This window comes from Miniopterus natalensis, chromosome X, assembly GCF_054644295.1.
Source record: "Miniopterus natalensis isolate mMinNat1 chromosome X, mMinNat1.hap1, whole genome shotgun sequence".
Classification (NCBI taxonomy): Eukaryota; Metazoa; Chordata; class Mammalia; order Chiroptera; family Miniopteridae; genus Miniopterus; species Miniopterus natalensis.
In genome coordinates this window covers 55426617-55498705 of record NC_142103.1, presented here as the reverse complement: position 1 = coordinate 55498705, position 72089 = coordinate 55426617, and the positions used below count along the sequence as shown (strand labels likewise).

Genomic DNA, 72089 nt, shown 5'->3' with positions numbered 1-72089 from the left:
TGTCTCCAGCACTGGAGCTCTTAGGTTGTAGTTTCAGCTGGTCTTCACAGCTGATTGGCCTGGGGATCAATTCCTCCCAGTGACTCCAAAAGCAACTAAGGATCAACTACAACAAGACAGGGCACACAGCCCACACAGGGGAGAATTTAGAAGGGCCAGCTCAAGTGACTGGGGAGACTGAGCCACTGGACCCTACAGGACACCTACTATACAAGCCACTCTACAAATTCTTGGAGACATAGCAGCTCTACCTAATACATAAAAACAAAAACAAACAAAAAAAACACCTGGAAGCAGCTAAAATGTGGAGGCAAAGAAACATGTCACAAAGGAAAGAACAAAAGAAATCTCTAGAAAAGGAACTAAATGAAAGAGAGCCACACAAGCTACTAGATACAGAGTTCAGACTAGTGGTTATAAGGATGTTCACAGATCTTAATAAAACTATTAAGAAAACTAGTGAGATCATCAATGAAATAATAAAGTACCAATCAGAAATGAAGATTACATAAACAAATGAAAAATTTACAGGGAATCAACAAAGTATAAGAGGCCGAGAATCAAATCAGCAATTTGGAACATGAGGAAACAAAAAACACCCAACCAAAAGAGCAAAAAGAAAAAAGAATCCAGAAATAGGAAGATAACATAAGGAGCCTCTGGAACAACTTCAAGTGGCCCAACATTCATATTATTGGGGTGCCAGAAGGAAAGGAAAGAGAGCAAGAAATTGAAAACCTATTTGAAAAAATAATGACAGAAAACTTCCTCTACCTGGGGAAAGAAATAGACTTACAAGTCCAGGAAGCACAGAGGGTCCCAAAGAAGAGGAACCCAAAGAGGCCCACAGCAAGACACATCATAATTAAAATGCAAAAGGTTAAAGACAAAGAGAATTTTAAAAGCAGCAAGAGAAAAGCAGTTAGCTGCCTACAAGTGAGCACCCATATGACTGTCAGCAGTTTTCTCAACAGAAACTTTGCAGGCCAGAAGGGAGTGGCAAGAAATATTCAAAGTGATGAAAAGCAAGAACCTACAACCAAGATTACTCTACCCAGCAAAGGTATCATTTAGAACTGAAGGTCAGATAAAGAACTGCTCAGATAAGAAAAAGCTAAAGGAGTTCATTACCAACAGACCAGTATTACATGAAATGCTGAAGAGTCTTCTTTGAGAAGAGGATAATGAACAAAAGAATCTGATAAACTAAATAGATCCAGAGAAATTGACACATGCAACAGATGGTCATATTTCAGAGGGAAGAGGGAAGGGGAGGTGGAGTGTGGGAAGAGATTAACCAAAGAAGTTATATGCATATATGCATAACCCATGGACACAGACAATAATGGGATGAAGGCCTGGGGAAGGAGTGGGAGTGAAGTGGAGGTGGTCAATGGGGGGAAAAATGGGATACCTTTAATACTTTCAATAATAAAGATAAATTTAAAATAAATAAATAAAATAAAATAAAAAATATAAAATAAAATAATAAAATAAAAAGCCTTAACTAGATAAATTTAGAGTTTTTTATTATTAAATTTATTGGGGTGACAAAGGTTAATATGAACATACAGGTTTCAGGGTTTGGGTGGATTTTTTGTTACAAGATCTATATATGGCCCTGTTGCCTACCACCCATAATCATATGTTTCCCCATCATCATATACTAAGAACCCCCCTCACTTCCCACCTCCCCACTACCTTCCTGCTGTATGTGTACACAAGTTTCAGTTTTATATCCCACATATGAGTGAAATCATATGTTTCTTAGCTTTTTCTGACTTATTTCACTTAACATAATATTCTCAAGGTCCATCCATGTAGTTGCAAATGGCAGTATTTCATCCTTTCTTATGGCTGAGTAGTATTCCATCGTGTACATGTAACACATTTTCTTTATCCAGTCCTCTTTCGAAGGACACTGGTTGGTTCCATGTCCTGTCCACCATGAATAATGCTATAATGAACATAAGGGTGCATATATCTTTTTGAATAAATGTTTTCAAATTTTTCAAGTATACACCCAGGAGAAGGATTGCTGGGTCATATGGTAACTTTATTCTTAATTTTTTGAAGAATCGCCATACTGCTTTCCATAGTGGTTGAACCAGTCTACATTCCTACCAACAATGAAAAAGTGTTCCATTGTCTTCACAACTGCTCCACACTTGGTATTGCTGGTTTCATTGATCATGGCCACTCTAATAAGTGTGAGGTTGTATCTAATTGTAGTTTTGATTTGCATTTCCCTAATTGCTAGTGAGGTTGAACATCTTTTCATATATCTATTGGCTCTTTATATTTCTTCTTGGGAGAGGTGTCTATTCAGGTCCTCTGCCCATTTTTTGATTGGGTTGTTTGTTTGGTGTTGAGTTTTATGAGTTCTTTATATATTTTGGAAATTAAACTTTTATCAGAGCTACTGTTTGCAAATATCTCCCATTTGGTTGGCTGCCTCTTTGTTTTGTTGTCAGTTTCTTTTGTTGTGCAGGAGCTTTTTAGTTTGATATAGTCCCATTCATTTATTTTTGCCTTTTCTTCCCTTGCCTTTGGGTCAAGTTAATAAAATATTCCCTATGTCCAAGGTCCATCAGTTTGGTACCTCTGTTTTCTTCTATGTAACTTATTATTTCAGGTCTCACATTTAGGTCTTTGATCCATTTTGAGTTAATTTTTGTGCATGGGGGAACAAACTGTAATCCAGTTTCATATATATTTTTTTGCATGTGGCTTTCCAGTTTTCCCAGGATCATTTATTGAAGAGACTATGAATTCCATTGTGTGTTTCTGGCTCCTTTGTCAAAAATTATCTCCCCACATGCATGCGGTTTTATATCTGGGCTCTCTATTCTGTTTCACTGACCTGTGTATCTGTTTCTGTGACAATACTATGCGGTTTTGGTTATCATAGCTCTATAGTATAATTTGAAGGCAGGTATCGTGAGACCTACAGCTTTGTTCTTTTTTCTCAGGACTGCTTTGGCTATTCAGGGTATTTTATGGTTCCATACAAATCTGAAGATTTCTCATTCTATTTCTTTTAAAAATGACTTTTATTTTGATAGAAACTGCATTAAATTTGTATATTGTGCCCGGCCGTACGTAGCTCAGCAGTTGAGCATCAGCCTAGGATCCAGGAGATCCTGGTTCGATTCCTGGTCAGAGCACAAGACCAGGTTGCAGCTCAATCCCCAGTTGGGGGCATGCAGGAGGCAACCTATCAATGATGACTATCTCATCATTGATGTTTCTATCTCTCTATCTTCCTCTCTCTGAAATCAATAAGGATATACATATTTTTAAAAATCTGCATATTGCTTTGGGTAATACGACCATTTTAACTATGTTGATTCTTCCAATCCATGAACACGGGATATTTTTCCATTTTATTGTGTCTTTTTCTATCTCTTTTAATAATGCTTTGTAATTTCCAGTATATAGGTCTTTCACATTTTTTGTTAAGCTTATTCCTAGATATTTTATTCTTTTGGTTGCAATTGCAAAAGGAATTGTTAGGGTTTTTTTTCATTTCTGAAGTTTTGTTGTTAGTATACAGAAAGGCAATGGATTTTTATACATTGATTTTGTATACTACAACTATACTGTATTTGTTTATTGTTTCTAATAGATTTTTTGGTGGAGTTTTTAGGGTTTTCTACATACAGAATCATGTCGCCCACAAAAAGTGACAATTTTACTTCTTCCTTCCCCATTTGGATGGTTTTTATTTCTTTCTATTGCCTGATTTCTCTGTCTAGGACTTCTAGAACTATGTTGAATAAGACTGTTGAGAGTGGATATCCTTGTCTTGTTCCTGATCTTAGAGGAAAAGGCTTCAGATTTTCACCATTGAGTATATTAACTGAGGGTTTAGCATCTATAGTTTTCCTTTTTTGTGTTATCCTTGCCAGGTTTTGGTATCAGGGTTATATTAGCTTCATAAAAATTTTTAGGAAGTATGCCTCTTCAATTTTTTGGAAGTTTCACAAGGATAGGTATCAAGTCTTTGAATTTTGGTAGAATTCATTGGTAAAGCCATCTGGTCCTGGACTTTTATTTATTGGGAGGTTTTTGATGGTTATTTCAATTTCCTGACTGCTAATAGGTCTATTTAGATTTTCCAATTCATGGTTCAGTCTAGGAAGTTTATATATTTCTAGGAACTTACCCATTTCTTCTAGGTTATTGAATTTGATGGCATATAGTCAGTAGTATTCTAGTATGATCCTTTGTATATCTGTGATATCTGTGGTGACTTCTTGCTCATTTCTGATTTTAATTATGTGGGTCTTTTCCCTTTTTTTCCTTAGTGAGCCTAGCGAGGATTTTGTCAATTTTATTAATATTTTCAAAGGACCAGCTCTTTGCTTTATTAATTTTTTGTAAAGTCTTTTCATTCACTATTTCATTCAATTCTGCTTTAATTTCTTTTTTCTTTTTTTTTTTCTTTTTTGTCAATTAAATCACAGCCTCTAGTTTAGGACACGAGCATTCTCAAGTTCAACCAGATTGAGAAAAGCTGACTTTAAGGTTCCACATGTCCAAATGTTAAAAGAGTATCTAATTAAAGTAATACTGGCTAAAAACCATTGAAATGGAAACAGTAGTTGTTTTTCTGTGTGTGTGTTTTTAAAAATATGATTTTGGTAATTAATTTTAACAGCTTCTCTGTGAATTTCTAAAAAATATATTTACTTATTTATTTATTTTACTTTTTTAAGTTTCTTTATCCGTATTGTTGAGAATATTACAGATGTCTTCTTTTTATCGCCCTTAATCCTCTCCATCCTGCATCCATCCCACCACCAGACTTTCCCCATACCAATGTCTGTGTCCATGAGTTATGCTTATAAACATATAAGTTCTTTGATTAATCTCTCCCCACCCACTCCCCACTCCCCGTCTTCCTTCTGAGATCCCTCAGTCTGTTCCATACTTCTACGTCTCTAGATCCATTTTGTTCATCAGTAAATTTTCTTTATTATATTCCACATATAAGTGAAATCATGTGGTACTTGTCTTTCTCTAACTGGCTTATTTCACTTAGCATAATACTTTCTAGTTCCCTGCATGCTGGACCAAAGGATAAAAGATCCTTCTTTTTTTCAGCTTCATAGTACTCCATGGTGTAAATGTGCCACAGCTTTTTTATCCACTCATCTACTGATGGCCACTAGCACTGTTTTCAGATCTCCACTATTTTAAATTCGGCTGCTATGAACATAGGGATGCATAAGTTCTTTGTGACTGATGTTTTGGGTTTCTTAAGATATATTCCTAGAAGTGGGATCACTGGGTCAAATGGCAGGTCAATTTTTAATCTCTTGAGGAAACTCCATGCTGCTTTCCATAGTGGCTGCACCAGTCTGCATTCCCACCAGCAGTGTACTAGTGTGCACTTTTCTCAACACCCTCTCCAGCACTTATAGTTCGTTGATTTGTTGATGGTAGCCATTCTGACAGGTGTGAAGTGATAACACATTGTGCTTTTAATTTACATCTCTCTGATTATTAACAATGATGAGCATTTTATCATATGTCTCTAAGCCATCTATATGTCCTCTTTTTGACAAGTATGTATTTAAGTCCTTTACCCATTTTTAAATTGGATTGTATTTCTTTTAAGTTGTATGAGTTACTTATATATTTTGGATATTAACCCTTTATCAGATATGTTGTTGGCAAATATGTTCTCCCATACAGTGAGCTCCCATTTCAATTTGTTGATGGTTTATTTTGCTGTGCAGAAACTTTTTATTTTGATGTAGTCCCATTTGTTTATTTTCTCCTTAGTTTCTCTTTCCCTAAAAGATGTATCAGCAAAAATACTGCTAAAAGAGATGTCTAAGATTTTGCTGTTTGTTTCCCTCTAGGATTTTAATGGTTTCATGTCTTATATTTAAATTTTTTATCCATTTTGAATTTACTTTTGTGTATGGTGTAAGTTGGTGGCCTAGTTTCATTTTTTTGCAGGTATCTCTCCAGTTTTCCCAACATCATTTATAGAGGAGACTATCTTTACTCCATTGTATGTTCTTGCCTGCTTTGTCAAATATTAATTGACCATAATGAAGTCAGCCAATTTCTGGGTTCTCTGTTCTGTTCCATTTTTCTATATGTCTGTTTTTGTGCCAGTACCAGGCTGTTTTGATTACAATGGCTTTGTAGTATAACTTGATATCTAGTATTGTGATCCAACTTCGCTCTTTCTCAAGATTGCTGTGGCTATTCAGGGTATTTTTGGGTTCCATATAAGTTTTCGAAGTGTTTGTTTTAAATCTGTGAAATATGCTGTTGGTATTTAAATAGGGATTCCATTGAATTTATAGATTCCTTTGTGTAGTATGGGCATTTTAAGGATGTTAATTCTTCAAATCCATGAACATGGTATGTTTTTCAATTTGTTTATATCTTCCTCTATGTCTTTTTTCAGTGTCCTGTAGTTTTCCGAGTAAAGGTCTTTTATATCTTTGGTTAAGTTTATTCCTAGGGCCCAGTTGAGTGTGGCTCAGTGGTTGAGCATTGACCTAGGATCCAGGAAATCACGATTCAATTCCTAGTCGGGGGCATGTAGGAGGCAGAAATTCAATGACTCATCATTGATGTTTCTATCTCTCCCTCTTCTTTCCTCTCACTGAAATCAATAAAGATACATTTTTTAAAAAGTTTATTCCTAGGTCTCTTATTTTTTTAGTTGCAATGGTAAATGGGATTTTTTTTTAGTTTTTCTTTCTGAGAGTTCATTATTGGTGTACAAAAATGCCATTGATTTCTAGGTGTGGATTTTGTATCCTGCTACCTTACTGAATTCATTTATTAAATCTAGTAGTTTTTTGGTGGAATCTTTCGGATTCTCTATGTGCAATATCATGTGATCTGCCAATAATGAGAGTTTTGTTTTCTGCTTTCAAATTTGGAAGCTTTTTATATTTTTTTCTTCTCTGATCACTGTAGCTAGGACTTCCAGTAAGCTGTTGAATAAGAGTGGTGAAACTGGACACCACTGTATTGTTCCTGTTCTTAGAAGAAATGGCTTTAGTTTTTGCACACTGCATATGATGTTGGCTATAGGTTTGTCATATATGGCCTTTATCACATTGAGGTATGATCCCTCTATTCTCACATTGCAGAGAGTTTTATCTAAAATGTGTGTTGGACTTTTGTTTTGTTTTGTTGGTGTTTTGTTTTTTTTTAATTTTATTTTTGTTTAAAATATTACAGATGTCCCTTTTTCTCCCCAATGACCCGTTCCACGCCGTCCCTTACCCCTCCCCAGTCCCTTTCCCCACCATTGCCCGTGTCCTTGGGTTGTGCATATATGCATATAAATTCATTGGCTACTTTCTCCCCCTCCACCCACCTGCCCGCCTCCATCCCGCTGATATTCCTCAGTCTCATCTATGCTTCCATGTCATTAAATCCATTCTGCTCACCAGTTTATTAAGTTAAGCGAGATCATGTGATCTTTGTCTTTCTCTGCCTGGCTTATTTCACTTAGCATAATATTCTCCAGGTCCATCCATACTGTCCCAAAGGGTACGAGATTCTTCTTCTTTACAGCTGTGTAGTATTCCATGGTGTAAATGTCCCATAGCTTTTTATCCACTCATCTACTGATGGGCACTTGGACTGTTTCCAGATCTTAGCTATTATAAACTGTGGGGCTATGAACATCGGGGTAAATATATTCTTTCTGATGAAAGTTTCAGGATTTTAAGGATACATTTCTAGGAGTGGAATCACAGGTCAGAAGGCAGCTCCATTTTTAATTTTTTCAGGAACCTCCATACTGTTTTCCATAGTGGTTGCACCAGTCTGTATTCCCACCAGCAGTGTACTAGGGTTCCTCTTTCTCCACACCCTCGCCAGCACATGTCGTTTGTTGATTTGTTGATGGTAGCCATTCTGACAGGTGTGAAGTGATACCTCATTGTGGTTTTAATTTGCATCTCTCTGATGATTAACGACGTTGAGCATTTTTTCCTGTGTCTCTTGGCCATCCGTATGTCGTCTTTGGAGAAGTGTCTATACAAGTCCTTTGCCCATTTCTTAATTGGGTTGTTTGTCTTCCTCTTGCTGAGTACTATGAGTTCTTTCTACACTTTGGAAATTAGCCCCTTATGACATACATCCATGGCAAATATGTTTTCCCAGAATGTGGGGTTCCTTTGTATATTGAGGCTGTTTCTTTTGCTGTGCAGAAGCTTTTTAGTTTGATGCAGTCCCATATGATTATTTTTTCTTTTGTTTCTCTTGCCCTAGGAGTTGTATCAGTGAAAAGTCCACTATGTGGGATGTCTGTGACTTTACTGCCTATGGTTTCTTCCAGGATTTTTATGGTTACATGACTTACATGTAAGTCTTTTATCCATTTTGAATTTATTTTTGTGTATGGTGAAAGTTGGTGGCCTAGTTTCATTCTTTTGCATGTATCTGTCCAATTTTCCCAGCACCACTTATTGAAGAGACTGTCCTTACTCCATTGGATACTATTGCCTCCTTGGTCCAATATTAACTGACCATAATGGCGTGGGTCTATTTCTGGGATCTCTGTTCTGTTCCATTGATCTCTATACCTGTTGTTGTACCAGTACCAGGCCGTTTTGATTACAGTGGCTTTGTAATACATTTTGAAGTCTAGTAATGTGATCCCTCCCATTCTGTTCTTTTTTCCCAAGATGGCTGCAGCTATTTGGGGTCGTTTTTGGTTCCATATAAATTTTTCGAAATGTTTGTTCTAGGTCTGTGAAATATGCTGTTGGTATTTTCATAGGAATTGCATTAAATTTGTAAATTGCTTTGGGTAGTATGGACTTTTTAATAATATTCATTCCTCCGATCCATAAGCATGGTATATTCTTCCACTTGTTTAAATCTTCCTCTGTTTCTTTTTTCAGTGTCACGTAGTTTTCTGAGTACAAGTCTTTTACATCCTTGGTTAAGTTTATTCCTAGGTATCTTGTTTTTTTTAATTGCAGTGTTATATGATACTGCTTTTTTCGTTTCTCTCTCTGAAAGTTCCTTGTTGGTTATAAGAATGCCATTGATTTCTGGATGTTGATTTTGTATCCAGCTACCTTGCCAAATTCGTTTATCAAATCTAGTAGTACTTTGATGGAGTCTTTAGGGTTTTCTATGTACAGTATCATGTCATCTGTAAATAATGACAGTTTTACTTCCTCCTTCCCAATTTGGATAATTTTTATGTTTTCTTCCTGTCTGATGGCTATGGTGAGGACTTCCAGTACTATGTTGAATAAGAGTGGTGAAAGTGGACATCCCTGTCTTGTTCCAGATTTTAATGGAAATGGTTTTATTTTTTTCCCATTGAGTATCATGGTGGCTGTAGGTCTGTCATATATGGCCTTTATTATGTTGAGGTATGATCCCTCTATTCCCACTTTGCTGAGAGTTTTTATCAGAAATGGGTGCTGGATTTTGTCGAATGCTTTTTCTACATCTATCGATATGATCATGTGATTTTTGTCTTTCAGTTTGTTTATGTGATGTATCACGTTTATTGATTTGAGAATGTTTTATCAGCCTTGTATCCCTGGAATAAATCCCACTTGGTCATGGTGTACGATCTTTTTAATATATTGCTGGATCCAATTTTCTAATTTTTTTTGAGGATTTTAGCATCTATGTTCATCAGGGACATTGGCCTGTAATTCTCTTTCTTTGTAGTTTCTTTATCTGGCTTTGGAATTAGGCTAATGCTGATGTCATAAAAAGAGTTTGAAAGTATTCCTTCCTCTTGGATTTTTAAAATATTTTAGAGAGGATAGGTGTTAATTCTTCTTTGAATGTTTGGTAAAACTCCCCTGTGAAGCCATACAGGCCAAGGCTTTTGTGTGCTGGGAGCCCTTTGATTACTGCTTCAACTTCATCAGCAGTTATTGTCCTATTCAGGCTTTTTGACCCTTCCTGATTGAGTTTGGAAGGTTGTCTTTTTCTAGGAATTTATCCATTTCATCCAAGTTGTCTAGCTTGGTGGCATATAGTTGTTCATAGTATTTCCCTACAATCCTTTGTTTTTCTGTTGGGTGAGTTGTTATTTCACCTATTTCATTTCTGATTTTGTTTATTTGGGTCCTCTCTGTTTCTTGATGAGTTTGGCTAAAGGTTTATCAATCTCATTTATCTTTTCAAAGAACCAGCTCTTGGTTTCATTGATATTTTGGGGTTTTTTTAGTCTCTATATCATTTATTTCTGCTCTGATATTTATTATTTTCTGCCTTCACTTACTCTGGGCTTTTCTTGTTGTTCTCTTTCTAAATTTTTAAGTTGTAGGGTTAAAGAGTCTATGAGAAGTTTTCTTGTTTTTTGAGGTAGGCTTGTAGTGCTATGAACTTCCCTCTCAGGACTGCTTACATTGTGTCCCATAGATTTGGAGTTGTGTGTTCATTTTTATTTGTTTCCAGGTAGTTTTTTATTTCCTTCATAATCTCTTTAGTAACCCATTCATTGTTTAAAAACATGTTGTTTAGCTTCCATGTGTTTGAATGCTTTTTAGCATTTTTATTATGTCTAATTTCTAATTTCATGCCATTGTGGGTGAGAAGATGTTTGATATAATCTCAGTCTTGAACTTATAGAGAGTTGTTTTGTGTCTTAACAAGTGATTTATCTTTGAGAATGTCCCATGTGCACCTGTGAAGAATGTGTATTCTGCAGGTTTTGATTAAAAATGTTTTGTAAATGTCCATTAAATCCATCTGATCTAGTGTGTCATTTATGGTCAATGTCTGGAAGACCTATCCAGTGAATTCAGTGGAGTGTTAAAGCCCCCTAGTATGATTGTGTTGCTCTCGATCTTTCCCTTAAAGTCCTCCCTCTGGGGCTTCTGATACCTTTGGTCCTCAAGGTTCTCATTCTGTTGTAGTCCTGTAATGGAAAGGAAATGAAAAGCACCATTTCTCTGTCTAATGAGGAAAGATCAGACATAACAGTTTCCTTTTTTGAAATCTTCACCTGAGGATATCTTTTCCATTGCTTTACAGTGAGAGAGAGAGAGAAATATCCATTTGAGAGAGACACATTGATTGGTTGCCTGCCACACGTGCCTGTACCAAGCCTGGGGTTGAGCCTGCAACTGAGCTACATGCCCTTGGCTGGAATTCAACCTGAGATCCTTCAGTCTGAAGGCCAATGCTCTAATCAGTGATCCAAACCAGCTAGAGCCAGACAGCAGTTTTTAAAGGGCAGCTGGAATATTTAGAAAATAAAGAGTTTGATAGTACGTTTCAGCTTTTGTATTTTCTGTGGGGTAAAGATAGCGTGACCATTGTTCCTAGTTGTATTTTTCCATGCCAAACCACTCTTACAGATTAATTTGTGCCTGTTGTAATATTATTATTCCACTCTTGGTCATGAGAAGTTTTTCACTGGTTTCTTTAGGAAACATAATGAGACTTGAGACAGTTCCTGGAAATTCTACCACATGATAGAGCAACAACATTTACATGGTGGCCTGGCAACCATATGACTACGTCTCATACGTTTAACCTCTCAGCTGTATTGCTTCCCTTAGCTTGCTAAAAGTGATATTATGAAGGGTTCTTTTTGTTAGTAGTTCCTGGGCTTGCCTTAGTCTTTCACCCCATTACCAGCATGCCTAATAATCTACTATTTACCCAATCTGGTTTCTTTTCCATGTGTATACTGAATCAGAATCATAACTCGACTGGAGTGAAAACTCTCATCATTTGAATGCATAAAAAAAAGATCAAAGAAATAGGGCAATATAAAGTAAGGTGGAAAAGAGAAGTTGGATTTGAGGGGACTTGCAGAGTGTTTACCACTTAGGTAGATACCTGTCACTATGGGAAACTCAGTGTGGAAGCAGAATTTGCAGGTAGGATGAAAACCTTGGGAAGAAAAATATATGGAAGAGGAATGTTAAAGGTAAGATGGGTTGTGAAGACCTCACTTTATAATCTACAAGAACAAATTATATCCCCCAGCCCTAGAATAAATCCTTTCTGCTTTTCTTTCTGAATATTTTTAAATAGTCAGTGACCCTGACAGTATCCTCAGAAGGCCACCTGAATTATAATGAGAATAGAGAAAGCTCTGGGGTGCATTTATGGCAATGAGCTATTGTGCCTTCCCCCTGCTCCCAGAGAACATTTGGCAGTAGTGCTGGAGGTTAAGAAATTGCAGTTCAATTACTATGTAGACTAATATGCATAGTGTGGTTTTACTCCAGTTAAATTCAACCGGACTTTATTTTGGTGCATATAGGTGTTAGCCATAAAATTCTCATTAGAGTATTAAGATTATGTATATAAATGTACATGATATAGATAAGGCACCTGTAGTCTGTAGAACGTGACTTGTTCAAGTGTCACAGTGCAAACACTGCTGAAGTGAACCCAGATCTAAGATCACTTAATTTCTAAACTGCTTTTCTTAGTACATATTCTCTATATAGCTTTTATGAGAAGGGGTATATTCTTATCAGGAAGGAGTGGGTTATGAGTAGCTTTTAGTTGGGAATACCTCTTTTTAATAGCTAATTTCCCTGGCCAGTTTGGCTCAGTGGTTAGAGCATCGGCTTGCAGATTGAAGGGTCCCAGGTTTGATTCCAGCCCAGGGCCTGTACCTCGGTTGCAGGCTAAATCCCCGGCCCTTGTCAGGACACATGTGGGAGACAACCGATTGATGGGTCTCTTTCACATCATTGTTTCTCTCGCTCTCTCTTCCACTCTCTCTGAATAAGAAATGGAAAAAATATCCTCAGATGAGGATTTAAAAAAAAAAAAAAAAGCCAACCTTCAGGAGGCTACTTCATATTGTCATGCTTATCAAGAAATACAGTCTTATGGAATGTGGCAAGGCATGAATTATACTTGCAATAGCAGCCTTGGGAATAATTGACTCAGCTTATATTTTGTTATTGCCACTTAACAAATATGAAGTCACTGAATCTCTTTGCTTTTGTTTCTCATCAGTACAATGGGGATGTTGACTATCTCATAAAGTCATTGTGGATTTTATATTAGAATATATATGTAAGCACAATGGTGTGTGTCAAATAGTGAGCAAATTAATGCTACATTTTATATTTTCTAGCTATATGGTTGAAGTGGGTAAGACAACCTTTTGGTGATTCACTCTGGCTCATTATAAATGGGTTTCTTATGGAATTGGTCTTAGAAGGCATATGGTGAGTATTTTCCTAAAGAATTGGCCAGAAAGCATTGGAGAAGTAATAGTTTGCCCATGATATTAAGACGATTTTTATGCAGGTAGTCATCTTTGACCTGTAAGGAAGAACTTGCCATTTTTACTGTTTGTAACTATGTGGTTCTCACTATTGTAATCGAGTGAGAGAAAAATAAGTGAGCCCTTCTATCAAGGGCAGGATTTGAAGTATGGAGTTTTTAGTACCTCTTGATAGTGAATAACGTTTTATCTCAAAGCAGATGCTTAGTAAATTTTGCATGCCTTGTCTGGCACAGTAACCCATGGTATTAAGCATGTGTATATAGGATCAGTTGAAACCTGAGTCTGTAAGGAGGTAGTAAGACCATAAGAGGCATTTTCAAAGTACTTTGGATAATACCATTTTATTACTTCAAATCTATCTTCTCACTGTTGCCCCTGTCTTGGTTGAATGATAATTGTAAAGAATGGGTCTTAGCAAGTAATTTAGTTTTGAGCTACAAGAAATGAAAAGATACAAAATGGGTTTTAGCTGTCCTCCCCATACTAAGCTGTTGCTTCCAAAGGGAAGAGAATGGAAAACAATGTAGCTGGAACGGACTAATACTGGTTCAACTATATTCTAATGGAAGAGATTTTTCTCCAAAAGGTACTACCTGTTTTTTGATACAGTAACTAGACATCTATTTTGGGCTTTTGACACAAGGGATCTAGCCATGGGCAGCTAAGAGGTTGAGAAGCAGGGCCTGATATATGGGACTTACCTGAACTGTAGCTAAATGGGAATGACCACTGGCTACTGTAGATAGCAGGCTGGCTTTGGAGAGAACCCAGAATAAAAGGTAAATCCCACAGTTTTCAGCAGAACAGATTCTGCTGGAATTCTACAAGGTTCACAGAAAACAGCTCTAGTAGCAACAGCCTCATTTGGCACTAGATTGGTTACTAGTTCTCAAAGGTATAATAATCATACTATTAGCTAATCATACTATTAGCTAGAGATAGGGAGGGGGAAGGAGAAGGCAGAGCTCTATACTACTTGTGTGATGTGATTTCCAAAATATAAGAAGACCTTAATTTTCAAGGCTGTATTTCTGCTTCTGAGTAGCTGATGTCTGAAATTCCATTATCTACAGATGAGTCTTTGATTCTTTAATATATGATAAAACAGGGATTACATTTATTTTATTTTTGTAGCTGCCCAGAATGTAACATAGGAGATGCTCAACAAATATCTGTTGAACTAAACTTAAACTTCAGAGCCCTCATAAAGGAAAACATGGCCTTAGCTGGTTTGGCTTAGTGATTAGAGTATCAGCCCATGGACTGAAGGGTCCTAGGTTTGATTCCGACCAAGGGCATATACCTCGGTTGCAGGCTCTATCTCCTGCCCTTGTCGGGGCATGTGTGGGAGGCAACCAATCAGTATGTCTCTCTCACATCGATGTTTCTCTCTCCCCCTTCCACTCTCTCTGAAAAAAACAATGGAAAATATATCCTTGGGTGAAGATAAAAAAAGAGAGAGAGAGTGAGAGAAAACATGACTTTCATTCCACATGTAAGGGTAGATAAACTCATCAGTTTCTTTCTCCCAACCCATGGCAGACAGTATTAATCCTGGCTTATATTTGCTAAACCCAGTCCTTAAAGATTGCTAATTGACCACCAAAATACATTCTTTCCTTCTTTCTTAACATGTGGCTGCCCAGTTAGACTATATTTCCCAGTCTTCTTTGCAGATATGTAGCTAGATGATTGTTATAACCAAACAAATATAAATAGAAGTGATGTGTGTCATTTCTGTTACTGGCTCTTAAGACTTTGGGTATGGTTGCCTCTTCACTCTTATGCCTTCCCATCAGCTACCTTAAATCTATACAGATGACAGTCATTTACTATAAGATGGAAGTACGATGACTTGGAAAGAAACCATGTCCCTGAATAACTCTGAAACAAAGTTGCCCCTCTGTCCTGAAATTTTTACATTGATTCTCATTCTTATAGTAGATGATTCTTCCCATAACTAAAAACAACTGTATCCAGCCCTATAATCCTTCTTTACATAGCATTTCAGTTGGCTACCATTGATAATTTAGAGTTGGCATGCAAGTTAAAATTCATTTACCATCCAAGCACTAAGGGATACTTTATTAAGAGCAGATCCTATTTGGAAAGATTGTGAAGAAGCTGGAGAACAGAAGGCCTTCAGTCTCTGAGAAGAAATGAAAAGGTATTAAGAGACTGGAACAATACAGAGGAACTTTATGTTTATAACCTTCCATTAGGCCTGATCTGTGGTTCACAGTATAAGTGGGAAAAATGTGCTCAAAAAAATAGTGGCAGGCAAGTGGCCAGATGGAAAAGAGTGTCATGTAGCATCTGCTCAGGAAGAAAGGATAGATGGGTCTTGCAAAAAGTCACTTTTAAAAGTTCACCTTGTTGCCCAGCCTGGCGTGGCTCAGCTGTTGAACATTGACCTAGGATCCAAGAGATCAGGGTTCGATTCCCGGTCAGGGCACATGCCCGGGTTGCGGGGTAGGCAGCCAATCAATGACTCTCTCATCATTGATGTTTTTATCTTTCTCTCTCTCCCCCTCCTTTCTTCTCTCTGAAATCAATAAAGATATGTTTAAAAATAATAATAAATAAATAAATAAATAAATACACCTTTTTAATATTTTAACAACTTTGGAAAATAAGAATTGGCACTAGTTCATGCACTGTAGTACCAATTCTACATAAAACCTGTCATGGAAATGCATGGAAACAAGATAATGGGTTTAAAAGAAATGTGATATACTCTATCTTGTTTAGTCCATTTGTGTTTGGTTTTCACAGTGTTACAGAGTGGATATTATACAGAGTGAGAATGATTTATTGGCCGTTTTGTTCTGCGGTAGAGTTTAGCTAAAAAACATGGCTCAAAAGCATATCATTACTTATTCTTACCTGTGAAAATGGAAAGTAGGAAGTGGTAAACATTGTTAGGGCTGGGAACTCCACTGGGAAATGTGGATGCAGAGGAATGTAAATTTCATACTTTGTCCCCACAAATTGTTTCACTATTGGTGGTAATGTTTAATACTAAAAACAGCAATCACAGTCACAGATAATCTTGGCAACTAAAAGTCAACATAAAGATGTGCTATAATTTTACCAGATTTATCATCAACTATTTTGGTATGCTGACAGAACCTAATGAAGATACAAGCCATCAGTCTGAAACAGTTGGTCATCACAACCAGATTCCTTATTTATGTGATGTCTAGCTTCATATATATAACCTCTCCAGTGGCAGTGTTGGCATTCCCATGGCTAGTTATTTCTTTCATAACTCCATTTACCTTGGATTTGAATTTCACTTCCAGTATTATTACTTTTAGTTTCTTTCCTGAACTTTCATCTTTATTGGCCACTTCCTTCTTTCATTATACATTTTTGCTAAATATCATATGGGTTTACACTGGGAAACAGAGCAACAGAAACACGATTTGTTCTCTGCATGTGAACCGAAAGATACTCAGTAACCAATCACCCCAAGACTGAAAAATAATAATAAAATTGGTTGTTGATCATGGTGTACATCTGCTACTTACATAGTAATTTATGTACTGAAGAGCTAAAGTGAAGTTTGTACAGTAAATATATCATGTTAAATAAAATTTGAAACGTGCTGTTGGATAATTGGTATTATTTAACTAAATCCTGGTAACTTGAAATCCATGCATTCTAGAACTGTACAAAGAAGACTGTTTTCACTCTTTGTTTTGAATATTGATCATTTTATTATGTATGTGAATATATATATGAAATGGAGGTGTTTTTTAACAGTGAGATGTCAATTATAAGCTCTTGTATGTTTACTATTTTAAAACAAACCTTCTGTGTAAAGTATAAATACTTGGAGACTTCAATAGGTGGCTCTACGTACATTGCCTTAACTAGCACATGCTAGATATCTGTTGAGTGAAAGAACAAATGGCTATATGGCTGTTTTAGGGGTACAAAGGCCAAAGTCTCAAGGGAGAAGTCTGAACTTTGTAGAACCAGAAACTGTTACCAAAAAACAGTTTACCAGAACTTCTGGGATTGATTCATTCTATTCAAAACAGCAAGAAAAAACCCAGGCTGGTCTGGCTCAGGCGGCTAATCATCGTCGATGCACTGAGAAGTTGCACGTTTGATTTCACTCAGGGCACATGCTGAGGTTGCAGGATTGATCCATTTTGGAGGGCGGTGGAGGCATGGCTTGATCCCCTTTGAGAGGGGGTGAAGGAGGCAGCCATCAATGTTTCTCTCTCTCTCCCTTTCCTTCTCTTTCTAAAATCAATAAGAATGGAGGAGAAACAAGATGGTGGCATAGGTAGCAGCTGTACCTGCTACCTCCCACAACCACATCAAAATTACAACTAAAATACAGAACCACTATCACTCAGAACCTCCTGAAATCTAGTTGAACAGAAGTCCTACAATGAGGGAACTGAAGAAGCATCGAGACAGGTAGGCGGGACGGAGATGTGGAAGGATTGGGGAAGAATCACAGAGACTTGACTGCAGTCCCACACCTGGTGCCACTGTTTAAACCCTGGAGGGATATTTCAGTGGTGGAGATTTCCCAAAAGAGTGAGGGGTCCCAGCCCCACAGCAGACCCTCCCAGCCCAGGGCTCCAGGGCCAGGAAGAAAAGCCCCCACAACTACAAGCTGTAAAAACCAGCAACTGTCGCTGAGGGGTGCAGGAGCTGCAGGAGTCCCGGGCAGCGCCTCTAAAAGGGTCTATGCACAGACTCACTCAGATGCGCTCTCTCTGAGCTCCAGCACTGGGAAGCAGCTTTAAAAAAACCTGGGACATTTGGAGAAGAACTAACTTTCCAGAAATAGGGGTGAGAGGTGGAGGGGCAGCTTTCTCCCAGAAAAGAGCTGGCAGAGGCCATTGCTCCTTTGGCAACCCCCCCACCCCACCCCAAGAGCTGACAAGCAGGCACCATATTTGAATCCACAGCACCTGACTCAAACCTTTGGCCCCACCCTGGCGATTCCTGGAGACCCCGCCCTTCCCTACCTGCAATCTCATCTAAGCCATTTCTAGTGGATTTTCTGTGCAAGTGGCCTCTCAAGCCTCACATTTAGGACTTTGCTAAAATCTCTCAAACAAGCAGCAGCATTCCCCCAAACTGCTTGATAAGTGGCCCCAGGCCTGGCACTAGTGGCAGCCTGCATTGGTTCATAGCTTAGCCTCTCCTGGACACCTCCAAGACCAGCACAAGTAGCAGCCAACTATAATTTGCTGTGTAGTTCATGTTGGGTGACCCTGGGCAAGGCAATGGAAGAAGCTGACTTTGCATCTCCGGGGAGGCCCAGAGACAGTGCACCTCATGACCAGACTCATCCACGCTGGATTATAAACCTACAACATCCATGAGTGACACACTCAAGGGATGCACTTAGGAACACCAAAGCTCCACTGAAATAAATCCTGCTCCATAGGAGTGTCTCCAACACAGCAGCTCTTTGGCTGTAGTTGCAGCTGGTTCTCACAGCCGATTGGTCTAGGGGTCAATTCCTCCCAGTGATGCCAACAGCAACCAAGGTTCAACTACAACAGGACAGTGCACACAGCCAACACAGGAGAGCACCTAGAAGGCCCAATTCAGGTGACAGGGGAGGCTGAACCACTGCACCCTACAGGACACCTACAGGACACCTGGAGGGTAAAAAAAACACCCAACCAGCAGAGCAAAAAAGAGAAAGCAATCCAGATATAGGAAGATAGTCTAATCAGTCTCTGGAAAAACTTACAGTGGCCCAACATCCGAATTATGGAGTTTCCAGAAGGAGAAGAAAGAGAGCAAGAAATTGAAAACCTATTTGAAAAAATAATGACAGAAAACTTCCCCTACCTGGGGAAAGAAATAGACTTACAAGTCCAAGAAGCACAGAGGGTGCCAAACATGAGAAACCCAAAGAGGCCCATAGCAAGACACATCATAATTAAAATGCCAAAGGTTAAAGATAAAGAGAGGATCTTAAAAGCAGCAAGAGAAAAGCAATTAGTTACGTACAAAGGAGCACCCATACTACTGTCAGCTGATTTCTCAACAGAAACTTTGCAGGCCAGAAGGGAGTGGCAAGAAATATTCAAAGTGATGAAAAACAAGAACCTACAACCAAGATTACTCTACCCAAAAAAGCTATCATTTAGAATTGAAGGTAAGATAAAGTGCTTCTTAGACAAGGAAAAGCTAAAGAAGTTCATCACCACCAGACTGCCATTACAGGAAATGTTGAAGGGTCTTCTTTAAGAAGCTAATGAACAAAACAATCTGATGAACTAAATAGATCCAGAGACATTGACGCAGGAAACAGAAGACCATATTTCAGAGGGAAGAGGGAAGGGGGGTGGAGGGTGGGAAGAGATTAACTAAAGAAGTTATATACATATATACATAACCCATGGACACAGTCAATAATGGGGTGAAGGCCTGGGGAGGGGGTGGAAGCAAGGTGAAGGGGGTCAATTGGGGTAAAAAATGGACACCTGTAATACTATCAACAATAAAGATAAATTTAAAAAATTAAAAATTAAAAAAAGTAATAAAGATAAATTAAAAAAAAATGAATAAATAAAATCAATAAGAACATACTTTTAGAAAAACGGCAAGAAAGAAATTAACTAAATAAACATTTTGAATTCGCAGGCAGAAATATTATCACAAATTGGACGAAAATTGTAATGGTGGGTTTCTAGTAATACATTCTTTGAAATAAGAACCTCAACCTTATTTTAAGTTGATCATTTGGTGGACTTGAGCCAATGTGAGTTCCAGGGCTTTATCTTCAAAGAGAAAGTGATCTATATTCCCATTGACCAGGGCCCCTTGAGAGACAGTATGCCTAATATTTAAAAACAAATATTCTAGCCCAGCTGGGCGTGGTTCAGTGGTTGAGCATCGACCTAGGATCCAGGCGATGAGGATTCGATTCCAGGTCAGGGCACATGCCCAGGTTTTGGGCTCGATCAATGACTCTCTCATCATTGATGTTTCTATCTCTCTCTCTCCCTCTCCTTTCCTCTCTCTGAAATCAATAAAGATATGTTTAAAAAAACAACAAAAACAAATATTCTAGGGCATCATAATCTAATGTGGTAGCCACTAGCCATATATAGCTACTGAGTATCTAAAATGTATTCAGTATAAATTGAGATGTGCCATAAGTATAAAAAAACCCACTGCATTTATTTTTTAAATAATATACAATTTTTAAAGTGATCACATGTTGAAATACTATTTGGATATGCTCATTGAATTAAAATATTATTAAAATTTTGGCCTGGCCGGGCATGACTCAGCAGTTGAACGTCGACCTAGGATCCAGGCGATCAGGGTTCGATTCCTGGTCAGGCCACATGCCCAGAGGTAGCAGGCCAAGCAGCTGATCAATGGCGCTCTCATCATTGATGTTTCTATCTCTCTCTCTCCCTCTCCTTTCCTCTCTCTGAAATCAATAAAAATATATTTTTAAAAAATAATAATAAAAAATAAAATAAATAAATAAAATAAAATATTATTAAAATTTTAATAAAACAGGTATTGGAAAACTATGGCTCACCACCACTTTTTATATGTTCCACATGCTATGAATATTTTTTACATTTATAAGTGATTGAACAAAATAAAAAAGTATAATATTCCATTACATGCGAAAATTACATGAAGTTAAAATTTCAGTTTCTATAAATAAAATGTAGTGTTAAAAAGCCGTGCACATTTGTTTATGTATTGTTGATGGTTGCTTTTGTGCTACAATGACACTGAGTAGTTCTGACAGAGAACATATGGACTGCAAAGCTTATACCAGTCATTCTTAACTGGGATCAATTTTGCTCCATAAAGAGATATTTAGCAGTGTTTTATAATTTTTTTGGTTGTCACAACGGGGTTTTGTATTACTGGCACTTAGTGGGTGGAAGCCAGGGATGCTGATAAACATTATATACAGCATCAGAAAGTTCACCACGATAATGAATTATCTGACCCAAAATGTCAATACTGCTGAGGTTGAGAAACCCTGGCCTAACCTATTCACTCTGTTTCTTTAGTTTTCCAACCCCTGATCTACAGACAAATCATTCAAGTGGCAATAAAGGCATTGTACTAATTTGCTGACTAATGAGTGTATGTTAGAGAATTATCTCTCATTTTTTATACCTAATATTGTATCTCATAAAAGTGAGAAAAAGTAGCTCAGGCAAGTAGTCATTTTTTTGCAAAGTATCTGTTTTAAAACTTGAGCAAAATATTTTCTCATTTTACCTAGTTATATCTGAATAATCACAACCCCATAGAAAGGTCAAGAATCGCCAGGACGCAACATCTTTGGGCAGTATGGGCAGACTTTTCCTTTGTCAACCCTTCTAATATAGTTGAGATTAGCCTATTTGGGAATGGAGAATAGGTGGCACTAATGAAATTGAAAGGGAAGAGTAGAGAATCTATGATAGTGAAGGCCCAATAATTGGGAAAAGTGAAGGGCCTGATGAAGGTGCAAATTGTAGCTGCTGCTGAAAAGGCTTCTCTGTTGGAGAGTGAAGCTGCTCCAGTAGTGGTGGAGTTGGTGTGAAGATAGTAGCAGCTGTGGTGGTTGTTGCTTGTTTTTATGATCGCCAAGGCCCTTTAAATAGAGATTGGCAGTGATATAAAAGAAAGGTTGTCCAAAGGAAGCATGTTAACTATGAGTGTGTAACTCCTATACCTAAAAGGCAATCACAAAATCATCTGGTACTTTTGGGGGACTGAGGAGTGCCCTGATGACCTGCTAGGGTATTAGCCACTATAAACACTATTCAAACAAAGTAATCTTTGTGTTTACATAGTATGGCTGGGGAAAGGGCTTAAAATACACTAGTTTGGCTGAGATAAAAATACTGACAGCTCTAAGTAGATCAACCAAACAGAAAATCAATAAAGAATTATCAACCTTAAATGAGGCACTAGACCAAATGAACATAATTGACATTTACAGTCTTTTATCCCAGAATACCAGATTATACATTCTCCAGTGTACATGGAACATTCTCAAGGATAGACCATATTTTGGGTCCCAGAACTAGCATCAACAAATTCAAGAAGATTGAAATTATACCAAGCGTATTCTCTAACCATGATGCATTGAAATTAGAAATCAACTGCAAATAGGAAGAAATCCACAAATACATAGAGATTAAAAACATACTACGAAAAAATGACTGGGTGAAAGAGGGAAAAAAAAGATGTAATCAAAAGATACATAGAGGCAGCCCAGCTGACCTGGCTCAGTGGTTAAACATGGATCTATGAGCAAGGAGGTCACGATTCAATTCCCAGTCAGGGCACATGTCCAGGTTGCAAGTTTGATCCCCAGTGGGGTACATGCAGGAGGCAGCCAATCAATTACTCTTATGATGATGTTTCTATCGCTCGCTCCCTCTCCTTTCCTCTCTCTGAAATCAATAAAAACATGAAATTAGAGCAGGAGATCCAAGATGGCAGCAGACTGAGTGGAAACTACACTGACACTCTTCAGGGACCAATCTAGATATACAACTAAAACATACAAAAACCATCCTGAAAACCAACTGAAGACTACCTGGAGAGCACCCTCATTTATTTCTTTATCAAAGAAATAGTGGAGACTGCACAGACTGGTATGAAGTGCAGACTTGAGAGGATTGTCTGGGCTCCCAGAGGCAGCAACTGAAGGTCTGGAGGGATATCTCAGCTTGTAGGGGGTTCCCACTGAGGACTCTGGGGCCTAAACCTCAGGATGAGCTTCCCAGCCAAGAGCATCAAAACTAAGAAAGGTGCCACATAACATCTGGCTGTGAAAAGCAGCTGGGTTTCTGTCTGCCAGGGAGAGGAAGCTGAAACTGCAGGCACCCGCTTAAAGAGCCAATGCACAAAGTTTCCTGTGCAGCCAACTACCTTGGGCTCTGGCGGAAGGGGAGTGGAGCAGACTGGAGCTGTGTGGGGAGAGTCTGGGGTTGTGGAATCTGAGATGTGAGATCAGGGGGCACTAGTTGATTCCTGTTCTGTCATTCCACCAGGCGGTGGAAGACATCTTTCTCCTGTGGCCAACTTTTGGCTTTTGCCTGAGGGGGGGAAGCAATTGTCCCACATTGCTGGAGCGCCTCTCCCCTTGCCCAGAGGACTTTCTACACCCTAAGACTTGTTAATAGACTGCTAACAACCAGCCACCCCACCCAGTGGAGCTTCTACAGCCTGAGGCTCATTAAGAGAATCAGATTAATCAGTCTGCAGGCAGAGGCAGACCTCCAGGTGCTTTGAGCCTTTGACTGATCTGCCTCGGGATCTGGGCCTTAGAAAAATAGACTTTGGTGTGCATCTTGGTCCTGTACAAATACACAGCCCCAGCAGAGGAGACCTCAAGCCAAAGGTGGTAGATGGCCCCAAACAGGGTACTCAGGGCCAGTCACAAACTGTGTCTGACATTAGCCTTTACCAGAGACGCTCCAAAAACGCTGAGTCCTACCAGATCTACCTAACACTTAAAAACAAACCTAAAAAGTAGCCAGAATGGAGAGACCAAAAAACACACCCCAAAGGAAAAAGCAAAAGTCTCCAGAAAAAGAGCCAAATGAAATGGAGATAAGCAATCTCTCAGATATAGAGTTCAGAATACAGATTGTAAGGATGCTCAAAAGCATGAAAAAAGATATGGAAACTATGAAAAATGACCAGTCATAAATGAAGAATGAAAGGAATAAACACAAGATTAGAGGAAGCTGAGGATCAGAACAGTGAATTAAAAGCCGGTAAGAAAAATCGCTCAGAGACCCAAAAACAATAAACAATTAAAAAACAGGACAGTCTAAGGGAGTGGGACAGCATGAAATGTAACAATATTCATGTTATAGGAGTGCCAGAGGAGGTCAAAAGTAAGTAGGGGTTAGAGAACTTGTTTGATGAAATAATGGCAGAAAACTTCCGTAACGTGGAGAAGGAAAAAGTAACACAAGTTCAGAAGGCACAGAGTCCCAAGCAAGAATCCAAATAGGCCCACGCCCAGACACATCATAATTAAAATGCCAAAAATCCAAGAAAAAAGAGAGAATCTTAAAAAAAGCTAGAGAAAAATAATCTGTTACCTACAAAGCAGCTCCCATAAGGTTATCATCTGACTTCTCATCAGAAACTCTACAGGCCAGAAGGGAATGGCATGAAGTATTCAAGGTAATGCAAAATAAGAATCTGAAACTAAGACTACTCTATCCAGCAAGATTATCAGTCAAGATATATGGTAAAATAAAGAGCTTCCCAAACAAAAAAAAAGGCTAAAAGACTTTATCACCACAAAACCAACATTATAGAAAATGTTTAAGGGATTGCTATAATTAGAAGTAGAAATAAAGACAATGAGAAACATAGGCATAAAGAAACAAAGGCAGTAGATGAGTATCTTTCAATCATTATCTTAAATGTAAATGGATTAAATTCCCCAATAAAAATACATAGGATGGATGAATGGATAAGAAAATATGACCCAAATATATGCTGTCTATAAGAGACCCACCTCAGAACAAAAGACTCACACAGGATGAGAGTGAAGGGATGGAAAAAATTTTTCCATACAAATGAAAATGAAAAAAAAAGCTGCAGCAACAATACTCATATGGGACAAAATAGACTTCAAAATGAAGACCATAAAGAGAAACTAGAAAGGTCATTACATAATACTAAAGGGATCAATCCAAAAAAAGGAAGTAACCCTGATAAACATATATGCACCCAATATAGGAGCACCTAAATTGATAAAACTTCTAGAGAACTTTAAAGGAGAGACTGAAAGCAATACACTCACACTAGGGGACTTTAACAACCCATTGACTTCACTGGATAGGTCTTCCAGACCAAAAAATCAACAAGGAGTCACTGACCCTAAAAGACCCACTAAATCAGATGGATTTAATTGACATTTACAGAACATTCTACCCAAGGGATGCAGAATATATATTCTTCTCAAATGCACATGGGACATTCTCAAAGACAGACCACATGTTAGGACACAAAACAAGTCTCTACAACTTCAAGACTGAAATCATATCAAGCATCTTCTCGGATCACAATGTCAGGAAATTAAAAATCAATAAAAACACTAAAAGACATTTAAACACATGGAGGTTGAAAAGCATGTTTTTAAACAATGAATGGGTTAACCAAAGAGATCAAGAAAGAAATAAAAAACTTCCTAGAAACAAATGAAAATGAACACACATCTCCAAATCCATGGAACACAATGAAAGCAGTCCTGAGAGGGAAGTTCATAGCACTACAAGCTTACCTCAAAAAACAAGAAAAACTTCTAACAGACTCACTAACCCTACAACTTAAAAACTTAGAAAGAGAACAGCAAGAGAAGCCCAGAGTAGTAAAAGGAAGGAAATAATAAAGATCAGAGCAGAAATAATTGACATAGAGACTAAAAAACAATACAAAAGATCAATGAAACCAAGAGCTGGTTCTTTGAAAAGGTAAACACCATTGATGCACCTTTAGCCAGACTCAACAAGAAACAGAGAGGACCCAAATAAACAAAAACAGAAATGAAACAGGTGAAATTACAACTGACTCAACAGAAATACAGAAGATTATAAGAAAATACTGTGAACAATGTTATACCACCATGCTGGACAACCTGGGTGAAATGAATTCCTAGAAAAATACAACCTTCGGAAACTCAGGAAGAGTCAGAAAGTCTAAACAAGCTGATAACTGCTGATGAAGTTGAAGCAGTAATCAAAGGTCTCCCAGCACACAAAAGCCCTGGCATTGAAAGTTTCACAGGGAAGTTTTACGAAACATTCAAAGAAGAATTAACACCTATCCTCCCCAAACTATTTCAAAAAATCCAAGAGGAAGGAAGATGTACAAACTCTTTTCAAGAGGTCAGCATTAGCCTAATTCCAAAACCAGATAAAGACACTACAAAGAAAGAGGAATACAGGCCAATATCCCTGATGAACATAGATGCTAAAATCCTCAACAAAATATTAGCACATCAGACCCAGCAATATATTAGAAAGATCTTACACCATGATTAAATAGGATTTATTCCAAGGATACAAAGCTGATACAATATTCACGAATCAACAAACGTGATACATCACATAAAAAAACTGAAAGACAAAAATCACATGATTATATCAATAGATGCAGAAAAAGCATTCAATAAAATCCAAGCCAGGTTTTTGATAAAAACTCTCAGCAAAGTGAGACTAGAGAGATCTTACCTCCACATAAAAATAAAGGCCATATATGACAAACCTACAGCCAACATCATACTCAATGGACAAGAATTAAAACCATTTCCCCTAAGAACAGGAACAAGACAGGGGTATCCACTTTCACCACTCTTATTCAACACAGCACTGGAAGTCCAAGCCACAGCGATCAGAAAACATAAAAGGCATCCATATTGGAGAGGAAACAGAACTATCATTATTGGCAGATGACATGATATTGTACATAGAGAATCCTAAAGACTCCACCAAAAAATTACTAGATTTAATAAATGAATTCAGCAAGGTAGAAGGGTACAAAATTAACACCCAGAAATCAATGGCATTTTTATACACCAATAAACTCTCAGAAACAGAAACTAAAAAAACAATCCCATTTTCTCCCCAAGTTCACTTGAAAGAAAGAATATAAGTTATCATGGGCTAAAACAGAAACTGTCTGCTTAGCCACACTGCTTAATGATTGTACTGTTTGTTGTTATAGAAAAATACAAATATAAGTGAATTTTACTGTTAAAAAAAAACAAAAACAAAAAAACAATCCCATTTACCATTGCAACTGAAAAAATAAGATACCTAGGAATAAACTTAACCAAAGATGTAAAAGACCTTTACTCAGAAAACTACAGGACACTGAAAAAAGACATAGAAGATATAAACAAATGGAAAAATATACCATTTTCATGGATTTGAAGAATTAACATCATTAAAATGTCCATACTACCCAAAGCAATCTGTAAATTCAATGGAATCCCTATTCAAATACCAAGAGCATATTTCACAGATTTAGAACAAACACTTCAAAAATTTATACAGAACCAGAAAAACACCCCAAATAGCCAAAAGAAACTTGAGAAAGAACAAAGTTGGAGGGATCACAATACCAGAAATCAAGTTATACTACAAAGCCACTGTAATCAAAACAGCCTGATACTGGCATAAGAACAGACATATAGATCAGCAGAACAGAACAGAGAACTCAGAAACTGGCCAACTTCATTATGGTCAATTAATATTTAACAAAGGAGGCAAGAACATACAATGGAGTAAAAATAGTCTCCTCTATAAATGGTGTTGGGAAAATTGGACAGGTACATGCAAAAAAATGAAACTGGACCACCAACTTACACAATACACAAAAGTAAACTCAAAATGGATAAAAGGCTTAAATGTAAGACATCAAACCATAAAAATCCTAGAGGAAAACAGGCAGCAAACTCTCAGACATCTCTCTTAGCAATATTTTTGCTGATACCTCTCCTAAGGCAAGAGAAACTAAGGAGAAAATAAACAAATGGGTCTACATCAAAATAAAAAGTTTCTGCACAGCAAAAGAAACCATCAACAAAATAAAAAGGGAGCCCACTTTATGGGAGAACATATTTGCCAACAACACATCTGATAAAGGATTAATATACAAAATATATAAGGAACTCATACAACTTTACAAATGGAAGACAAACAATCCAATTTAAAAATAGACAAAGGACATAAATAGACACTTCTCCAAAGAAGACATACAGATGGCTAAGAGACATGAAAAAATGCTCAACATTGCTCATCTTCAGAGACACAAATTAAAACCACAATCAGGTATCACTTCACACCTGTCAGAATGGCTACCATCAACAAATCAACGAACTACAAGCGCTGATGAGGGTGTGGAGAAAAGGGTACCCTAGTACACTGCTGGTGGGAATGCAGACTGGTGCAGCCACCATGGAAAGCAGTATGGAGTTTCCTGAAGAGATTAAAAATTGACCTGCCATTTGACCCAGTGATCCCACTTCTAGGAATATATCCTAAGAGTCCCGAAACACTAATCAGAAAGAACTTATACACCCCTATGTTCATAGCAGTGCAATGTATAATAGCTAAAATCTGGAAACAGCCCAAGTGCCCATCAATAGATGAGTGGGTAAAAAAGTTGTGGCACATTTACACCATGGAATACTATGCAGCTGTAAAAAAGGATCTTTTATCCTTTGGGACAGCATGCAGGGAACTAGAAAGTATTATGCTAAGTGAAATAAGCCAGTCAGAGAAAGACAAGTACCACATGATCTCGCTTATATGTGGAATAAACAAAATAAACTGATGAACAAAATGGATCCAGATACATAGAAGCATGGAACCAACTGAGGGATCTCAAAGGGAAGGGGGGAGAGGGGGTGGGTGGGGAGATATCAAAGAACTTATATGTTTATAAGCATAACCCATGGACACAGACACTGGTCTGGGGAAGGGATCAATGGGGGTAAAAAGGGGACATCTGTAATATTTTCTATAATATTCAAATAAGCAACCAAAAAAAAACCCCAAAAAAATGAAACCCCAAAATAAGCTTAATGACAAAACTGGAAGTCCTCCCAGTGCTGAGCACGGGGAAGCTGCCAAGAGTCACAGGCATAGGGGACAATGAATAACTTAAGAACTCTTTTGGAACTTCTCCTTCCACTTTCCTCATTGGGTTTATCTGTCCCACAGGTATATTCCCTTGCAGGGAAATGTAAATGAGTACTAATGGGAACCTAGGGCCCATTCCCTTTCAGAAGCAACACACCAGGATATGCATCGGCCAAGTTTGTCACATCACATCCTACTCATTTGTAGTAACAAGATAAAATTGTAACATGTAATGCACGAGTTCTTCAGGCATAAGTACTAAAAGCGTATGTACAGCTTAAGGCTTTCTTCCAAAGGCAATACTTGCCAATATAATTGCCAACGAAGGAATAGAAACTCCTGCCTATTAAGACGGCAGAGTCATATGCTTATGAAGTCACAAACCTAACATTTGGGTATTTAATCACCCAGAATTCTAGGAACACCAATGACCACTGCACTTACTAAGGAATTGGGGCTGTTTACTTCTTCAATTACAGTGATTTCTTTCCTGAATACATCCTACTTGCCACAAACTTACAAATAGTTTTTCATGCTCAAGTCCCATCCTGCCCTTTCCTCAAAATGTTTTTGTTCCTCAGTTTATTGGGTTTGTGCTTCTCAGTATTCCTGACCAAAGCAAATGAAATTGGAAATGAGACCACAAATCACCCATACTGGGTGATTCAAGTAGTAAAAAAAAAAATGAAATAACTAGTGTAGTTAATAGACAATGAGGCAGAACTTGTCACATAAAAATACAAAGTTTTCAAACAGTACATTTTATTTGACATTAGAAAACATACTCCCCAATTTGTCTCAGTTGTGATATGTGATGGCTTTTAGATTGCTTTTTGATGTCACTCATGCTGACCAAGATTTGTCAATCTTCAAAAAATTCAAGGCAGAGATTCTGCATTTCGCATGAGTTCACAAGTCAAAGTGTTTCTTCTTCCATTTAGTGAAGTATTTTGGCATATATTCCCTTTGAGGTAGAAGGGTAGAGATAAAGCCATCTCTTATAAAAGCAGATTTGTTCACTACTTCATTTATGCCACAAAAATCAGCTGATGGTAACGTGTTCTTATTCAGGAGTGGCAATCTTAGGATGCCAGAAACTGCGAAAGGAAGGCTTGTAATTACTTTCTTCTTTTCACTTTCTAATACAGACTCACCCCTACCTAAAGAACGGAGTGTTACTGAGTCCAGCTGACACCACATATTAAAAGCTAAACATTACAGATGTATCTGATGTCAAAATTAAAATGTACAAAGAGAAAACCAGAAAAATCGCCCCACATCCTCTTCAAATGTGCTCCCTCCACCAACTATCCTTTCACATTTATCTCTTTCCTTCTCCATTTATTTACGCATGTTATTGTTGGTTTGCCATGTAAACTAAAATATACATGTTTTGAAAGTAAACAATAAAGTCCTCTTCCTTTACAGTGAATTGTCTCTATCTTTAAGACTACCTTATGATGGAGGCCAAGTTGATTTAATTAACATATCACATAATTATCTAACCCAAGGCTTAGTTAATATCATTCAGCCAAAAAGTGTTTCTAAAAAACTTATAGAAATGAATGAGGACAAAAAACTTTATCCTCATCTCAACAATGACCAGTTATTTTAATTCCATTAAATTTTAAAAAAGCAATACCCAAGTTATTCCTGGAGGTACTAATACCTCAAGACCAATCCAAAACAAAGCCAGGCTGCCCTTAGAAATAGGTTTGACCTTTTCTTTCACTCTTCCTCCTATCCCACCCTCTGTGAGTGATTTAAAAATAGAAAAGGTCAAAACCCAGTTGGGCCTAGATTTAGAAGTTTGGATTTTAACTTTTTGTTTGTTTGGTGTTTTTCCCTCCAATTTTTGCCAATTACTTCTAGTTTTTATTATTCTTAAAATTTAAGCATGGTAAAAATTGTTAAGCCATTTTCATTTTTTCATTCAATGACAGTACTGTACCACAATAAGTCCTTTTGTGACCAAGTTTGATGCTGAGAGGCAATTTCTAAGGTTTAAGTAGAAAGTTTGTTGTTAAAGAGATACCATGTCTCCATCTCCAATCTTGCTATCTGGGGATTGTTCTTCAGAGATCTACTTAGGCAGTGTGTATTTGTCAGAATGTAAAGAATAAAGAATTGAAAATAGACAAAACTGGTGAATGTTTCAAAACCAATTGTGGTTTGAGTATGGGTGGTTCCCCAAGGATGGTACCATTGAGACTGGGGTTTGGGAATTAGTTGTCATCCCTCCTTCTGCCCAACAATGGCCACAGCCTTTTCTCATGAGCGATGGGCTAGGAAAAATGGTCTATTATAAGAAAGGCTCCTGTAATTTAAGCAGCAAGCTCAGTGAAAAACCCTGCTTATTGTAGTGGCCAGAATGACAGAAGAAATATGGAGTAGGAATTAAACCACACAATGTTATCCAGGGGCTAAAAACCCCTAACAAGAAAACAACTCTAAAGGAAAGTTTTACAATTTCTCTGGGAAAGCATTCATTTTTCATCTCTTGGGCCAAGTGAGAACCCAGCAAAACCTTATATATAATAGGTACTCAATTATACTTGTAGAATGAATGAATAAATGAAAAAAAAGTGAAGGAACAGTAAACTCTTCCATATTCTAGCCTCCAAGCCAGTTAAAAAAAAATTGTATTTCAGTTAAGACCCTTTTTTATTCCTTGCCTAGAAATTAGCACATTGCCTTGAAATAGACACTTCTGTTTAATGACCAGTTTCATTCTTGTTTTTTTATTGCATCTCCAAGACAAAATGCCTTTGCAACAGATCTATTTCTTTTAGCATCACCTTCTCCAATGTTTGTATTAATGAATAAATAAAAAGCTCTCATTCCTCCTCTATAAAACACGTCAAAGAGAAGGTGATCTATTTAACCATTCCCTCTGTGTCTTAATATCACAGCTGGTCAATTAATTTTTTTCATCTAATGAAAGACCTGCAATGATAAAATTTGTTCTTGTGTTTCAACCATAAGCTACTGAGATTAAAGTGCACTTTGTTGTTTTGAATCTCTTAATTCTCCTTAGTACTTAAAGACAGTACTTTATTCGGAGTGAATAAATGTTTACAAAATATAGAAAAAAAAGTTCTTATTGCTCAACTGGCTTCCTGACTCTAAGCCAGGCCAATGAGCAAATAACTTTACCAGTTGTTTCATCTTAATTCTCATCATAAACTGCATAATAATAATTAAAGCAGAATCTTAATCAATTAAGGACAAATCCTGAGCCCTTTTATCAGTCTTCTGGCTTCAATTTAGGTCAATGAGCAAGTGATATTGGGACTTTTTAGAATTAGGGAAAATGTCATTTTATATTAAAAGAACCATGACTTTTTCCCCCTTTTGTTTTTATCTCCAAAGCAAGTCGATGGGTTTTCTGAACCATGCCTACTCGACTAATTAAATGAGCATAGTACTTCCCAGAAAACAGGCACTCCGATATTTACTCAAAAATCAAAGATGTTTTCATATCTTCAGCTATGATCTGTGACTGATATAAAGATCTTTACACTAGGCCCATTTCACTGCTCTTATGCTCAGGACCTAGAATTATTTATTCCATATAAAATATGCCATGTTTGTCAAGTAAATCCAAAAGCAATGCTGAGCCATTTATTTTTACTCTTTAAATGTCTCTAGCCAGGCCAAGGTGAAGCTAATTCACCTCCATCTTCAGCATTAAGAATTTAAAAATCTAACGGAAAACCGGAACACCTTGTTTTTTTAAAAAAAATTTTCCCATCTCTTCACTTAGGCCAGGGAGCAAGTAGCTTTTTGGTCTAGATGGTATCTTTACACCTAAGCTCAGCATTTAGCATACTGCTTTGCACAATTCTATTTTCCCCATGTTTTCATCATTACATAAGCCTGGCAGTAGTTAAGTACCTTTTAGTATAGATCTCACATCTATTACATCATTTCCTCCTATAAGCATCCAATAATGATAAAATCATTTTTGTGCAGTTTTGAGCCTCATAGAAAGTAATCAGTCATTCACTAAGGCAACAGTTAATTCCTTTTATCTATATAGAACACAAAGATTTCTAAATTTACGCAGATCTCTGTTGCAGGTTCAATAATAAGGGTAATTAATTTTTGTATCACTAGTTGCTTTCTGGGGATATGAGAGAGTAAATCATCAATATTCATACAGCAGATATTGCTTACATTGTATGGCAGTTTAACATTTACAAACACAATAAAGATGTTTTATTTTCAGATCCTTGATGCCTAGCAAAGACTGGCACATAGTAGACATTATCCAGCCTTGAATTCATCATAAATTTAATCTTTTACATATTATAGTCAGAGTGTTCAATAGTTAACAATACTTCAAGTTTTTATAGTACTTGGCACCAAATGAGAAAATCAAGTTACATTTATATGGTGCTTTAGAGTTCACAAAATGCTAACATATTTATTGCCTTATTCTCAACTGTAGGCACACTAAATGTGTGTATCTCTTTAGTACCTGTACCAGTTAGTTCGCATAGTAGGAACTGATACTAGTTCATTAAATAAGTAATCAAACGCTCAGTTTGTATAATTATTTATACGACCTCTCTCGTAGTGGGTCAAGCATATAATCAGAATTTTACAGACAATGCTTAACTCACAGAAAGTTTTATTCACACAGAAAACGTCTTATGTCATATTTATACAACACTTTATAGTTTAGAAAGCTCAAGCTCATTCATTATATTTTCTTGTTATCTGAGAAAATATACTGGTAATAACTTGTTATCACCAGTAAAGTCTTGACTGATTAAAATAAGCAATATCTAATTCTTTACATCTAAATAATGCAGAATATAAACCTCCTTCTTATTACTTGGGAGCATTATCTTAGATTTCACAGAACCCAAAACAATAGCTGGAAGTATTTATTCATTCATTCATTCGTAAACATTTAGCCCATTGGTATTTAGTGCTTTAGTTTACAAACCACTTTAAAATGCACTTATCTGAAATTTTAAATTCTCTACTGAGAATGCTTTTTCCTGTTATCCGTAGTGCCTAGCATGTTATCTAGTATATTGGAAGTCATCGCAATAGCTTAATCCCTTGTGTTTGCTGTATAGTTTATAGTTTAAAGTAGTTTCCATGTGTTTTCTTTTCTGCTACCTGGAATACTGCATTTTTATTCAAAATCACCAAAGCAGCAGAAACACGATGGCTACAAACAAATTTTCATTTATCAATTATTTAATTCCTAATATCTGCATAGTATTATGTAATTTGGACAAAGCACTTCATTCATGCTTCTTCTAATCTTTGTATCCACTGTGCTTAGACAGTAGAATGTATATACTTTGTAATCAATATTCGTTCATCAACTCTTAAACTTGTGTTTAAGCACTTTCATAGTTTAAAAGCATATTCACATTTTTTATTCAGGTCACCTGGATATGATCATAAATAATCATTGAGTCCTTTGTGCCTAGCACAGAGACAGGCCCACACAAGGAAATTAATATTATTTAACATTTACAACAGGAATAACTATGGCCCACAGACCAAATACACTTGGTTAAAGAGTTAAGAATAGCTTTTCCATTTTAAAGGATTGAGGGGAGAGAATGTAGACCATAAAGCCTGCAAAGACTAAAATATTTGCCATCTTACCCTTCGGAGAAAGGGTGTGAGGACTCCTGATGTATATAATGATTCACAACTGACTGTACTTATAAATATTAGCTATGCATGACTCCCAATACACTATTAATGAGAACACCTTGCTTTCATATATATTCTCAATCATTTAAATTCTTTCGTTATGGTAAGGTGGGGGAGACAAGGAAAGTTTAAATCTGCTAAATACTTCCCAGTTCTGTCACCTTTAAGCCTAGAGGTTGGTATTAAACCCCAGGGCAGGGCTGGTGCAGTTTACCAAATTATTAGGCCACTACTATGAGCAGGGAGTTCAGGGTGTCTCCTTAGAGCCTCATTCTGTTCCAGGCTTACTTGTTCTTTTTTGTAACCATCACTAGGATTCCCAAACCCCAGGAATTCTGCTCACTCAAGCTCAAAGAAGTCAGGTGTTGCTGGCTGGTACTTCTCAGCAGGCTGGCACATCTGTGTACTTTTTATCTAATTGTTCTCATTGGTCTGGAGCATCTCTTCACATTTTCTTTAGATAGCCTGGCACTTTTCTCCCCCATAAGCCTAGAGCCTCTTACGAAAAGGGAGGACTAAAATACAATTTCACCCATTTGTCTCTCTCAAACAGAGTGGAGGTGAAAAGAAATGAAGTTTTTAAAAAATACCTAAAACTTAATGACTCAAAACTCTGATAAAAACTGCCTTAGACTGGCCCAGGCATAATATTGCCATTCTCAAGATATCTCTTCAAGGTAGTAACATCATCAAAAAGGACATCTCAAAGTAAGTGGGCTTAAATGGAGATTTGAAAACTGGAAAGGGAGAACTAAACATGTCCAACAGTAGGGAAGATACCAGTAGAATAGAAATGAGGTTTAGGGTTCTCATATTGGGATTTCTTCCGGTCTTGGGGTTTCCAGTCTTCTGAGATTCTGTGTCATGGGACTCCAGTTTCCCACCTAATTTAGTCTTAATATATCTGTCTCTCTTGGGCCTTTGAGTCCATGTAGAGACACTTGACTCCTGGGTTTTTATGTGCATGTAGGGATTCCTTATCTTCGGTTCTTAGGTCTTCAAGCTCAGGCTTTTTATCTCAGGTCTTAGGCCTTGTGTCTCAGGTCTCAGGCCTTCATCCTCTCATCCTGAGTCTTCAGCCTTCTGTCTAACTCAAGACATGAGACTTCCATCCAACTTAGTCAGGTCTTCTGTCCAACAAGGGCCACTTTCTGTATGTACATCATGGTTCTATCTTCTGTGTTGGGACTTCTACCCACTATGGGCCTTCTACCTTTTGTCCATCTTAAGTCTTTGGACCCTTGGGCCTTCTTTTAGTTTTGGATTATTTCACAGGATGGCCTGGCATAAGGAACAGCTCTTCAATGCTTCTTTTGATAGCAGACACTCTGCACCTATTGGGAAGGGGTTAGGAAGCCCCTTTGTCACAAACACAAACATGCACACAATGGGTGTACACACATGTACAAAAAATACACAAGGAGAGAAGATTTCAGGAAATCAAAGGGGGGAGACACAGACTCATGAAGAGATTGAACTACCCAAAGGTGGGTGGAAGAAAAGCAAAAGAAACAAAGAAAACAGAGAGAGGAAAGTTTAAACGGAAAGACACAAAGAACAAAGAGACACTGAGGCACACAGAGCAGGAAAAAGGAGAGAAAATGGCCCAAGAGAAGCAGAAAGGACACGTAGAAAAGAGATATCCAAGATGAAGAGTAGAAACAGCAGAAGGGAGGCCAGAATCAGAAAAAAGTAAAATGTCAAACTAACAAAATGGGAGAGGGTAATGAGTAAGCAGAGTTCGAAAGAGAAAAAATGGGAGAGGGTAATGAGTAAGCAGAGTTCGAAAGAGAAAAAAAGAGATAGACAAGACAAAGAATGAGCAAAAGCATGTGACTCAGAGACACAATGGGAAGAAGAGTGAAAGAAGAGTCAGATCTAGAACAAAGACAATTAGTAACAAAGGGAAAAAATGAGAGACATCTAAGACAAGGCACAAATGACTCTTATGAACAAACAAAAAAACGAAACAAAGATACACAGATAAGATGCAAGAGGATCATGGAATTGGGTAAAACACACTTTAGCGAACAAAGACCAAAGACATTCAAGGAAGAAATAGACAAGCAAAGAAATACACACTTATGAGTGAAAGAGGTAAGCCAAGGCAAACATTTAGAAGTAGAAGAGACAAGATACACTGAGGGGCACAATAGCCATGAGAAGCATCACAAAGAGAACAAAAGAAAACCAAAAGAAACATTAATAACTACAATAATCTATTATTAGTAACAATATTACTTATGTCACTATCAATAATTATGATAACCGCCACCAACACAAATGCTCTACTTAGACTTTTTTTACCTTAGAAATTCCTTACATAGACCCAAAACATGCCAACTTTGCCAGCCACTAGACGGCAGTAGTGGTCACTAGTGTTGGTCCAATAAACTTATGAAACTTCTTGGGTAATCTTTAATTTACCCTGTGCCTGGCACTGTACTAGCACTTTACATACATTATTTCACTTAACCTTCATAAACAGACAAGCATAATCAGACACTCTAAATTACCAAAGGCCATACACCTAATGAGTGGCAGAGGATTTAAATATAGAATGTGTGCCTCTTTAACATTCTACTACAACTGTTTACAAGAATTTCCAAGGTGCCACAGAGGAGTAAATATTATTATAAAGGGCTGTTAGAGAGCTCCTAGTCAATGCCCTCATTTTTTATTTTCACCTTTCCCTATCCCTTTAGAAAACTAACTTGATTTTCACACAGTTCACATTATAACACCGGTTTTTCCTTTAGCACTAAATGCAGATAGATTCTCTCACAAGAGGAGATAAGAAAAAGGGTACCCTTTCGGCAAAAAAACCAAAAACTTCTTTTTAAAGTTTCTATGTTTAGACCTCTAAGAGTGGCAAAGAATTTATGCAGTGAAGATAAAGAACAGATAAGGTGAGACTAACCTTGACACAACTGGTATAGACTAATTAATCCTTAAATTGCTTCAGTGAACCCAGTTGGTTATACAGGCATAACTTACCTTGTTTTATTGCACTTGACTTTACTGTGCTTCACAGATCTTGCATTTCTTACAAAATGAAAGCAACATCCTCTACTAGCAAAAAGCTTACAACTCACTATACTGCTTTATTGTGGTGGTCTGAAACCAAGTTGCAGTACATCTGAAGTATGCCTTTACAGGTTAGTGTTCATCCTCCCATCTCACATTCAGGCCCCTCTTCTCTATATTACACCACGATACCCCATCCCACAAAAATCTCCAACAAACAGCTATTAGTAGTTCTAAACCAGTCCTCACATGATTACAACACCAACAACTTACTTCATTCTGCTATTCTAAAATGCTAGAGTGCCAAGCATGTTGATCTTCCTCTGGGGTCTTCAAATTTCTTGCTCTTTGCATTGCTTTTGAGAAAGATTAATGATTTGGTAGATATAAAGGGAACAATCAGGAGCTACAAAAAAGAAAAAAAAGGAGGGAATCTATATAAATGCCATAAAGAAGTATTAACTGAGTACTCACTAGAGTTATGGGAAGATTCAAATTAATGAGTTATAGAAACTATCTCTACAGAGCTTAGAAATGTATAAAGTTTAGGTCCTTAGAGGTAAAACTAATACAACTTCCTCACTGAACAGAATGGGAAACTATGGGATAAACAGGAAAATGTCTTGTCTAATAATATTCGATGAGCCACTGGAAACACCAACATTACTTGAATGCTAATCTGTACAAAGCCTTTATAATCAGGACTTACTACACTTCAACCCATCTCCCAACCTGAAGCCACCTAATCAGCCTCTCTCATCACTGACCTACAGTGTGCAGGGCTCTGGTTCTTTAGATCTGCCTGACAATAGATAACTTTGTGCAATTTCTGGTCAGGTTCCTATTTCTACTTGTGAGGCTTCCATCAATCATCAAGCACGGCATAAAAAGATACAACTCTTATTTATCTTCTGAAACAGCATGTTTTGTGTTTTATTTCATGGACATTCCAAGGCATCCTAAAGTATGTAAATGATTTGTAAAATTCTCCAATAGGGCCTCAGGGGAGACTCTGAGGACTAAAGGGTCCAGAATGATGATCTGCCCATGATCAATATTGCAGATGTGGCAGCTGTTGTCCATGTTCTCTTAAAAGAACAATTTAGCTGTAGGCTTCTACAACGTACTACTGTTATAGTCCCACTCTAAACACCCTAACTCAGGCAGCCTGCTACTCTCTTCACATCACCATTTTGACCCATCTCACACACAGTTGCTTCCCAGGTGAGTTGGGAAGCTGTTTTTACCAAATCAGACACAGTCAATAATGATCAGAACAATCTCACTGGAAAGCTAAATGCAATGTATACTGAAAAATTAAAGACAGTGTCCTTATTGTGCTTTAGGGACAGCTTACCCACCACCTCTGATGTACGGAGAACGTCTTGAGACTTCACCTTCTTATCTGGGCCCAGGAAAGAATCTTGGTAGAAAGAACCTCCTGGCCTAGGGTTGTTGCCCAGTGGTAGTGAGCTTTTCCCCTGGAGGATCCTCATGCCCCATCTCCACCTAGGGATCGTCAAAGGGAATAGGTCACTAACACTGAAAAGCAACAAGCCTTTCTTCTGAGGAAGATCTGGAGAAGAGATGAAAGAAAAACAAATTAACAAATTACTGAAATGCAGTATACTGGGAAAGTCTGTCTCAAAGAGCAATTAGCTATTAGATTAAGTGATGTCTACCCTTTTTAGTATGGATTGAGGGGTGGAGATTGAGAACTGTGGAGAGCTTTATATTCTAGCTACCAGCCTGGAGAAAAGCAGAGTCTTCTGCTCATTCCAGCTCCATTCCTTGAATTTCCCCTCATCTCAAAGAGAAATTTAGAGGTGAATTATTACCAAATCCCATACTGTGCTTTATTCTCCACTCTACTAATGAGCAATCTTCAATAGTGTGAATTATTAATGTTCGGGCGTTCTCACCATAAAATAAAGTGAGGGGTCAAACAGTCAAGAGGTTGAAAATAACAGAAGGAAAAGATAAATTTTCTCAAACAAAAGACCTATCAAGCTACTTAGAAAAGATCTAATATTGTCTCACCCTATGAGTTCTATAAGAACTCTTCATACTGCCTCAAGCTTCTTTTATAAAACACTGTTTTAATAACTGAGCAATCTACTTCAAAGTGTCTCTCTCTCTCTCTCACCTAGTTCTGTAGCATTCTTCTCTTTTAATTCATATGTTAAGTAGTCAGATGCTGGAGCACTGCCAAGGTAAACAATTGTTTTCTATTCAATCCACATGGTACATTTCTTGAACACCTTCCATAGATTAGACACTACCAAAGTCCCAAGATATTCAGAGAAATCAAGAATCTTTACAGTGATATAAAACCTCAGTTATTATGACAGCTAAGCAAGTCTACATAAAAGGAAAAACAAGGTACAGAAGGCTAAGAATCCGATAAACAGCTTAACACAGGACCTTGGGTCTCTTATTCTACCTTTTAGCAATTTCATGGCTTTTCAAAGTAACAAAACCTCAACTTCTTAAAATAATGAGGGAATGACAGGAACAATGAAATTAGGCCTGCCAAAACAGGGCTATGACAGATCACATTAGTATTACTCATAACAAATCCTCAGCTCTTACTACCAGCCTGCCAAAGGAAAGTAGAAATAATTTTCGAGACCTATTAATCAGAAAGCATAGGTTTGTTCTTTCTCCTAAGTAGCTAAGAGATTTGAAAGGAAGTAATTTATTGTTTTGTATCTCTAATTCTTTATTTATAAAAAGGAGATCAAGTATTCTTGCCCTTATAGACCTCACTGAGCCTAGCTCTGAAGGTTAAATGGGAAAGTTAAAATGTACATATACATTAAAAAAAACAAAAAACGCACATACACAACTGTAGGATTTGACGAAAACTGGCTCCTGTTCTGTTTTAAAAAGGAGATCTGCAGGAAGTTAAAGTCCTTAAAGCCAAAGAAAGAATTCCCACAACAAACTACCTTTTTCTCCACGTAGTCTGCAAGCCGTCCTTAGATTAGTTGGAGCTTATTCAGATTTTCAAAAGGAAAGATCTGCTGAATATGGAGCTTCTTAGAGCTGCTTGTAGTCGTCAGGTCTCACATGTTCAGAATGTCCTTGAGGGGAAAAAGACAGCTCAGTAGGATAGGATACCAAAACTATTGGGAAAACTTCAACATCAAAAAAACTAGGAAGCATGAACCTGAATCATTAGATATAAGTGTGTCCTGTCTCCCTCAGGTCCTGTAATGGCAAGTACTGGCAGTATCGCTGAAGGTTAAAAAAGAACTAAATAAAAATATAGGTCAAACCAATACCCACCTTAAGGGCTGACTAAATTTCTGGCCTAAAGGTCATGCTCTTGCTGAAAATACTTCAAGGTACAAGGTAGCAGAGAAATTGTTACTATTACCTGGAGGTACAATTGCCTTGACCATTTTTAATATTTAGTTAACTGTCTTTACTATAAGATAGCTCACTGAGGCAGGTCTAAGCCAGGTTTGCAATCTTCAAAGTATTTTGCATAGTACGGTATGGTGTGAAAAGAACCAGATATGGCTTCTAGATTTCTGATCAGGAATTGCCATATTATTTATAAGGGCCTTTATGTCAACAAATTCTAATTTTAAGTGAAAGATCACTTACTCAGCTCTATTCTCTAGATAAAATGTCCAGTAAAGCCAAACTGGTACTTTATGATGTTCTCAATATGAGCAGAACAAGCTTCAAAATCTCTTAGCAAATCCTTTCCCATCTTTATTTAACCTAAGATTAGACACTTCATCCCTAAATACAGGCTTCCAGTTAAACATGGCAGTCCATACATTATACATATTTACTGTGCTCCCTTCTGAAACCCTATTAATGATGGTAAATGGACACTCCATGTGAAAAAAATTTTTCCCAAAGAACTTTTAAATGGATCCAAGCTCAAATTCATTATACATTGTCCAGTTAAGGTACCTAAAAGGAAACAACTTTTCCAGCCTCCCCAGATCTTCTGAGCTACTATAGACCATATTTACTAAGTATGGCTGCTTTAGCATCAAAGCTTATGTTAGTATAGTGATGGCATATACAAGGATCATTCTCTTTCCCTTAAAGGGATTCTATGGGCAGAGAAAGTAGTTACATTTTGGATCAGAAGAATACATTTCATTACAGTTCAATATTCATTGATAAGAATTTTTAGACTCTTGATCCATCATCCCTTAGTCCAACAAAATGTCAAGGTACTTTAGACATAAAAACCAAGTGGTGCTCAGCCGGCTTGGCTCAAAGATTGAGCATCCACCTATGATCCAGAAGATCGAGATTTGATTACTGGTCAGGGCACATGACCAGGTTGTAGGCTCGATACCCAGTGGGAGGCGTGCAGGTGGCAGCTGATCAATGACTCTCTCAGCATGGATGTTTCTCTCTCTCCCTCTCTCTGAAATCAATAAAGATGTATTTAAAAAAAAAAAAAAAGACAAGTGGCATAGCCAGCCAGTTCAAATATTCCAACACCAGACAAATCACAGAATTATGACAGAAAGAATATTAATGATCATGTAATCCAGTATTTCATTCTCTACATAAAGAAACTGGGATATCAGTAGATGAGACTCCCTCAATGTTATAAAACTAGTGGGTGGTGGAGTGATATGTAAACACAAGTCTTCTCTCAATCCAAAGGTCTTTTCACTCTGAGGTCTGGACAAAGATTCTCAGGACTATAGGAGCTTTCTAAAAACTGTCTACCATATTTATATTTCACCATAAGGATGGTCCAGATCAGCTAGATGACTAACTCATAATGGAGGCTTGCATTGCCAGATTGGTGGCAAATGGTATTAATTTTGTTGCCTAGAGTATAAAGAAAAGAACAGAGGAAACCATATAAATGTGTTTTGTGCCAAATAAAAGACAATAGTGTTGCTGCTGTGTGCTATAATAACAAGATTTTGCAGCAGTTTGAAAAGAGCAATTTGGTTAAGTGCATTATCACAGCATGTGACAGCAGAGACATACTATGCTGCAAAAGAGGCAACACCATAATAGTACTATTTTTACATTTCAACAGTTTTATTATAGACCTAAGCAAAAATTTTATTCCTATTTTGTTCATACCCTTTAGCTTAAAAATTATTTCCATGAACTTAAAGTGTGCATACGAATTTTCTTACGAGTTTAATCAAATATAACAAAATATTAATCGTAAAATTTAAGTGATTACAATCAACATCAACAGTGATATGTCATGTCTCATTGTCTATAGTATAAACTCTTAAGAAATAAGAACGGCAGTCTATGCCTCTGGTGGTCCTCTTCCCAAAAACTCATAAACCCAGTCTAGTCATAAGAGAAAGTACAGATTTTCTCTAATAACAACATTTCAATATTGGTTTACTAATTATGACAAACATACCATAGTAATGTTAAGACGTTAATAGGGAAAATTGGGTGTAGGGTATACAGGACCTCTCTGTAATAGCCTTAGAATTATTCTATACAATTCTAAAACTGTTCTAAAGTAAGTTTTTGTTTTGTTTTGCATCTCCCAACCATATGCTGAAGGCTTATAAAATGCAGTTTTTTAAAAAGCAAGTGAAATAGAACTTGAGACTGGTAATTCTATGTTCCAGATTTTGCTACAACAGGTACCTTCATTGTTTGCAAATCTGGGGAAAAGACTTGCTCTCTTTCTTTCCTGTTTATAAGGAATTACTTGTTTAAAATCGAAATACATAAGGTCCAAACATTCAATTATCCATAATAGCAAAAGTTCTTTTCAAAGGTAGTGTGTTTAATGGCTAGTTTTCAGTCAAAGGGGGCATGTAAGGCTGGAAAACTTTAATGATACATAGATTACAGGATAATTGCATACCAACACTGCACAATGACAATCACACTAACAAACAGCATAAAATACAGTATGCTAAAAGTTTTCAAAGCTGTGTATATAGTAATCTAGATATTTTATGAAACTCACTAATGTACAGTGATCTCCCAGCCATATCCCTATTTCGAAATTATTACCTGCATAAGCATTTGATTACACGGTTTAAGCAAAAAGAGGGTATTACTTGGGTCTGCTGCCTAGCCTCTATTTCTGGACAAATTAGTCAAAATACTTGAAATCTATCACTGGTCAAATTTAAATTTTGCTTCAATTTCTCAACGTAATAAAAACAAATCAAAAGTTCATTCCAATGTAGGCATGAAAACATTAAAAAAAGTCCTTTATTGAAATTGTTTGTACAGGATGCACAAGGAAGCTAACATGCCATATTTCTGTGCTCTTAATTTGAAGAGGTCAGGGAGCAATCAAGTAAAACCTAAATCACCAAAAAAACATAGCTAACACAATGGCACCAGTACAATGACATATAACTGTGCATGGCCATTGAAGTTTAATTTGCTAATTCAGCAGGTCAGCTAAGTCTCAGATAAATACTTGAGATCCAACTTGAGTTGAATTTTGAAGGAAACCAATGTTACATGCTACTCAACAGTAGTCAAAAATACAGTATTGGGAAAATAGTTTTCTTCCAGTTCAGTTTGTAAGACTTGAGGCAGAGGAAAGCATCTGCTCTGTTTAACCATACATGTCAGTACTCTTTGCCACCCAAGAGTATAACATTTGGGGTAACAGCTCAGTTCACATAAGTTTCTTTCTCCTTAAGCTAGTAAAATTTTTTAGAGAATAGTTTCATAAATAAGAATATCTTAGGAGCCACCACAGTTCAACATCTAATTATTTACTTCAAGTCACAAACTCCCATCCAGATGTATATTTGATAACCAGGGCCCAGATACCCTGAAAAAAAAATTATGTTTAATCATGGCAACTCTGAGTTCATTAGAGAAATAAGTTACAGAATAATAAGTGGAAAAGCTAAAGGGGTTATGGAAAAATATGCATAAAACCAGGGTCAGGAAACTTTCTCCAATCCTATATATTAAGGTTCTATAAGGAGGAAAGTCAGAAAAGATGTCACAGTAACAATGTAGAGAAATGCCTCCCCCCCATTTCAGTGCTTTCTTTTTTTTACCCTTTGAAAATTTTCCAAATGACAAAATGTCATTTCAGGAGCTGAGGTATTCAACTTAAGCCCCTGGTAGTCCCTAGACATGGAGGCTGACATGGATGGTGATTTGATCTGAGGTTAGAACCAGAACCAAAGGCTAGCTGTTCTTATTCCCACTTCATAACTTTTTCATAATTTTGCCAGCATCTCACTTCTGCTTCCAAATCCATGAAAAACAGCAATTCACTCCATTCTAATAGAACATGTGCTTCATTAAAATGCACTTGCAAGAAGTAATCAAGAGTAGTACCTGTAAGCCGTCAGCTCACACATTCCCAAGCCTGCTCCCGAGCACACCATCACTTGGATCAGTAAGTGTTTCCACCCAATCTTCTCTGTCCCAAAGAACTTCCCAAAGTTTTTATGGTACTCATCAAACTGCCTAACACTATAATGATTTGTGCATCCTCCATGAGATAGCCAATTCCTTGACATAAACCATGTCTTTGGTGTTGTTATTTATTCCAGTACCTGACCCAATAACTATTGGTTAACATAAGTTGTATCAATTTTGAAGATGCCCACATTTCCAGAGCACCTCTTTTCAGACCTGGAGACTTTGTTTTGAACAATGAATTGAAATACAACTCCAAAATTCACCTTTGGATGCTTTCTAGTGCAGAATTCAATCCACCTATGATTGACGCATCATTCCTAAGTAGGGCTTCCAAACTGGCTCAGAATTCATCCCTTTAAAACAAATTCCAATAAATTGTTATAGTTGTATGTTAACATTGAATGATAATTTTATTAGTAGCAATAAAATATTTCATGAGCATAGACCAGTGTTTCTCAAATTAGGGCGATAAGAACCTGGAGATTTGTGGATATACTCATGGATCCCCAAGTCCTACGTAAATTATATATATATATATGTATTTATTTTTCACAAAGGATATATTAAAATTGGGAAACATGTTTACATTTCAAATAACTTTCTTAAGTCAGTGTTCCTCAAAACACATGCTCTTTATGATTTCATAGAATTTTGTTCCTTTAGAACAAGGGTGGGGAACATCCTACCCGCGGGCCATATACAGCCCTCAAAATCATTTGGTATGGCCCTGCCAAGGCCTCACAAAAGAGAAGCAGTTCCAACCATCACATTAAGGGTGAGTTAACTAAATGTTTGGCCAAATATAGCAGGTTAATTTTTTTAAAAATATATCTCATTGATTTCAGAGAGAGGAAGGGAGAGGGAAACATCAATGATGAGAAAGTCATAGATCGGCTGACTGACTAGTTTTTAAGTTGATAATTTTGTATGGCCCGCGAATGATGTTATCAATATCCAAATGGCCCTTGGCAGAAAAAGGTTCCCCACCACTGTTCTAGAAGGTGCTTCATTCTGACAAATTACTTCAGTTTGAAAAACAATGGCACAGACCATGCTTCCAAAAAGGCTCAGGACCATTTGTATATTACTCCTAGTCAGTCAGACAAATAATGTCTTCAGGCATTTGTGGGGGGGGGGGGCACAATAAGCTGTGAAGAAATATGGATATGAATTAAAATGGGCAGTAAGAGAAGCCCAGCACATTATTATGATTCTTCTTGCTCCTACTAGGATGTACTGATGTGCACAAAAAATGTTTCAAATTTGATGTTAATATTTTTCAGCTGTACTTTTGTGTTTGTTTTATATCAGAGAGGCTAAGCTTTTTTGCTTACCAAGGTTCCTGTTGAAAAAAGGCAAAGGGGAAAAAGGTATATTAACTTCATCATAAAGTAGGCATGGTCATGGTTTTCTTATAAAACTTACACTTTTCCATTGCCCTCTTGCCAAACAGGTTCCACAAACATCTCAAACTAAAAAAGGCATCATCGCTACTCTCATCTGTTCTTGGGCAGAGATAGAATAAAAAGGTACAAAGAACCAACATATCAGAATTATATCTGCAATACCAGAACCTTGAAAAGCTCAAGCTTATGAGATTTAACAATCAACAATTTGCCAGCCATGGCACGTAGTCAAACACAATGACTAGGCCTTATCTCTTTATTAGATTTACATGCCTCCAAAAGAAGTAAAAACCGAATGGCATTAAATAAACCAACTGGACTACCCAGATGACTCCAATATTAATCATATCCTAAACCAAAGAGAAAAAGTAAACCCAACTCCTTCAAGTTTACAGTCAACTTCAAACCCTGGTAGGCTCCCTTTATAAAAGTTTAACATAATTCACACAAGACAGCACTTGATTATCATTTCCTAAAATTATTCCAAGTGTGCTTATATTAGCTCAACAATACAACCATCTAGGGGATAAGATTATATATAGGATTACTGTATATCATTTCTAACCCTCACTTAAGTGTAACCTAGCATAGGACCAGATACACAATATCAATTCTATAATTCTGTTGGTTAACTCATATGGTGATATATATATATTTATAAAAATTGCAGATGAGGTGGGAACCCAGAAAGAGACTTAACAGGAAAACTCTGACTTTTCTATGGGTAGCATCTAAGAGAAAGAAAACAGAATAGGGAAAAGATTACTTAGTATTACAAAGTTAATACTTACAGTATTCTAAAGAGCCAGACTCTTCTTACAGCTGTCCAAGGAGTTAATAGTACAAACTGCACCCTGACCTGGGCTGACCTTTCGACATCCTTCTGAGGAATAGTATCCTTTCTCAGTGATTACAAAGAACTGCTGTTGTGATGACTAGTTATTTGCTTCAGTAGTTCCTTATTAAATGCTTCTGTCACCACACCCTGTACACTAGAGGCTAGGCTATTCATTTTTACCAGGTAGCTCACTGTCAAATTTATGTCCATTAGAATGACTAGATATTGGCTTATTATTCTTTTGATATAAAGCAGGGAAACAGGTCCCATCATTTTTAAGTCCTCACTTCAGTGCGATGCTTAAGGCTACTTTAAATGAGCACAATTAAACAGGGTGTATTTTATGCAATAGATTAATCAAATAAGGTGACCTATGGTTTTCAAAAGCACCTCAGTATACGTAGTTTAATTTCATCCTTTTGCAGTAATCTTCTTGAAGTAAAGGCTGGTTGGTGTTCCAAATGAAGAAATTTAAGGATTAGAAAATTTAGGTAGTTTTTCCAAAAGTGAATGGTGGTAAAGCCCAAATAAGGCATGGTTTTAAAATGGTGGTAGAGCCCGGCTGGTGTGGCTCAGGGGTTGAGCATCGACTTGTGATCCAGGAGATCACAGTTTGATTCCTGGTCAGGTCACATGCCCAGGTTGTGTGCACGACCCCCAGTAGGGGACAGAGGCAGCCAATCAATGATGCTCTCATCACTGATATTTCTCTCTCTCTCCCTCTACCTTCCTTACTCTGAAATCAATAAAGACATATTTAAAAAATAAAAATAAAATGGTGGTAGATCCCAAAGATACTAGTCTTAAGAGTTCTATTCTAGAACTCGTTTGGCATAACAAGAGTCACAGTGGTCTATCCATAGACCCACCACCCTTAGTAAAATGAGACACTGGTCATCAGGTACATGGTATAAATGGGTTTTTAACTTCAAAAATTTAATGACCAGTTTATCAATTCCACTTTGCAATCTAGATGTCTTTCTTAATAAAAAATTAACATTAACTTTTTGGTTGTATCCTGGCAATTGATTCTGTAGAATAGCAATATACAAAAGGAGAGATTGTTAGCCAAGCAACCTGCTTTGGAAGGAAGAATGCAGAGACAGTGCTAACATTCTTTCCTGGGGAGATAACTCTCAAATGATACTTATATATATTGGAAATCCAAAATGTAAAGGGTGGCAATCCAGCTGCTTGGGCTTGACTTGCCTTGAACATTTTGCCCCTTAAAGCAGTAACAGAGGCAGGTAGAGATAGCCCCTGACCCAAGAATGGGACAATAAATGGAATTCGGATCGTTAATAAACACAAGAAAAGGAGTGAAGGTCCATCTACTTAGTTTAGGCCTGCTTTTGGTAATCAAAACTGCACAAACACAACATCAAAGTGGTATGGGGGTCTTGGGCTGATGGGTTGAAAAATGGGAGAATCAATACTGTGTTAATTAACAACACAGAAGGGCCTTTGGGTAGTCATCATTACTTAGAAGCAATGCAAAAAAGGAAGTAGAGGGGTCCATGTCAGATGTACAGGACCAAGGAAAATATAACTGAGGCATTAGAGCTATATAAACTGGATAAGCCAATGACATCTGGTATTGTTAACATTTAAGTCCAAGTGAAGGGGCCTTGCCCAGTCAGTGTTCCCCACCAACAGTGTAAAAGGGGCAGGGCAGGGGCAAGAGGGATGACGGACCACAACACTATCTAATGGCTGGATACATAAGCACCTGAAATTGTGACTAATGGTCCATAAGGGTCAAAGGACAGGCAAGAGGTGGAGAGAGGGAAGATAAGGGTAAGACCATGACTACTTGGAAATGTATGTCCTGGAGCAATGCAAAATGAGTGGGAGTATGGATTGCTGTTTGAAGGACAAGTTAAGGGCATACTGCAATGTTTATACTTTATGATGCCACGAGAAACTGGGGCTGGGAGTACTTGCCTAACAAGGACAGGGAGGACAAATCCATTGCTAATTGCCATTGTGCCTATTAACATTTAACATTTGCAGAAGTTTTATGTGGTCAGCAGCCCCTGCAGTAATGCAAAGGGGGTATAAGGGAATGGTAGAGTATCCTACTCTAACAGAAGGGGGCACAGGTAATTGCAAATATTCACATTAACAGTCAAAAAAAGGGGCCCTGGTGAGACAGTATCCCTGATGTATACAAAGAAGGTGTGGGGTCCTATCTAATAATCAGCACTTTGGATAAATGTACAAGAGCTGAGGTCATGATAGCACGCCTCAACTGTAATTCAAAGGCAGAGGTAAGGGCATAGAGCACCCTTTCCTACTCCACAGGTCCACAGGCAAATACAGTTAATTATGCACATTAATAATCTCAAGGGAGAATCAGGAGATGCAATCCTACTCTAAAAGAAGCATTGGACAATAGCAATTATGCACATTAAAGTTTAAAAAATAGCATATCCTTGCTCTAAAGCAAAGAGGGTACAGTCACTCTGGTATAAGACATGCTTACATAATTACATTTGTGCACATGAAACTTCCAAGTGAACGGGTCTTCAGTAGTAGGCACTGTCTGCTGAAAATGCTAAGGAAGTAGGTGATGTGCATATCTAGCACAGAGAACACGAGAAAATGTAACTGCAGATATTAACAGTCCAAAAGAGGGCTTTGGTTGATCAGCTCACTCTGCTGCACTGCAAAGAGAAGTTGGTGGGGGGGGTGACCTTAGACTACTGATGAAGACAACAGAAAGTTTCAATTATGTATATTACCAGTCCATAGAAGGGGCCTTGGGGGAAAACAGTATCCCCTGCAGTAGTGCAAAGGAGGTACAATAGTCCCAGAAGTGATGGGATTAAGGAAAACGGCAATTCTGCACGTTAACTGTCCAAATGTAAAGGTCTTAGTAATGTGTACCACCTATTGGAAGGCATAGGAAGTTGGGGACTGGGTGTCAGAATCCCTGTGGCATTTCAAAGGCAGTGAGAAGTGGAATGATCCTAATGTAATTATTATACACATTAACAGTTTGAGAAAGGGGCCTTAAGTGGACATACCCCACACAGTAAAGCAGAGGGTATAAAGAGTCAGGAACCAAAGTTAATTCAAAGGATCACGAACAACTAATTAAACATACCCACTGTCCCAAGACAGGGCTTTAAAGTTAGTAACATCTGCTTCCGTAAGTGCAGGAGTCCTGATTGAAACGGCAGTTATGGGCAACTGAGAGTGTGCACAAGACAGTAAAAGTTGTGCACATTAACTACATCAGTGTGTAAGGTCTTTAGTAGTAGGCAGCTCCTGTTAGAATATAAATATGATGGGGAGTGACCTTACCTGGTATACAGTATAGGAGCAAATGTAAGTATGCACATTAACAGTCCAGGAGAGTGAATCTTGGGTAGTCAGAAGCCCCTGAAGTAATGTAAATGGGGTAAGGAAATGGGATCCCATTCTAACGTAAGGGAGTGCAGACTACTGTAATTGCTGTAATTGGTCAGCACCCCTGCTGCAAAGGAAATAAGAGAATGAGATGCCAGTACAATGTCCCACTTTAACTATCCAGTGTTCCACTTTATCCAGAAGACTTTAGGTGGCTAGTACCTCCTGCTACAATACTAAGAAGTCAGGATATTAGCTTATCAGGAGAGAACATGCACATTAAGAGTCCCAAGAGATTAACTTTCGGTCTCTAGCATCCCATTATAATATAGAAACAATGGGATTATTAGTTTAAAGGGAGAGACCATAAATACTGGAATTCTGCATATAAACAGTCCCAGAAAAAAAGTAGCAGGTAATTAATACACCTTATTGTAAAATGAAGAGGGTACAGGGACCTTTAATAAGACATAATTGTGGCCAATTACCATGACTCACTTTAATTATTATTAGTACAATGGTCCTTAGTAAAGGGCATCCACTTCTGAATATAAGGAAAATGAGTGAGGACTATATCTACTGCAAAGGAGAAAGGACAAAAGCAATACTGCACATTAACAGTGCAAAAGAAGGGGCCTTGGTGTTCAGATGCTCTTCTGTAAAGTTAACAATGTGACAGGAAGGGATACACCTTCACAGTCCCCCTATGTTGTAATGCAAACGAGGTAGGAGAAAAGGGAATCTTAGAGTAACAAAAGGGACCACAGCTATAATTAGAACTTTAAGTTCTAATGACTTCCAGGTGATGTAAAGAAAGTAAATGGTCATCTGTCCCTAAACTAACAAAAGGGACCACACTTGCATTTCCCCCATGGTAATGCAAAAGATGTTTAAGGGCTTGGACCCCAGAATAAGGAAAGGGACTATAGCTGCCTTTAAGCACATTAACAGTCCCAAGTATCCACTGTTATAACGCAAATTGAGATGGAGGGGATGGGATCTCTGACTAACAGAAGGGACAGTTGCTACAACTGACCACTTTTAACAGTCCCAAAAACCCTCCTAGGTAATGTAAAAGGAAAAGAGCAGGATGTGATCCTGGAATTATAGAAGGGACCACATCTTCAATTAAGCACACTGCAGTCCCAAATGCCCATCCAGATACTGTAAAAGGACTAGCAGGTAGATGGGAACCTCGACAAAGAAAGGCACTACTGCTGTAACTTCACAAAACCAAATATACTTCCAGTAAGTGTAAACGACTTGCAGTGCATGGGACCCTACACTAAGAGAAGGGACAGCAGCTATAATTAAGCCCATTAACAGGCCCAAGTACACTCTGCTAAACTGCAAACAGACTGGGAGGAAACGTAAAGTGGCAAAAAGGCACCACAGCTGCAATTAAGCACAGTTCAGTAACAAATCTGCTCCCAGGCAATGCAGATGGATGGGAGGATACAGGACCCCAGAGTAACAGTAGAGACGGTAGACATAAGTTCATTAACAGTGCCAAGGTCCTTCTGTTTTAATGCAGTGCAGATGAGTGGGTTCAACAGTAACATATTGGCAATAGTGGCATTTACGCACATTAACTGCCCTGAGGACCTTGTTTTAACGCCAAGTGACCATGGGTGAGTTTTCTAGTAACATAGGGACAGCAGTGGCATTTAAGCAGGTTACATTAACTGCCCCAATAACCTTGTCATAATGCAAAGTGACCATGGGTGTATTCTACAGTCAAGTAAGGACAGTAGTGGCATTTAAGCACGTTAACTGCCCCAAGGACCCTGTCTTAAGGCAAAGTGAGGATGGGTGTATTCTACAGTCAGATAAGGACTGTAGTGGTATTTAAGCACATTAACTGCCCCTGTTTTAATGCAAAGTGACCACGGGTGTGTCGTCTAGTAACATACAGACAGTAGCGGCATTTAAGCACATTAACTGCCCCAAAGACCCTGTCTTAAGGCAAAGTGACCATGGGTATATTCTAGTCAAGTAAGGACAGTAGTGGCATTTAAGCACATTAACTGCCAAAGAACCCGTTTTAATGCAAAGTACAGGCAAGTGGGTTCCACATTAACACAACAGTAGCAGTGGCATTCTTAAGCACATTAACTGCACCAAGGACCTTGTCTTAAGGCAAAGTGAGGATGGGTGTGTTTTATAGTAACAGAGACAGTACTGGCATTTAAGCCCATTAGCTGTCCCAAGGACCCTGTCTTAAGGCAAAGTGACCATGGGTATATTCTAGTCAGGTAAGGACAGTAGTGGCATTTAAGCACATTAACTGTCAAAGAACCCGTTTTAATGCAAAGTACAGGAGGTGGGTTCCACATTAACAGAACAGTAGCAGTGGCATTTAAGCACATTAACTGCACCAAGGACCTTGTCTTAAGCAAAGTGAGGATGGGTGTGTTTTATAGTAACAGAGACAGTACTGGCATTTAAGCACATTAGCTGCCCCAAGGACCCTGTCTTAAGGCAAAGTGACCATGGGTATATTCTAGTCAGGCAAGGACAGTAGTGGCATTTAAGCACATTAACTGTCAAAGAACCCGTTTTAATGCAAAGTACAGGAGGTGGGTTCCACATTAACAGAACAGTAGCAGTGGCATTTAAGCACATTAACTGCACCAAGGACCTTGTCTTAAGCAAAGTGAGGATGGGTGTGTTTTATAGTAACAGAGACAGTACTGGCATTTAAGCACATTAGCTGCCCCAAGGACCCTGTCTTAAGGCAAAGTGACCATGGGTATATTCTAGTCAGGTAAGGACAGTAGTGGCATTTAAGCACATTAACTGTCAAAGAACCCGTTTTAATGCAAAGTACAGGAGGTGGGTTCCACATTAACAGAACAGTAGCAGTCGCATTTAAGCGCATTAACTGCCCCAAGGACCCTGTTTTCAAGATAAGTGATCAAGGCCACGTGGGTTCCACATTAACATTAGGGCAGCAGTGGCATTTAAGCACATTAACTGGCCCATGGAAAAAGTGACCATGGGTGTGTTTTATAGTAAGGTAAGAACAGTAGTGGGATCTAAGCACATTAACTGCCCTGAGGACCCTGTTTTAAAGCAAAGTTACCATGGGTGTGTTTTCTAGTAACATGGGGACAATAGTGGCATTTTAAGTACGTTAACTGCCCCCAAGGACCTTGTTTTAATGCAAAGTGAGGGTGGATGGGTTCCATATTAACATAACAGCAGCAGTGGCCTCAAAGCACATTAACTGCCCCAATAACCCTGTTTTAATGTCAGGTGAAGATGGGTGGGTTGGATTAACGACAACAGTAGTGACATCTAAGCACATTAACTGCCAAAAGACTCCATTTTAGTGCAAAGTGCAGGCAGCTGAGTTCAAAATTAACATAACTGCAGCGGTGGCATTTAAGCACATTAACTGCCCCAAGGACCCTGTCTTAAAGCAAAGTGAGGACTGGTGTATTCTACAGTCAGATAAGGATAATAGTGGCATTTAAGCACATTAATTGCCCCCAAGACCCAGTTTAATGCAAAGTGATCATGGGTGTATTTTATAGTTCTATAGGGACAGTAGTCGAATTTAAGCAGGTTAACTGCTCCAATAACCCAGTCTTAATGCAAAGTCACCATGAGTTTATTCTACAGTGAGGTAAGGACTGTAGTGGCATCTAAGCACATTTGCTGCCCCAAGGTCTGTTTTATTTCGAAGTGAGGATGGGTGTGTTTTATAGTAACTTAAGCACAATTGTGGCATTTAAGCACATTAACTGCCCCAAGGACCTTTTTTAATACGAAGTGACAATGGGTGTGTTTTCTAATAACATTGGACAGTAGTGGCATCTAAGCACATTAACTGCAGCAAGGACTATGTTTTAATGCAATTAAGATGGGTGCGTTCCACAGTAACATGCCATCTAACACATTAACTGCCCTGAGGACACTGTTTTAATGCAAAGTGACCATGGGTGTGTTTTCTAGGAATGTAGGGACAGTAGTGGCATTCAAGCATGTTAAATGCCTCAAGGACTCAGTTTTAACGCAAAGTGATCAAGGCCACATTAACATTGGGGCAGCAGTGTAATTTAAGCACATTAGTTGCCCGAAGGACTGCCTTAATGCAAAGTGAGGATGGGTGTGTTCTATACTAAGGTAAGAACAGTAGTGCCATCTAAGTACAATAACTGCCGCAAAAACCCTTTTTAAATACAAAGTGACGATGGGTGGGTTCCACAGTAGCATAAGGGAAATAGTGGCATCTAAGCACCTTAACTGCCCCAATGACCCAGTTTTAATGCAGAGTGACCATGGGTTTATTCTACTGTAAGGTAAGGACAGTAGTGACATCTAAGCACATTAACTGCGGGGAGGACCCTTTTTAATGCAAAGGGATCAAGAGTGGGTTCCACATTAACATAAAGGCAGCAGTGGCATTTAAGCACATTAACTGCCTCAAGGACTGGGTCTTCTTGCAAAGTGAGGATGGGTGTGTTCGATTCTAAGGTAAGACCAGTAGTGCCATCTAAGCACATGAACTGCCCCAAAGACCCTATTTTAATGCAAAGTAACAATGGGTGTGTTTTCCAGTAACATAGAGACCATAGTGGAATTTAAGCACATTAACTGCCCCCGGGCCTCTGTCTTAATGCAAAGGATGGGTACATTCCATACTAAGATAAGGACAGTAGTGACATCTAAGCACATTAACTGCCACAATGACCCTTTTTAAAGCAAAGTGACAATGGGCTGGTTCCACATTAGCATAACAGCAGAAGTGGCATTTAAACACTTTAACTGCCCCAAGAACAGGGTTTTAATGCAGAGTGACGATGGATGTGTTTTATAGTAACATAGGGAGAGTAATGGGTTTAGGCAGGTTAACTGCCCCAATTACCCAGTCTTAATGCAAAGTGACCACGGTAAGGTTAGGACAGAAGTGGTACCTAAAAACATAAATTGCCGGAAGGACCGTTTTTATGCAAAGTGACCATGGGTGTGTTTTATAGTAACATAAGGACAGTAGTGACATTTAAGCACATTAACTGCCCCTAAGACCCTGTTCTAAGGCAAAGTGAGGATGGGTGTGTTCCACACTAAAGACCAGTAGTGACATCTGCCAGAGCACCCTTTTTAATGCAAAGCGGTGTAGGGTGGGTTCCACATTACCATAAAGGTAGTAGTGGCCTTAAGCACATTAACTGCTGAAGTGACCCTGTTTTAATCGAAAAGGATGGGTGTGTTCGATTCTGAGGTAAGAACAGTGGTGGCATCAAAGCACATTAACTGCCACAATGACCCTTTTTAATGCAAAGTGACAATGGACTGGTTCCACATTAGCATAACAGCAGAAGTGGCATTTAAGCACTTTAACTGCCCCAAGAACAGGATTTTAATGCAGAGTGACAATGGATGTGTTTTATAGTAACATAGGGAGAGTAATGGGTTTAGGCAGGTTAACTGCCCCAATTACCCAGTCTTAATGCAAAGTGACCACGGGTTTATTCTACAGTAAGGTTAGGACAGAAGTGGTACCTAAAAACATAAATTGCCGGAAGGACCGTTTTTATGCAAAGTGACCATGGGTGTGTTTTATAGTAATATAAGGACAGTAGTGACATTTAAGCACATTAACTGCCCCCAAGACCCTGTTCTAATGCAAAGTGAGGATGGGTGTGTTCCACACTAAAGTAAGACCAGTAGTGGCATCTGCCAGAGCACCCTTTTTAATGCAAAGCAATGTAGGGTGGGTTCCACATTACCATAAAGGTAGTAGTGGCTTTAAGAACATTAACTGCCGAAGGGATTCAGTTTTAATCCAAGAGGATGGGTGTGTTCGATTCTGAGATAAGAACAGCAACGGCATCAAAGCACATTAACTGCCACAATGACCCTTTTTTAATGCAAAGTGACAATGGGTGGGTTCCACATTAGCATAACAGCAATAGTGGCTTTTAAGCACTTTAACTGCCCCAAGGTCCAGGTTTTAATGCAGAGTAGATGGGTGTGTTTTATAGTAACATAGGGACAGTACCAGCTTTTAAGCACGTTATCTGCCCCAATCACCCAGTCTTAATGCAAAGTGACCATGGGTGTATTCTATAGTAAGATAAGGACAGAACTAAGCACATTTCCTGCCCCAAGGTCTATTTTAACCCAAAGTGACCATGGGTGTGTTTTCCAGTAACATAGGGACAGTAGTGGCATTTAAGCACATTAACTGCCCCAAGGACCCTGTTCTAATGCAAAGTGAGAATGGGTGTGTTCCACACTAAGACCAGTACAGGCATCTCCCAGAGCACTCTTTTTAATGCAAAGCAATGTAGGGTGGGTTCCACATTAACATAAAGGCAGTATCTGCATTTAAGCACATTAACTGCCAGAGGACCCTTTTTAATGCAAAGGGAGGAAAGGTGTGTTCCACATTAATATAAAGGCAGTAATGTCATTAAGCACATTAACTGCCCCAAGGACTGGGCCTTAATGCAAAGTGAGGATGGGTGTGTTCCATACTAAAGAAAGAACAGTAGTGGAATCTAAACACAGGAACTGCCCCCAAGGACCCTATTTTAATGCAAAGTGACAATGGGCATGTTTTCCAGTAACAGAGACAGTAGTGGAATTTAAGCACATTAACTGCCCCAGGGCTTGTCTCAATGCAAAGTGAGGATGGGTGTGTTCCATACTAAGGTAAGGACAGTAGTGGGACCTAAACACATTAACTGCCACAATGACCCTTTTTTAATGCAAAGTGACAATGGATGGGTTCCACATTAGCATAATGGTAGGAGTGGCATTTAAGCACTGTAACTGCTGGAAGGACCCTGTTTTAATGCAAAGTGAGTATGAAAGGGTTCCACAGCTACATAAGGGCAGTAGTATTTAAACACATTAAATGCCCCAGTGCTGGAATACTATAGGAGTGGTTGTGGCTAGGTTACAGACATGCATAAATGCAATTACGGGTATTTTTAATTTAAAAGGATCCTTCAGTAATGAGTCCACATTACACCTACCAAATGGGATACAGTGGACCTTTTAAATACACAGTACTCTGGACAACTATGATTGTGCAAATTAGGTGTCCAAGAGCTGAGTTCTTGAGCAATCTTCAATCCTTAGCAATATCCTAGACCGTGCAATGGAGTATGATTCCATTTTTTATTGCACAAGACTATGAATATATGCCATGTTGACATTGAGATAAGGGATATCCTAGACTGATTGGTGGGATTATGGACAATTAGTATTTTACATATTCCCAGAACCCATGAGTGATGAAAAGAGCATGGGTGGGTCTTACCTGTTAGGCAGGACTATGAATAATTCTGTCCATTAATATTCCAAAGTTAAGGGCTTTGAGCATGAACATCCCTTGTATAATCCAAAGTTGCAAAGGATTTGTGTGATGACCAGGGATATGGACAATTCGAATTCTACTCATTAGTTATTCATGGAACATGGTCTCAGACAGTCAGCATTGCCTAGTAGAAATGAAAAGGGAATGGATGACCATTGATTATAGGTGAGACAATGTAGAATTACAATTTTGGTATTTTCATTGTCCCAGAACAGCAGGATTCCCCAGAAGCAGAGCAAAGTTGGTAGGGTGCCTTTGGACAAGGCTGACAATTGGGACTGAGTACATTAACTGCTGAACAAAAGACTTGGGTTTTCTGTGTTCACTACTGAATCCAAAAGTGGTTTGACTAGGATATAATCCGATGGGCAGGATTATGGATAATTAGAATTTCATGCAAAGAGTTTAAATGGTCAGCACAGTATATGATTTAGGGAGTAGGGCTGAAGGGGATGGCTGGGGCTGGGGCTGGGGCTGGGGCTGGGGCTGGGGCTGGGGCTGCGGCTCGGGCTGGGGCTGGGGATGGGGATGGGGCTGGGGCTGGGGCTGGGGATGGGGCTGGGGCTGGGGCTGGGGGGGATGAAGGGCTGGGGCTAGATATGGGGGTTCTAGGGGCGGGGGGGGAGGAGCTGGGGACTGTGGAGGCAGAATACTACAGAATATTGATTATGTGGGCATTTAATACTCCAAGCTTGAACAAATGAAACAAGTCCCCAGCAAATCAAGTTATTTGCCTGATAGGTTGGCCAATCAGTGCAGCATTAAAGATGGGAATAAAGCAAGGCCTGGACTGGAATGGACCTTCAAATACTTTTTTATTCAGTCATAAAGTTTTTAATTAACTATTTATGTGCTATAAGACTTCAAAAATCCAAAGTGAAGTAGTTTATTACATCAATTTCAAAGTAAAACAAATTAGTGAAGTTTTAATGTCAAATTATTCGATTTTGGATATTTTAGGCCAAAAAAATAAAAGTTTAAGCCATTTATAAAAAAGAAATTGAAAACTTCAAGGATGAATTCTCAAAACTGAACTCATTAAATGTAACTGAAATGAATTCTACAAATAATACCATAATGGTGACCTGAGGCTTAAATCTAACCCTAGCAAACCACATAATCGAACTATCTATGGCTGACATTCAAGAAATAAGTAGAAATGCAAATCCAACCCCAGCATTAGCCAGGAGTAGGTGTTCCTCTTGAAGGCAGGGATTCCTCTTCTGCCACCTGTTGGTCATCTGTGATCCATTTTGGTCCTTGCCAGCGTGGAAGAGCAAAGAGGCAATGCTGGAGGGGAGGGAGCTGGCAAGAGGAGGGAGTTGGAAGGGCCAAATGTCCTTGGAAAGACCTTGGGCACCACCCACTGGGAGCAGACTTCAGTACGTGGCCCCTGCAGGAGCCATGCTAACTTGGTCTAATTCCATCCGCCATTAATTGGCTGTATCCAATTGTAGCACCCTGTTTGAATGGATGGGTCATGCGGCAATCCGCGGCAATCATCTCACCTTTCACTTTTTTGCTGCAAGCCGGAAATGAACGCCATATTTAACAATGCAGCCCGCTACCTGGAGCAAAGCCCGCGAAGAATGTACCGCGCAATCCCCTCCCCCCCGTCCACGTGACAAACTGATTATCTGCAAGAAAAGGCCTGCCATTTCGTCCCTGCGGCAAATCCTGTCCGGCAATTCTTGCCGCAAAGGCAAAAGCCCGCCATGTTTTACAATGCGGCAAATCCTGGCGCCGCCATCTTATACCATGTAACAGAATATGTCCAACGCCATGTTGTGCACTAGAACAAAGACCTCACCACCACTTGAACACTGCAGCAAGATTGGACACGCCATTTTGGACACGCTAACAAAGCAGAAAGCCGTTCTGAGCAATACCGAAAGTCAAGCGGCCATTTTGAACCCTGCCCCTAAGTCTTCTCCCTCTCATTTTCTGCTAGCCCCTTGTGACACAGGATAATCCTATTATTCTATCTCAGGATACCACAATGCATGCACATCTCCTAACAAGCCCCAAATCAGGTCATTCAAAATATTTAGCTCATGACTCTCCCTGTTCCACTATCCATATTGCCTCCCTAATTTACACCAAGCCCAACCAACTAACCGTCAGCTGAGCTCCGCAGGAAACCTAAAGTGGCCCGCCGCCATATTTCTTCCCCAGCCTAAGTAACCCCTTAGCCTAACTGCAAAGTCATCTCCCAGCCAAAGCTGTAGGTTCACTCACACAACACCAAAGATTAGCAGCAAAATATTGTAGACATTCCCGATAGTACAACGAACCACAGAAACCAACTTTTCGAGCGATTGAAAAAAAAATCTAAGCAGGTATCCGTGGCCCCGATGGGCAAGAAAAAAAATTAAAGCAGGTATCCGCGGCCCCGATGGGCAAGTAAAAAAAAAAAAAAAAAAAATAGCAGGTATCCTAGGCCCCGATGGGCCAGTGGTTTGGGAGAAAGGGGGGGGACACAGCAGGTATCCGAGGCCCCGATGGGCTAAGGGGGGGAAAAAAATTAAAAGCAGGTATCCGCGGCCCCGATGGGCAAATTTTTAAAAGTAAATAAATAAAGCCAGATATCCGCAGCCCTGATGGGCAAAATACAGAAAAGTGGAAGGAGTAGAAAACTAGACCACAAAAAAAGAGTCCTCAACCAAAAATTATTGCAAAGAAAAATTCCTTTCAAATGGAAAAAGGCATAAAAATACCCGAAGTACCTAAGAAATAGGGAGCTGTCAAGAAAATACTGGAAGAAAGTTTAAAATTTTTTAAATATTTTATAGAAGTTTGGTGAATTTTTTAAAAGAAATGCGCCATAAAGAATGGTTGGGAGCTGGAAAATGTTCCAGAAAGAACCACATGGCTGAAGACATCTGCTATTAGCTACAGTCTATTCCACCTCGGGAGAAGAAGAAATATGGCGCAGGCAGCACATTGCAGAGCTTTAAGAAGTAAAGGGGTGGGGACTGGGGGAGGAGGGAGTGGAAGAGGTGTGGCCTAGAAGATTGAAAGCCAGACATCTTTGTGATTTAGTTGGTTTAAAATTTATTCAGCAATGAGAAAAAGGGAGATTTCAAGAAAATAGAAACATATCTGAAAGAACACTAGACTGGAAGTAGGCTTCATTTCTAATCCAGGAGCCATAATTTCAATGGGTTTTCAATGGGTTGTCATCTATAAAATGGGGATGTTAAGTAAATAAAATTACATAACTGATGCTAAAATTCTCCACAAATAATATACCAAAAGAAAAGATTTTAGTTTAGTGTGGTTTTGGAAAAGGAGAAAGGGGAAGTAGAGCTTTGATATGTTAATAAAGTATCTAAATGTATGAACCAAAGAAGCCAGGAAGGGTCTAGAAGGTTAGAACTTTCTTCAAGGAACTTTCTCTTCCATTATCTAATGTGATAGTGAAGGTTTATTCCTCAGTTTTATAAATTATGAAATAGACATCCATAAATGTTACACAATGTACATGAGGTCACTCACCATGATTCTGAGTCAGTACATTTTCTGATCCAGTACTCTGTCTTTGTATGGCCCCTGATCATAAGATACTGAAAGTCAGATGGTGAGCAACAAGGAACAAAGAAAGAATGGAATTGCACAGAATGCCGATTTAGTCCCTAAATAATCAAGGAGTACTATTTGTAACCTATATCACACAACAACGCCTAGAAAGTCAAAGGAGGCATTGTCCTCGCACTGTCTGAACTGGAAAGTAATACTATCGGGCAACCATGCCTGTAAGTCTCCAGATAAATAAAAATAAAGTATGCAAATTTTCATCCTTAAAGGGTACACTCCATCTTCTAAATGCTCTTGGTTCACACACAAAAAAAAATCTTACTCCAAATGAGGAATATTTTGTTACAAAAGTAGTACCCTTGAGAAGACAGTGCTTAACACCAAGAGAATTTAATAATGGGATTTCATTCTGAAAGATAATTTTCCACAGGAGCCTTCCTGAACACCCAAAAATTAAACTATGGAGCAAAAGCCTATAAGCAAGGCCTGCCATAAGATTTCACCCTAATTTAAGCTTTCACAGGTTCCTAATGAAACAAATAGGGGGAACGATTCATTCATTGTATAGATTGGTAAATTGGTAAATTGAGGGATGTTGACTTCTATTTTGGTTTAAAGAGCTAGTAGCAGCATGAGGATACCAGAGTAGAGGTCTTTGGACTCGGATAACTTTGGTTGCACTTTAGTAAAATAACTCTGTTGACAAGCCTACGTTGTGTGTCAGATCTCTCTAGTGAGAACTGTAGGAATTGTATGGAGTTTAAAATCACTATAATGAACGTGGTATATTTCAAAAATAATGATACCTGTAAAAAGTAGTAGCTATAACCACTTTGATATCACTCAGCCATCAGGGAAAAAAGGATTATAATCAAGTAGTATTCCCTTAACACCTGGGATCTCAGCCTGGACTAACTAGGAGGACCTAAGAAGCAAACCAGCCCTACTCGGTTTGGCTCAGTGGTTAGAGTGTCGGCCTGTGGACTGAATGGTCCTGGGTTTGATTCCGGCCAAGGGCACATACCTCAGTTGCAGGCTCGATCCCCCGCCCAGGTCAGGGCGCATGCAGGGGACAACCAATAGATGTGTCTCTCACATCGATGTTTCTCTCTGTCTCCCTTCCACTCTCTGAAAAGCAATGGAAAAAATATCCTAGGGTGAGGATTAAAAAAAAAGAAAACAGAAAAAAAGAAGAAAATCAACTACCACCAGCAGCAATACTATCAGGCCACCTGACCAGTCTTAAACTCCTGCTCTATAGGCCATGAAATAATAGTATCACTAGGAACCTGACCCCACTATAAAATTTAACCTGTTTCAGGTTATTGTGTCTTTAACACAGGCTCCAATTGTTAAAGTAACTAGATCTGTCAAATACAGCTCTGTCCAAAAGAATTTTCTACAATTGTGGAAATATTCCATATATTTTAGACTTTGGGTTCTGGAAAATTTTCTTAACACTCAAAGGGCATCAACTACAAAAAAAAATTGACTTTATGAAATTAAAACATTTTATCCCACAAAAATAAACCTCAAAAGGTGAAAAGAGGAGCTATAAACTAGTTGCCCCGGAGTTCAGTGTCCAGATTCTGGTTCCAAGAGGGTGGCCAGGCTAGCAGATTACTTCCATTGGTTGTCACAGTAATTTCTTTCATGAGATCAGGTGAGATTAAGCTGCCAAAATGGTGATAATGTGACGATTTGGGGTGACTCTCACTCATATCGGAAACAGGACATGTTCACGCTCTAGGCTATCAAGGTCTACTGCAGATAACTAGGCTAAAAGAACTGCAGAGGTAAGAAATCTCTAGTTTTTAGGTACAAACAGGTTCGAAAAAGAGTAGTTGTGTTGGAAGTAGCAACAGTGTTGCTACCTTTTAAATTAGCCAGGTATGGTGCATTTGACAATTTAAAAAAAAGTGAAATGTTTTCTGGACCTGAAAAGGAAGAGATGATACATGGACATTATGAAGAATTTTCACATGAACTGTTGAATAAGCAAATATATATTTGCCCATTATTCTAAGTCTTCATTTCTAAATTACTATACCTCACATGAGCCCATCCATTTTATAATACATTTTAATCAGATTACTTATATAGAAAGGAACTCCATAACAATTTTTGCCTGTAAAAGGAAGTTTGTCCTTGGCTTTCATGCAGTGGCATTTAAAAAGGGATTTGATAAAGCATTCAAAATCAAATTAGCAGGCTGATGGGGGTCATTATCAGTGAAAAGCAGTTAAAGGAACAAAGACATACTATGCTATGCATCATACCTTGGAGCATCCCTGCTCTCTCCTCCCATTTATCACCTTCAGGCTTTACTTAATCCAAATGCATGCCATACAGCAGGAACTATGTGGGAGGAAGAAATCAAGTTCTCTTTTTTTAAAATTCCCGCTCAAATTCAAAAAAAGGCAGAAATGACCTGATTTTGCCACCAGATGGCAGCACGAAATTATCAAAGAAACACTGAGCCAGCCTGCAGGAAAGGAGCCAAGGTATTATAGGAAGGAAGCCCAACTAAGATCTGAGTTGAAGGGGGAAATGCCTTCTTTACACCAGTTCAGCATCAGAAGAAAGAGAGAAGGAAAAGTACTCAACTTCTCCTAATGTGAACACATCCTCCCCTCAGCGGAAATTTGTCCTTGGCTTTCATGCAGTGGCATTTAAAGAGGGATTTGATAAAGCATTCAAAATCAAATTAGCAGGCCGATGGGCGTCATTATCAGTGAAAAGCAGTTAAAGGAACAAAGACATACTATGATATGCATAACCTAAGAACACAGACAATTGTGTGGAGAAGGCTTGGGAAGGGTGTGGATGCCTGGTGGAGGAGATCAATGGGAGGGGGGAAGGGGGACATCTGTAATACTTTCAACAATAAAGTTAAAAAAAAAAAAAAGACATGAAAAAGTGAATACTTGAGGAAGGACTCTTTACAAACTTAAGGGACTGTCTGCAGTGGGAGAAAGAGATGGCTTAGCCTTGTTGTGTATAGCGCTATGTAAATATCTATATAAATAAAGATGTCTGAATACTCTAAGTTGTCCAAAGGTGGAAGAGACTGGCATCTCACCTCCAAAACTGGTGAGATGCCAATCTCTGAAGGTGTGTAAGCCAGTGGTGAATTTTGTGGGGATGCTATGGAGATAATCATCAGATAGTAAAGATGGGTCACATGCCCTGTAACATGCTTCTACTTAGCTCAACATCTTATGAACCTCATCAGAATATTTGGGAAATTTCTCTAATCCTGCCCCACCACACAGCATTTATGGTGTCCTTCAAGGGCATATTAGGACATTGGGAAAGGTTCTTATGTTTATAGAAGAAAGAACATGGAGTTACACATGTCAAAGCTCAGTGAATATATACTTAATAATTATAAACTTCACTATGTATATGCTTTTCATCAAAATTTAAAATTTTATAAAGGAATATTGAATTCTATTCATGATATACATATGGAAGTGTCAAAGTATATATGGAAGTCTGCAATTTACTTTGAAATGCATCAAAGCCTAAGATGAGTTAATGGATTGATAGATAGTTATATGATTAAAAATAAGTATAACAGCACGTTAGTGGTAGAACATTTGTGGGGGGTCTTCACTGTACTATTCTTTCATCCTTGCTGCAGGATTGAAAATTTTCATAATCAAAATGAAATATTAGGGGCAGGTGACATCACTGAGAATGAAAGAAGAGAGAGGTCCAAGGATTGATTCATCATCCACTGAAGCAACCATTACGCTGGAGAAAACGGTCAGAATTAACTTTTTCAGAACTCTAGAATCTAACAAAAAATAACTACAGAAAACAGAGGAGTACTTAATGAAGAAAGACTGCTAAAATACAGTAAAAGAGCATCGTGGCATTTTTGCTTACCAACCTCCCACTGCCATTTCCTAGCTGAACCACTGCTGTGTGGATGGCAGCCTACATTCTTATTGTGGTTTACTGGTGCCAGAGGGGACAATTATAGACCTTGTTCTGTAATTTTTAAAAAAAAATTAGACATTACTAAAACAGAACAAACACAGTACTATTATGATTAATTGAACACTAAAAATTTAGATAACCTAGATGAATTGGACAAATTCCAAGTAACATACAAACTACCAAATCTGGCTCAAGAAGAAACAGAAAACCTGAACAAACCTATACCAAGTAAGGAGATTAAATCAGTAACATAAAACCTCCCAACAAAGAAAAATCCAGGACCAGATGGCTTCACTATTGAAATCTACCAGAGGTTTGAAAAAGAATTAACACCAATAGTTTTCAAACTCTTCCAAAAAATAAGAAAGTAGGAAACATCTCCTAACTCATTCTACGACATCAAAGTCAAAGATACAACAAATAAAAGAAAGCTACAGGCTAATATTCCATATGTACATAGATGCAAAAATTCTCAACAAATACTAGCAAACCAAATCCAGCAGCATATTAAAAAGGTTATAAATCACTCCCAATTGGAATTTATCCCAGGAATACAACAGTGTTTTAATAAATGAATATCAATCAATGTAATACACCACATTGAAAGAATGAAGGAAACAAAATCTTTTTAAAAATATATGCTTTATTTATTGATTTCAGAGAGAGGAAGGGGGATGGAACCTAAAACCCAGGCATGTGTCCTGACCAGGAATCAAACTGTGACCTCCTGGTTCATGGGTCAATGCTCAGCCACTGAGCCAAGCCAGCCAGGCACAACATCTTAATTGATCCAGAAAAAGCATTTGATAAAATCTAACACTTTATCATTGTAAAAACAGTCAACAAACTAGGAATAAAAGGTAACCTCCTCAGCATTATAAAGGATATTTATTCATTAAAAAACACAGCTAATAGCACATTCAATTATGAAATTATGAAAGTTTTCCCCCTAAGATCAAGAACAAGACAGGGATGCCCACTTTCACCACTGGAATTCAACATTGTCCTGGATGTTTTAACCCCAACAACTAGGCAAGAAAGCTATAAAAGGCATCAGAATTGGAAAAGTAGCCCAACTGGTGTTGCTCAGTGGCTGAGCATCAACTCATTAACCAAGAGGTTCCCAGTTCAATTACAGGTCAGGACACATGCCCAGGTTACAGGCTTGATTCCCAGTAGGGGGAGTGCAGGAGGCAGCTAACCAATATAATGTTTCTCTCACTGATATTTCTATCTCTCTATCCCTCTCCTTTCCTCTCTCTTTAAAAAAGTCAATAAAAACTTATTTTTTTTAAAATTGAAAGAGTAAAAGTAAACTATTTCTATTCATAGATGACATGACTATATATAATATATATATAATCTTAAACATGCAGAAAAACTATTAGTGCTAATAAATTAATAAATGCATTCAGCAATGATGCAAGATACAAAATCAGTTGTATTTCTACACACTAGCAATGAACAGCTTGAAAGGGAAATTAAGAATATTATTCACAAAAGCAAAAAAAGTGGAAATAACCCAAATGCCCATCAACTGATGAATGGATAAAAAATGTGGTATAACCATACAATAGATTATTCAACAATTAAAAAATGAAATACTGAGGCATGCTACAAGGAAGATGAATCTCAAAAACATGCTAATTCAAAAAAACAAAAAAGCCACATATTGCATGATTCTATTTATGTAAAATATCCAGACAAAGCAATTCCATAGAATCAGAAAGGAAATTAGTGATTGCCAGGGGTTGGAAGGAGATGGGGGGAGAGGGTAATGGGAAGTGGCTACTTAATGGGAGAGGTTTTCTTTTGGGGTCATGAAAATGTTCTGGAACTAGACAGTGAAGATAGTTCCACCACATTTGAAGGGTTAAATGTAACTGAATTATATACTTTAAAATTATTAAAATAGTAAATTTATATTTTGTGTATTTTATCACAATTTTTTTAATGTTGGGGGGAAATTGGGGAGATCATGGAGATAGTGAAGCCCTGGGCCACAGTGTAGATAGTCTAACTGCCCTAATAAAGACACAGGTCCAGCTTAGCTGGTGTGGCTCGGTGGTTGAGCTTCCCCCATGAACAGGGTCACCAGTTTGATTCCGGGTCAGGGCACATGCCCAGATTGTGGGATTGATCCCCAGTAAGGAGCAGGCAGGAAACAGCCAGTCAATGTTTCTCTCTCGATGTTTCTATCTCTCTATCCCTCTCCCTTCCTCTCTCTCTAAAATCAATAAAAACATATTATATATATTTAAGTACATATATATGTATATATACACACTTTTCTTGTGTTTAAGAGAGAGACAGGTCCATCAGCTTCCAGCCATTTCAGCTACTCCAGCTAAGGTACCAAACCAGCGATCTTGGATTTTCCCGTCTTAGTCAAGCTGCCAGTTGAAAGAAGCTGTATGAGTGGCTTCAGACAATGCCATATAAATCATGAGAAGTAATAAATTGTTGATATTTTAAGCCAAAAATAAGAACATAAGTGTAGCCCCAGGTGATTCTGCAGGAATCAGTTTACTCCTTTGAAAACAGTAAGATAAGAGACTAGCCCTGCCGAGAGTGGCTCAGCAGTTGCGCATGGACCTACAATCCAGGAGATCGAGGTTCGATTCCCTGTCAGGGCACATGCCCGGTTTCTGGCTCGATCCCCAGTAGGGGGTGTGCAGGAAGCAGCAGATCAATAACTCTCTCATCATTGATGTTTCTATCTCTCTCCCTCTCCTTTCCTCTCTGAAATCAATAGAGACATAGAGACATAGTCAAAAAAAAAAAAAAAGCTACAGCTCGCCTTTCTCTTTCTTTCTCTCTCCCTCCCTCCCCCCTTCTTCCTTCCTTCCTTCCTTCCCCCTTCCTTCCTTCCTTCCTTCCTTCCTTCCTTCCTTCCTTCCTTCCTTCCTTCCTTCCTTCCTTCCTTCCCCCCTTCCTTCCTTCCTTCCTTCCTTCCTTCCTTCCTTCCTTCCTTCCTTCCTTCCTTCCTTCCTTCCTTCCTTCCTTCCTTCCTTCCTTTTTGTTTATCCTCACCCCAGGATATTTTTTTCACTGAATTTTAAAGAGAGTAGAAGGGAGGGAGGAGAAGAGGGAGAGAGAAACATTAATGTGAGAGACACATCAATTGTTTGCCTCCCCCTGCGCGCCCTGATGGGGGTGGGGGTGAGGCAGGGGAGCAACCCCGCAACCCAGGTACCTGCCCTTGACCAGGAGTCAAACCTGAGACCCTTCAGTTCCTGGGCCCACCCTCTGACCACCGAGCCATACTGGCCAAAGCTGCAGCTCACCTTTTAAAAAAGGACTGCAGTTGAGCATCTACCTAGGATCCAGGAGACTGCAGTTAGATTCCCAGTCAGGGCACATGCCTGGGTTGCCCCAGTAGGGGGCGTGCAGGAGGCAGCCGATCAACGACGACTCTCTCATCACTGATGTTTCTATCTCTCCCTCTCTCCGAAATCAATAAAGATATATTTTTTTTAAAAAGGAATTTAACAAATAAGCTTAACCTTGAATAAAATAATCCACAAGAAATTGACCCGGCCCCAATTCTGACTACCACAGGCACTCAGGGGTAAAAGAATAGCCGATCCTCTTTCGTCTGTGCTAGGCACCAGACTTCTTCCATGAGCCGCGGGAGCTTCGGGCCGAGGAAAGTCTCTGCTCAGAGGAAAAGGCACCACGCAGAGCAAAGGCGCCGGGCAGAGGAACAGTGCCGGCTCTGCGTTGGGTGCGCCTGAAACATGAGGGTGCCCCGTGTCTGCGTGCTGTGGACTTGGCAGAGCCGCATGGCTACATCTAGGGCATCGTAAAGGACATCATCTAGGACAAAAGGTCGCAGCGCACCCCTCGCCAAGGTGGTCTTCTGGGAACCTTACCGGTTTAAGAAGCCAACGGAACTGATGTTCGTCACCGCCAAAGGCATCCACACCAACCAGTTCTTGTACCAAGGCAAGACGGCTCAGCTAAACATCGGCAATGCACTCCCAGTTGGCACCATGCCTGACAACATCGTGCATTGTCTGGAGGAGAAGCCTGGTGACCCGGGCAAGCCGGCCGGAGCTTCCGGGAACTATGCCACCACTCTCTCCCACAACTGCGAAACCAAAAAGACCACAGTGAAGCTGCCCTCAGGCTCCACAAAGGTCATTTCCTCCGACGACAAAGCCGCAGTTGGTGTGGTGGCCAGAGATAGCCGCATTGATAAGCCTATCCTGAAGGCCGGCCACGCCTACCACCTGTATAAGGCAATAGAGGAATTGCTGGCCACGTGTGAGGGTGTAACCATGAACCTTGTGGAGCATCTGTTAGGAGGTGGCAATGGCTTTACATCTGCAAACCCTCCACCAATCACAGAGATGCCCCTGCTGGCAGCAAAGTGTGTCTCATCAATGCCTGTGAGACTACGCATCTGCGGGGAACCAAGACTGTGCAGAACTAGGTCTGGGGGCTCAACAAAAGTTTGTCCACCTGCCGGGCCGGTGCCTGGCTGAGCGGTTGAGCGTTGACCTAGGATCCAGGCGATTGGGGTTCAGTTCCCAGTCAGGGCACATGCCCGGTTGGGAGCTAGATCCCCAGTAGGGGGCGTGCAGGAGGCAGCTCTTCCTTGACAGTCTCATCATTTATGTATCTATTTCTCTCTCTCCCTCTCCTTTCTTCTTTCTGAAATCAATAAAGATATTTGATTTAAAAAAAGTTTATCCTCCTGTCAAAAAAATAAAAATAGAAGAGCCATACATGCCACTCACAACCACATATGATTTCTTTCTCACCCCTTCTCATATTAAACCTATTTAAACTGGAATATTAGACTATTTCACAGAGTTACTTTTCTGGTTAATATCAATCTAATGGGTTTTCTCAGGTCAGTGGTTCTCAAAGAGTGGTAGGTCCAGGAAACCCTTTTTGGAATGATAATTACTACTATACATTGAGCACTTATTTCATGCCAATTGCATTAGATATATTATTGCAGCCCTATCCAGTTTTGCTCAGTGGTTAGAGCATCAGCCATGGACTGAAGGGTCCAGAGTTCGATTCTGGCCAAGGGCACATACCTCAGTTGCAGGTTCCATCCCCGGCCCTGATCAGGGCACGTGCAGAAAGCAACCAATCGATATGCCTCTCTCACATTGATGTTTCTCTCTCTCTCCCTTCCACTTTCTCTGAAAAAACAATGGAAAAAATATCCTCAGGTGAGGATTCAAAATAAATAAATAAAATTTTAAAAAGAAAAATATTAATATATATACATACATATATAACTTCACTTGATTCTTACAAAAGTCATTATAAGTCATCTTCACCATACAGATACAAAAATAAATCTCAGAGATGTGAGGTAACCTGTCCAGGGTCCCACAAGCTGGGAATAGAATAAGCTGACATTTGAATTCTAAGGCACTGCTATCTTCCAATCAAGTTCAGTGTGAGAACAGCATAGTTTGCTTTTATCTCAGTGAAGATTTTTCTCATGTAAAGTTCTAAGGTTCCTAGGGAGTTCTTTTCCTTATTTTCATGCAAACATATTTTTTTCAGATCCTGTGCCCCAAATTCCTACAGCAAAAATAATGTAGTGCTATTTTACATCATTGTCAGGGAACAGATAGCAAGATAGAAAGAGATGAGCAATAACACAGCATGTTGTCTAGAAATGAAAATCAACCTTATCCACTGCAAATCACCAATTAAGCCACAGCAAACTTTGTTTCAAAGAGATACCTGCAGAATTTTAAATGGGAGATGCAGAGGTAAGATCAACCCAATGGTGAAGTAAGAGATACTTGCCTTCATCCTCCCATGAAAAACAACAATTGACAGTCATCCATGAAGGAAAATGACTGAGAGGACAAGTCCAATTAAAAACCTACACAAACCCAGAGGAGCAAAAAATGGAGAATAGTCATACAGAAGGGATTGCTGAGGAGATCAGCTCAGCTGAGATCTCTGGAGATAGCTAGGAGGAAAGAAGAAGGGAGACGACTATCAGAATTAGTCATGTGGTAAATGCCATCATGGTCTTTAGTGGCCTGCTCTGTGGAGGACCCCAGCAGCCTTGGCCTCTGAGGAATCCAACAGCTCCCATGAGAGCTGTGGACTCCTCACAGCTTTTCACAGTGGAGGAACCTATAATGTTTGTCAGTGCAGACCCTAGCAGTTTGCTCTGCAGAGGACACCAATAGCTTTCACCACTGAGGCAATCAAAAGCCATCACCACCACAGACCCTCCCCAACCCCAGAAAGGAAGATACTGTTGCACCCACCCCTAAGAATGAGTTGTTGTTGTGCTGCCCCAGGAAGAGGTCAGCCTCCCCAAACCCCATACATTCTCCACACTCCAAAATGTGGCTGTTCTGTCTGTACTTGCAGTTTAGACCCCAGTTCCAGGGCTACTTCATATACTCTCATGATCCAGACACCAGATATGCAGTTGTTCTTTGTGTATCTGTGTCTGTGTCTCAGACCCCTGAGTACCATGAGTGTGGGCTAGTCAATGCCCTTGACCCAGGGCCTCTGTCTCTGCAGGCATCTGTGCTTCAGACCCCAGATCCAAGGCAACTTGGAATGTGCCCATGTGTCAGGCATTGAAGCCATCTCTGCTACAGGCTAGCCAGTACTCTGGGCCCCAAAGCCATTATCATATGAAAGCCTATATTCAAGACTCCTACTCCAAGGTTGCTCCATGAGTGCCTGCACATCAGACATC

General features: G+C 38.8%; 1 long non-coding RNA gene and 1 pseudogene across 8 annotated transcripts; one reads left to right on the top strand and one right to left on the bottom strand.

Moving 5' to 3' along the window:
- Nucleotides 1-35897: 35897 nt before the first annotated feature.
- Nucleotides 35898-60824, bottom strand: LOC107542906 (uncharacterized). Of its 8 annotated transcripts, XR_001603753.2 has the most exons (7): nt 47165-53547; nt 46393-46467; nt 45231-45320; nt 40539-40673; nt 38945-39163; nt 37861-37993; nt 35898-36700 (listed from the first exon to the last, which is right to left on the bottom strand). It is a non-coding gene; the product is annotated as an uncharacterized LOC107542906 (long non-coding RNA). The 8 variants fall into 8 exon arrangements; XR_001603754.2 differs by lacking the exons at nt 46393-46467; nt 47165-53547 and adding an exon at nt 60140-60824; XR_015713729.1 differs by lacking the exons at nt 46393-46467; nt 47165-53547 and adding an exon at nt 60209-60824.
- Nucleotides 60825-67163: 6339 nt separating this feature from the next.
- Nucleotides 67164-69824, top strand: LOC107542903 (large ribosomal subunit protein uL2 pseudogene; annotated as a pseudogene).
- The last annotated feature ends 2265 nt before the right edge of the window (nt 69825-72089 follow it).